The 72,089-nt window shown below is 37.0% G+C and overlaps 1 non-coding gene across 1 annotated transcript; it reads left to right on the top strand.

Moving 5' to 3' along the window:
- Positions 1–34,073: 34,073 nt before the first annotated feature.
- On the top strand, positions 34,074–34,180 carry LOC127133275 (small nucleolar RNA R71). Its single transcript, XR_007807262.1, has one exon. It is a non-coding gene; the product is annotated as a small nucleolar RNA R71 (small nucleolar RNA).
- The last annotated feature ends 37,909 nt before the right edge of the window (positions 34,181–72,089 follow it).

The following is a 72,089-nucleotide window of genomic DNA, read 5'->3' as shown; positions in this document are numbered from 1 at the left end:
AGCTCAAGCCTGGTGAAAAAGCCTGAAAACTGGAAAATCAGAGTTTTGGGCTGACACGGGCGGCCGTGTCAGCTCTCTGCCTTGTTATTTCCTTGTTGACACGCCCCAGGTGACCTGACACGACCATGTCAGGCTGACACGGGCGGCCGTGTCAGGCCACTGTTTTGGGCATTTCTTGTACTTTCTTGGCCTTCCTCCTGACACGGCTCGTGTCAGGTGACACAGGTGGTCGTGTCAGGCTTCCTGAACTGGGAAATCTTCTAGTTTTGAACGCTAAAACTTTCCATTTTCTTGCATTGAGTCCATTGGATCTTCTTTGTGGACCTGGAGGGCATAAATACGACAACCGAAGCGTAAAATCACGAAAACACAAAATAAAACTGATAATTAATAAAATTGCTTAAATAACTTATTGGAATGAAAATTAACTTTAAAGGTACCATGATGCATACACAGTATTTTAAAATCCTTGGTTTTTTGTCAGATAAGCAACAAAAATATAGTGAAAATGGTGACCGATCATTATCCTCTTTGTCATTGCTAGATGTGATACCTTTGGCTTTTGCATGTATCTACTCACCATACCTACACCGTATTATAAGTCAGGCCTTGTGTGACAAAGGTATCGAAGTGACCCAATAAGTCTTCTATATTGGGTTGGGTCGACATCATCTTTATCTGAATCTTTCGACAGTTATAATCTAGGCTCAGCTGGAGTCGAAGTTGGGTTACAATCTTGCATCTCAAATCTCTTGAGTATTTCTCCTGCATACCATCTTTAATGCATCATCAAACCTCTACCACTCTTGTAGAATTTGATGTTAAGGAAATATGAAATGTCACCCAGATATGACATTTCGAAATCCTTGTTGAGATCACCTTTGAAGTCTTCAATTTCTTCTTGCAGCTACCTGTTATCAACAAGTCATCGACATAGAGGCATACTATAAGCAATTCACTCTTGCTTATTCTTACAAATACTGCATGTTTTTAGTTGTGAACTTCACAAATTCCTTCTCCCTTAAAAAGCCATATATCTTCTTGTTTGAAGCTCTTGGAGCTTGTTTAAGTCCGTAGAGGGCTTTATGCAGCATGTACACCTATCTTTCTTCGCCTTGTTTCACAACCTAACTAGTTGCGCAACATAAACTTCTCCTTCCAAGGGGCCATTCAGGAATTCACATTTCACATCCATCTGAAACACCTGCCAGTTGTTCAAGTTTGCTAGACCAACAACCAACCTGATTGTTTCGATCCTAACAACAAGTGCAAAAACTTCGTCGAAGTTGATTCCTTCTTTCTGAAGAAATCCTTTCGCCACAAGTCTCGCATTGTGTCGAGTCACTTATCCTTTGGGATTCAACTTCACATTGTATACCCACTTCACATTGATTGCCTTCTTGTCTCGGGGCAATTCGACAAGTGGCCAAGTGATGTTGACTTCGATTGACTTCAGTTCTTCATTCATTGCTTTCACCCACTTCGAATCTTTTGATGCCTTAGCTGCATTGACTGGTTCGATATCTTCATAGAAAGCATAGTGTACCAGCTCACGTTCTTCATTGACCACATCATCTGATGTAATCACACATTCTTGCAACCTTGCAGGCATGTGTCTTGTTCTTTGTGGTCTATTTGGGCCTACTTCACCTCTAACTTCTTTTCGAACTTCTCTTTCGACTTCACTAGTTGATTCATCACATAAGATTCTCATTAAATCCTTCTTAACATTCTTAGTCCAATTCCATTCCTTAAGCCCATCTATGATCATGTCCCTGCTGATCACTGCTTACTTGTTCACTGGGTCGAACAACTTGTATCCTCCATTCGAAAGATATCCTATTGGGATCATCTGACTCGACTTTTCATCAAGTTTTCTTCTCAACTGATCTGACACATGTCTATGTGTTATAGATCCAAACACCTTCAAATAACTCAAGCTAGGCTTGACACCAGACCAACATTATTCTGGCGTGGTTCCTTATAGCTTCTTCGTCGAACATCTGTTCAGGATATATGTTGCAGTCGACACATCTTCTCCCCATAATTCTTTGGGTAGATGCTTGCCTTTCAACATGCTTCTCACCATATTCATGATGGTTCTATTCTTCATTTCTGCGACTCCATTATATTATGGAGTGTAAGGTGGAACCACCACATTCACAATCCCTTCTTTCACACATAATGCGTCGAAGTCTTTTGAAACATATTCTCCACCACCATCAGTCCTCAAAATCTTGAGCTTTCGACCGCTTTGTCTATCGACCATAGATTTAAACTTGGAAAATACCTCGATCACTTCACTTTTCTTCTTGATCGATTAAACCCACAATTTTCGACTGAAATCTTCTATGAATGTAACAAAGTATTTCTTACCTCAAATCGAATCCACCTGGATAGGACCACATACATCATAGTATATGACTCCAAGAATTTCCTCTGACCTGCTTCCTGCATCCTTACTAAAGTTGTTCTTATGTTACTTCACTTGCACACATTGTTCACACACTTCGTTTGGAATGTCAATTTCTGGTAATCCTGAAACGATATTTCTTCTCTTCAAATCTCTGATGTCTTTGAAATTGAGATGACCAAGTCTATAATGCCATATCTATTCATCTATGTTGTCTATTGTTGCAAAGAACTTATGCTCCATCACATTAAGCTCAATCTTGAAGGTTCTATTCTGAGACATTGGAGCCTTTAAGATCAACCTTCCATTTTAGTCGAGAACTCTCATCATCTTATCTTTGATTGGCACCTTGTAGTTCTTTTCGACTAACTGCCATATGTTGAGCAAATATCTCTTCATGCCTGGTATGTACAACACATTTGAAATTACTGATCTCTTGCCATCTTTCCTCATAATCATAACATCACTAACATCTTTAATTGCTAGAGTATTATCATTTGCAAATTTCACCATGTTCTTCATTGAGGGCTTTATGTTGACAAACCAATCTTTCCTTCCAGACATTTGTGATTAACATCCTGAGTCCAAGTGTCACTGGTCCTTGAATCTCTCTTCATCTCTTGGTGTAACCATCATCGACATCTCTTTTTCTTCATGTTTCTCCAACTTTGCATCAATTTCTTGATTCTTCTGTTTTTCTGGACAATTACTAGAATATCGACTATGCTTCTGACAATTGTAACACTAAATGTGACTCTTGTTTGGCTTTCGACCACCGCCTCTTCCTCTACCTACAACATCACCTCTTTGGTTGCCTTGGTTCCATGGTTTTCTCTGATTCGACCAGTTTCCTTCTTGTTGACTTCGATCATTTGAATTGTTGTAGCCTCCTCTGCCTTTATTATCATTCCATCTTCCTTTGCCTTTCCTTTCTTTTGTTGATTGCGCCTGCAAAGCCATATCACTCTTCGACTTTCCTGCAGCTCTTTCAGCCATTCTTTGTTCATGAGATTCAAGCGTCCCTTAAAGCTCTTCCTTTGTCAGTTTTGAAAAATCTTTCAACTCTTCTATGGCCACTACCACGTGGTCGAACTTTGGAGCTAACAACCTCAAGATATTTCCAACAACATATCTTGATGTCAACAGTTATCCATATACCTTGATTTGATTCACCAATTTCGTAACCTTAGTGAAGAAATCAGATATATTTTCATTGTCTTCCATCTGAAGCAATTCATACGTCCTTTTGTGAGTTTGTAACCTCAACTCTTTCACCTTTTTCGTGCCTCCAAATGACTTCTCCAGATTTTCCATGCTTCTTTCGCTGACTCTACATCTTTTCAAAGTTATCTGGATGAACACAATGATGTATTATAAAGAGAGTTTTATAATCTTTCTTTTTTAATTCTTTATGTGCAGCCCTTTCTTGATCCGTCGTGTTTTCTACATGTGTTGTTATTCCTTTCTTCACAAGATCCCAAAGATCTTGATAACAAAACAAAAGCTTCATCTGCTTGCACCAATTTTCATAATTATTTTTCTTGAGAATCGGAAGATTCGCTGGAAAATTCCCGTTTGGATTAATCATTGCCATCGTGATTTTCTTCCCACAAATCTCTCAAACTGGAGCTCTAGATACCAGTTGTTGGAAATCCACCACAACCTATGGAGAATTTCTATCAATCTTGATGAACAAGATTATTATCAACCACGCAATGACAATGAAAAGAAACAAACGATTAAGAAAGAAAGAAAAGAATGTTAGAGAAGAAGAAGAATATTTTATGTAGAGTTTTCTCTCTGCCCACAACCCGTGGAAAACTTCTTTATTCACTTTAGAACTGCAAAATTCTGTGAATACAATGTTATGAGTTCATAATAAGAATATGAGTTACTCCCTCTATTTATATATTTAGGTTAGCTTACTCCCTAAGCCAAAATCCAAAATAATTAACACTACTAAAAATAGGTCTAAGTCGAAATCCTGGGTGACGCAACATGCTTCGACACAAGGAATTATAATTATAAGTCGAAATCCTGGGTGACGCAACATGCTTCGGCACAAGGAATTATAATTCAACATAGAGAAGAATTATTTCAACTAAAAGCTTAAATATTAAACATGAACTAAGTAGTTCAACTAAGAGCTTAAATATTAAACATGAACTAAGTAGTTCAACTAAGAGCTTTGAAGGTAACATTAACAAAGAACAAGCTAGTAATAAACTAGTTCAAAATAAAGAATTCACCTTGATAATAATACTAAACCAACTACATCACATAGAAACACATTCTCTGTTGAGGTAGGCACAAAAAACACCATTCACTAGATATGCACCCGGAGCAAAGATGAAATCCACATACTAAAACTACTTTTTATTGGATTAGGTAAAATTCCACACAAGAGAGGGAACTAGAAAATGCAATAGAAGTTATCACAAGACTGTAATAAAAATAACCATGCACAAATATTTTTAGGAACTTATTGAAATTGCCATCGATTAATTTGTTGTTTCGATTCTTTACGTATTATGTTTTTTTCGTATTTTTTTGTGCTCCTCATTTAATCTCTCATCACACACATAAATAATAGATTTTTCATGCCTTGAATCAATTTATTCAAGGTAATGCATGATCCAATTCAAACTGGCAGTCTATTTGAATCAATCCAAACAACAATTTGAATTGATTTAAAAGGAAGTTTCTCAAATTCGTGATTTTATTTTATTTACTGGAGCCAAATTACACATCACTTGGAATCGATTCAATTAGATTTTTCCAAACACTTATTTTCCTTGTGTTTGTTGGAATCGATTCACATACTTAATGGAATCGGTCCAATTAACAATTTGATCATTCATATTTTGCCTGTATTTGTAAGAATCAATTCACATGTTTTAAGGATTTGATTCCAAACTTTTATTAGGAATCGGTTCCACTTCCTTTTGATCTTGATCATTTAAAGCAAACTTTTAACATTGGATTTGATTCATTACAAACTTTGATCCCATTTATTTAAGGCTTTTTAGCTCATTTTGTGCATCGTTTCATGCACATAGAAATAATATTTTCATTTCATAAATTCATTACTTAAAGAGAAAACTCTTATCAAGAGAGAAAGATCAAATATTCTCTGCGAGAAAATGCTTTGAAATTACAAATTCTTTTCTCTCTCAAATCTTCACATTCATCATTTTTATGGAGACTTATAATGTTGTTTATGTGTATGATAAGGGATTGTGAGAAGTCGTTGGCGTTCTAATTGTGCATTTTTTAATGTGTGTAGATTTCATAGCAGGTGTCTGATCTTGAAGAAATTGAAGATGTGAATTTATTTGAAGAAAAATAGAACAGATCTTTTCTCCATAGGTGTGGAGTTTTTATTTGTGCATCATTAAACCTGTTAAAGAAGAAATATCAAAGACTTGAAATTTGGGATTGAGTAAATATTAACAAGTTGTCAAGGTTGAAGAAAAGAACTCAAGGTTTGAAGCTTTAGATTTAACGAAGATCACAAGTGGCTAAGGAGCTCATAATAAATAAGATCAATCAAGAAGCAAGAAAAAGATACATTGGATTAATATAGTTTATCTTTATATCAGGTGAATTATTGTATATATATTTCTTGCGTGCTTGTGTTATATATATATATATACTCTCTCTCTCTCTCTCTCTCTCTCTCTCTCTCTCTCTCTCTCTCTCTCTCTCTCTCTCTCTCTCTCTCTCTCTCTCTCTCTCTCTCTCTCTCCTCTCTCTCTCTCTCTCTCTCTCTCTCTCTCTCTCTCTCTCTCTCTCTCTCTCTCTCTCTCTCTCTCTCTCTCTCTCTCTCTCTCTCTCTCTCTCTCTATATCTATATATATATATATATATATATTATATATATATATATATATATATATATATTCTTGCGTGCTTGTGTTAGCTATGATATAAAATTTCATGCTTTATAGTTTTATTGGATACATAGTCTTAATTTTTATAAGATCAAGTTTGATTAGAATTAAATTTATAAATAATCATGTTACCGTAAAGAATTGAACTTAAAATAGATTAAAATTTGATTAATTGTTAAATGCATCAAATAACTTGTTTGAAGCTTTAACCAGTATCTATTGCATTGTGTATTGTAACAATATTCTTTCAACAGCTTAATTACTTTAAAATCAAGTTTTTTCCATGTTTGTTTTTAGATTGTGTAATTTGATTTTAAAAAAAAAAAAAGAGAGAGAACATCATTGACTCTATTAAGAGCTTAAGACTATCAAGGCCAAGAAAACATCATTGACTCCGAGTGTGGTTTGAAAAACAAGTAGAAAGCAGATAGAATAATTGAAAGAGAAGCAAACTTAGTTGAAAACGGGTTTTAACAAACCACTAGATTAGACTACAAAAGAAGCATTCAATAGTGTTATAAGGCAATCATAATAAAAAATGTACTCTCAAATGCATTGCACCTCAATTGGGAAGTTAAAAAGCTTAGTTTAAATAATTTGTCGTCAATAGTTACCTCAAGGAAAATGTGTTTAGAAATCAACCATAATGCTTTGTAGATCCAACCAAACCTAACCATGTCTGTAAATTGTCCAAGGAAATCTATGTACTAAAGTAGACCCCAAGAGTCTGGTTTGACAGTCTCAAAAGTAATCGTTTAGCTGGGGGTTTTAAAGCACAAAAAATGATTCCTCACTTTTCATTCTATGAGCTATAAATCATAACCCTTTCCTTCCAATATATTTAGATGATATAATTATGACATGGATAACACCAAGTTCTTCGAATATTTTAACAATCAAATTAAAAGTTTGTTTACCTAATCTTGGTTACTTACACTTTTTCTTGGGCAAAGAGTTTAAAAGTGATGCAAGTGGTGTGTACTTAAAAGTAGTTATACACATAAAGTATTTTCTAAGAAATTTTGGGAAGAAACACTACTACGGAAAACACGTATCACACTGATTGGAAAATGAATACTATCACATTGGATCAACCATTATGAGATAAGGTATGATTGTATATATGATGCTTTCTATCACGATCGTGCGATCATGGTTATTATTCCAGTAGCACGCTACCTACCACAACGGTTACTTTAAACAACCGTTGTTGTATGTCTCAACATATCACAACTGTTAATTTAAACAATCGCTCTTGTATGTATTTTAATAAATAAAAAAATGCAGCAATAGAACAACAACAACAACAACTACTACTACTACATTAAGAATAACAAGAACAACAAAAACAAAAACAACAACAAGAACAACAAGAATAGGAACAACAACAACAACAAACAACAATAACAACAACAACAAACAACTAACATTGTTAACATGAATCCATGTTTTCCTTGTCTCATTCAAGTTGAAGAATAAGTGATGAAGTTCTAAAATTTGTTAATGAAATAAATGGTCTTTTCGACATTTTGTTTATGGAAAAAAAATGATGTTTTCGAGCTTGGCTTAGTGGAGAAATAAAGTGCCGTAAATGGAAGAAGATGTTTGTAGGCAGAAGATGAAGTTCGTCTAAGTTGGAAGTTCATCTAAGTTTTAGGTTTCACGCAGACAACTAATGGTAGTAGTGCCTTGTGCATTGATAGTCAATAAATGGATGACAAAGATTTGTTTAAGATCCGTGAATAAACTCAATAAACACGCTTATATTTTCAACCTATCATAAAAAGTGGCTTAAAAATAAAGAAAAACAAAAGTGCAACCTATCACAACGGTTACTTTAAACAACTGTTATTGAATGTCTTTTACTAAATAAATAAAAACAAAACTCTAGGTGCTAGGGTTCGAACTCATGACCATGCGACACTTTAAACCACGGTTGGAAGTTTCAACCGTTTTGAAAAGTGGCTTATAAATAAATAAATAAACAAAATTGCAAGTTCTTAGATTCGAACACATGATCAAACACCACTTTTCACCACGGTTGGTACATATGACCGTTGTGAAATGTCTAATAGTAAATATAACAAAAAAAAGCGCCCAAAAAACATTATTACCACGGTTAACATGAAGACCGTTGTAAAATGGATGTTACGAAAGGTCTATTTTGCAGTAGTGAAAAATACATCATTCTTCCCAACTCCTTTGATAACTATAAGCTAGTTCACATTTGAGGAGTAGAAGCTAAAAGATCAAATAGTGTTTAGATAGATAATATTGCCATTGTAATACGTAAAAAACATAAGACCTGACATTGCATTATATATCAGTAAAGTTATAACATTGTTAGGAAATAGAAATAATGTTAAGGAATCTTTAAGGCACCATTCTCCACTACCAACACATCAAACCCTCTAGTGACCTAGATTCAAAAGTATTTATAGATGAACAATGGGCTACTAGTATGTGTCGCTACCGGGATTTCACGATAACGAAACCGGGACTAAAGAGATGCCAAAGAGAGGCAAAGTCAGAAGAGTCGCCAATGAATTTTATTTAGTTTACCTCTCAGAGAGGAGAGGGGAAATATTCGATAAAACACTCGGAAAGGAGACGCGCACGGGAAGCGCTAAAAGAGAATAAAGAATCGGTCTCGCAACCGAGATTTGAGTTCGGAAGTCGGTTACGTAAATGGAAGGTATTAGCACCCCTTACGTCCATGGTACTCCATGGGAACCATTTGGGTTGTTTTACATACATGTGATTTATCTATCATTGTTTTATTTTCAAAAGAATGTGTGAAAGAGGGGGGGGGGTTGTTATTATAGTGCTCACCAAGGATTGAGGCCCTTGTGCCTACGTATCACTCATTCGGGGATGAGGAATCAGAGCTCCGTAGTTTGGAGTAGAAAATGTTTGTGTGTTGCTTGATTTTACCTTTGAAAAAAAGGGTTTTCGGGATGATGCCCTAAGGCACAAAAATGAGTTTGATGAGTTGTATTATTTTTACCTTGAATAAGGGCTTTATGAAATGAGTGTTTGTGATTATATTGTACTAAAGTCTATGGACGGAGGTGATTATTCTAGACAACAAGTCAAGCGTCTTGTGTCCAAAATAATCAGAGTAAGGGTAGGAATGCTCCATTCTTACTCATTCTCCACCACTTAAGGCTCGTGGCGCACAATAATAATCGTAATTATTAAGTATTTTTGAATTTGGTTATGAAAATGCCGTTTGATGTTGAATCAAGGGTTTGTTTTATTTGATTATGAAATTTGGCTTATGCAACATGAATGCAAAGTAACCAACAAGAAATTAAAGGGGTCTCATTGTAAGGTAGCCCAAGAGAAAGTCTTTTGTGTGTGAAAGTGACCTAAGCTAAACAAAGGATAATGGTCTTACAAACATGTACCCCTAAGGTGGTGCCATGATGTCATTCTTACAACATAAATGTATGTTACAAATAAAATCTCACATTTACAAAGTATCACAAAGATAAGGAAAAGACCTCCAAGCAAGGGTCCTAAAATGAAATCCTCTAAGTCCAAGTTGATTAAGAGTGAAATGTATATTTTTGTCTTATCCTTTTATCATGTTTTTGTTGTTTTTAATGTTTGATGATAATAAAATAAATAACAAGTAAATAAACATGCATGATGAATTTATACAATGATGATGATGATGAGTACTTTAATGTAAATTACAAGGTAATGACATAAAAGTAAATTACCAGATAAAGAAACAATATCACAATAATAATGGTTAGTGAAGATAAATGATATAAAACAAATATAAGTCAATAATAGCAAAATCATAATAACAAAGGTTAACGATAAACAAAATTAATGAAGTATAATTAGTGGTTAGTAACATGTACAAAAATGAATATTTTTTAAGACTATTTTTCTAGGCCAAAAAGACTTAAAATATGACACATTAAAGGATAACTTATCATTGATGTAAAATATTGAAGATGATTAAAAAATCAACTACCAATAGATTTGTAACAAAGAAAGTTGTGCAACCTTAAGTCCAACTATTAACATTTTAAAAAAAAGTGATTTGTTCTCTTTCTTTTGTTTTTATTCCTCTTTTATTTAACAAGATAATAAAATAGTAAATAAATTAGTATAATGTAAATGATATAGTTAGATAACAATAAAAATAAACATAAAATACTTGAAATAAAGTGAACAATAAAATAAATTGCAAAAAAATAAAGTGCAATAATATAAATGTTAGAAGTTAGTAGTTAGTCAACATAAACATAAAGTAAATGAAATAAAATGAACAATAAAATAAATTGCAAGGAATTAAAGTGCAATAATATAAATGTTAGGAGTTAGTAATTAGTAGTTAATAACAATAAGCAAATGGATTAGCAAATTAATATAAAAACATGGTTTCATCTATGCATCAAATGACCTAAATATGGTTAAAATAGAGGCAATCTATCAATGCCTCAAAGTATCATGAATGATCTATTGGTCAACCATAGATAGGTTTGAAACATTTAAGATTTAATCAACTATAAACAACCATGGTCATGATCTATTAGACCCCATCAACCAAACAAATACAATAACAAGTCCATAATAAAAGAAAATGATGACAAACACAAAGCAACCACAAAAAGGTGAACAAAAAGATAGTAAGAGTACAAAATCTTTATAAAAGAGTTAGTAAACCAAAGTCAATCCTTTTTTGCAAGCTTGAATCTAAATCATCTCAAAAGACCAGCCAAGAACAAGCAACCATTTTTAATCAAAAAAAAAAGAACCAAAAAGTTAAAAAGTTTAAGTTAAAATCATTACCCACAAAATGTGAAAAAAAAAGCTAGGTAGAAATGGTGTTGAGCTTGAATGTGAAGCAATGGGTTTGGGATGAAAATATTTGTGGTGAAAGCTTAGTAAAGGGGTTGGGTTATGGGTGTTAGAGAGTGAGAAATTTTGAGGAAAAAATATGAAAATGGATAAAAGTTGGTGGTGGTGACTTTTTGGAGAGAAAAGTTTTTTTTGGTTTTGATTTAGGTTTGGAGAAGAGGGGTTGGATGATATTTTTTCAGAATTTTTGGGGGTTAGAAAACATGGAAAATGAGGGGGAATAGTGCATCTATTTATAGGGAAAGCAAGTGGGAAAGTCGGGGAACCAAATACCCTTTGTGTAAAAAAAAGCTTATTTTTGGTGTCTGCGCAGGGGAAATCGATTTACCTAATTGGGTAAATCGATTTCCCTATTTTTTTATTATTATTATTTATTTTTTTATAAAAAGAAAAAAAAATCATGCCTTGAGCCCATGCAATATGCCTTTGGTTATGAATGTTAATATAATTATGGTGACGGAGCAATGAATAAATATATGTGTAATAGGATTATAGATCTGATGAATGTTGTTTCGGGGTAGGGTGAATTTTGGGGTATGGTAGTATGGATGATTGAAAATCTATGGCATGCCAATATGTCTTTCTTGTTGAGACAATTGTTTATTGGCCTTAACTGACTTAGTTACCAAAATAGTATGGACTTAGTCACTTCTTGATGAATTAAAACTTCTTCCTCCAAGGAAACCAACAATGTGGTGTGATAACTTAAGTGACAATGCATTAGCTTTAAATCTAGTTTTACATACTCGATCAAAGCATATTGAAATCAATGTGCCCTACATTAGAAATCAAGTACTTAAAATTAAGGTCATTGTAGTATATGTTCCATTAACTAATCAAATTGTTGAAAGCTTTCCCAAGGTCATAACTCATACACTGTTCAATCAATTTATGGACAAAGTTGGGGTGACTCCTTTACCCATGAGTTTGAAAGATGTAGTAAGAGAATGAAATCCCTTAAAATAAGGATCTTATGATTATGTGAATAATTGTAACCAATTGCATTTATCAACTTTAATTATTAATGGATTATTATCATGATGACCAGCATAATTATAAGGTCGTGCTTACTAGTCATTGTTGAGCATAAATGATATTTGATATTAGTGAAGTTGCTTGTATAACGAGATAAAATCACTATTGGTGTAACTGTTAATTCAAGTTAGTTTTAACTGATGTAATTAATTTCTACTAGGTAGTTATGATCTAATTGAAGGTTAGTTGTTAAGGATAACTAACTCTAGTTGTTATAAGTAGCATTATGATTAACTTTGTATGGTAGGTTTTTTGAAATTCATTCTCAACCATGCAATGCAAGTTTATTTATTCATTTCAATGGTGTTTATGCTTTAACTTTCAAATGGTATCATCGACCTGTGGCTATGTTCTCATTATTGTCGCTGCATAATCATATTTTTCTTCTCAAATCTCAAACTGTTCTTACTTTCTTCCATTTTTCGTTCTTAAATTTTTTCTTTTTCTTATACTTTGATTCAACTATGTCAGTTGAAAGTTCTTCAAGCACCCATAGTGTCTATGCTCATTCTCATTAAATCAATACCTCTTCCAATCTCAGTAAGGGTTAACAAAATGATACTCTCAATCCCTATTTCATGCATCCTAATGAAAATCCAGCTCTTGTGTTGGTTACTCAATTGTTGAATGCTGAAAGTTACCATTCTTGTTAAATATCCATGAATATGGCTTTAAAATCCAAGAACAATCTCCACTTCATAAATGGTGCTCTTCCAATACCACCAGGTGAAGATCGTGACTCTATTGCATGGGATTGATGCAACACAATCATCATGTCATGGCTAAACAACTTTGTTTATTCTGAAATATCTCAAAGCATCTTGTGGATGGAAACTGCTTCAAGCATATGGAAAGAGTTGAAAGATCGATTCTATCATGATAATGTATTCAGAACTTCAGATATCCAAGAAGAAATTTTCACTCCCAAACAAGGTGATTCTTGTATCTCATATTATTACACAAAACTGAAGATGTTATGGCAAGAATTAGACAACCTTCCTCCAATTCCTGCATGTGAATGTGATATATCATATATAGAAATTGACAAAATTCTAAGTTACAAGGATTTTGGTCAAGTTATCAGATTCTTGAAAGGATTAAATGACGAATACTCTGCAGTTTGATCTCAAATCATGTTGATGGATCTAGTTCCAAACATTTGCAAAGTTTACTCTTTACTTGTTCATTAAGAAATACATATTATTTCTCCCATAGATGAATCCAAGTTGTTAGCTTTTCCTACTAGTCAATTTCAGGGCAGAGGTACTCCTTATTTTCTCGGCAAAAATGATAGGGTAATAGATCATTCATCGGTCGAGGTAGAGCTATAAAAGTTGGCACACATTATGGTATGACCAACCATACCATAGATACATGCTTTAAGAATCATTTTTAACCTCCTCATTAGCAAGAAAAAAAACCATATAAATAATGTGTCATATGATCCCACTCATGAATTTGAAGTCCAACCTAGATATACTAAAGATCAACATAATGATCAACCTTCAAATTTCATAGGCTTTACCTTTAACAAACATAAAGCTTTGTTGGCATTACTTTAAAAATCATCATAATCAAGCTCTCACAGTGTAAATTATCTCATTGCTCAACCAAAATCCAACATAAGTATTATTTACACTTTATATCATCATGTCAAACTTGAGTCATTCATCATTGACCCTTGACCAACTCAAAAATACTTGCTTGAAAATAATTTCTCCCATAACACATAAACTTATAAATGGTTCCTTAGTCACCACTGAATTTGCAGAAACTATCCTTTTATATTCTCATTTTACTTTAACTAATGTTCTATACTTGCCTCAATTTTCTGTCAATCTCATAGATGTCCTTAAATTAACTCACAGTCTTGAATGTCAACATTTTTTTTATAATTCCAATTGCTTGATACATAACTCATACTCCACGAAGATGATTGGTGCAACTGAATTAAGAGGTGAATTTTACATTCTCAAACATTCGCATGTTGAAGTTCCACATACACACTCATGTTACACTGATACATGCATCTATCGATTCTTTCATTTTTAAGCATAATACTTGGGTCAATTCTGTTAATCAGTATAATCTCACACATGACAATAATTGTAACATTTGATACTTAAGACTTGCTCATCCTTCACATGACAAGTTAATTGAAATAAAGAAAACTTTTCCATTTGTCCAAATGATGTTGTCTGATATACCTTGTGATGTTTTCTTCTATGCCAGGAAAAAGAGATTGTCATTTCCTCATAGTACTGATAAGTTTGTTGATATTTTTGACTTAGTCCATATGGAAATATGGGACCCTTTATCCATTCTTTCCCTCAATGGACACAAATCTCACGGTTGTAGATGATTAAAGTATATTTACATTGATTTTTCTTTTGAAATGTAAACTAGAAACATCAAATCTTATTAAGAATTTTATTTCTATGGTTCACACTCAACTTAATAGAAAAGTTAAATGCATTAGATAAGATAATGGAAATGAATTTCTCCTTAGAGATTTCTATAGAGAATCTAGCATTTTACAGCATACATCATGTGTTGGAACCCATCAACAAAGTGATATAGTTGAGAGGAAACACCAACATATACTTGGCATCACTAGAGACCTTCTATTTCAAGCTCAATAACCAAAGATTTTATGGTCTTATGCATTTATTTGTGCCATTCATATTATAAACAGACTCCATACACATTTCTTGTAAAATAAGTCACACTTTCAAATTTTACATCAATGTTTGTCTGATCTCAATCTTCTCAAAGCTTTTGCTTCTCTTTGTTTTGCATCAAAATTACAAGCTAATTGGAAGAAATTAGACTCTAGATCCAATAAGTGTTTGTATCTAGGTTTACAAATAGGTGTTAAGGGACATATTTTATTTGACTTACACTCCAAAGAAATATTTTTTCTAGAGATGTTATTTTCTTTGAGTCAATTTTTATTTACAAACTTTTTAACCATATCTCATCTACCCCTCATCACTCATCTTATAATTCTTCTTATCCAACTAATATATTTGACTTTCCTCCACGTTCGTGATTCTCACCACATAATCACATTAGACCAACTTTATCATAATAGACCTAATACTTCATCCAATACATTCAATGTTAACACACAAGATACCTCATCCACTAATCAGACTTCCTCTCATTCAAATTCACAACATTCTCACTCGAATCACTCACCTGTCAGAGCTTCATCACCCGACTTACCTGACCCTAATTTTCAACCTAGAAGATCTACTCGAGTCACTCACCCTCCCACATTCTTGCAATATTACGACTGCAACTTGATTGAGAATACAATTCAATCTCCTAATTCATACGAGTCTCCAATTTCTTCTTCAAGTAAGTACCCTCTATCATCCTTTCTCTCCTATCATAACTTTTCTGCTACACACACTCAATGCATTCTTACCATGACAACTTTCATAGTGATCCTTATGTATGTAGAGATTTGGTCTTAGGAAGATTGATGTTGATGATATTACTAACATTAAGACCCTCTTAAATGAAAAAATTAGAATCAACAAACTAGGAGAACTTAAATACTTTCTAGGTTTTGAAGTGAGCATACCAAAAGAAGGTATTACATTGAGCAAAAGAAAATACACACTTAACCTCTTACAAGATACTGATCGCGACTTTATGAGTCGAATTTGGGGTACAAACTGCAAGTGCACAGTTTTATCGCGTAGTTTTAAAAGATATCGATCCCACAGGGACTTATGAATCGATATACTGTTTTCTAAGGTTACTTCGTAAAGCTAAGGCGGGTAATACTTTGATTGTTTGGGGAAAAGTTAAAACTAGAAAATAGGATCTAAATTAAATATCAACTAAACGGATATCGGTATGTAGTTCGTCGTAATTAGGGAATCAATTCTTCGTTGGTTTCTTGATTTTAAAATAAATCTTTTCAGTTGACACTATTGATTAAAAGTCTTATCTCAAACTCTCGCTCTGTTGAATAAACTATGATTTTATATTAACGTAGCTGTCACTTATTAGTTAAGTCAAAAACCACTTTTTGAAAACAATAGAATCCGTAGAAACTCTTTTTAAGAAAACACTAATCGTTTAAACACCCTTATCTCAAACTCTCGCTCTGTTGACTTAGGTTATATAATTAAATTCAAATGCTTAACTCTCGTCCTCACATTCAACCTTTAAAAATACTTTTTGAAAAAGATTAGAATTTAATTAACTCTAAAAATTGCTATCGCTCTGATCTAGAATTAATGTCAAATTAACACTGTCCAGTCAAAAACTCAAACTCTCGTTCTATTGATTTTAACTTCTTTATGTCTTTTACTTTCGTACAAAAACCTTGTTATTAAACCTGTAAATTGAGACCGTGAAAAGAGTGATTTTAATTTTAAACTTAATTAAACCAACTTAGTTTTGATTCCTTCTGAAATTCTGGTGTAGTCAGTATTCAGATGTTCTACTTCAAGTCATGACATCTGATCTAACATTGTAACTAATACAGCAAGATAGTTATTAGCCACTGTACTAATATGCACAGGTTCACAGATGTCACGACATCTCATTCTATGTCGCCCTAGAATGTAAGAACCCCTGGTTCTGTGCTTCAGGAAGAAAGACTCAACAGAAGTCAAACCTAGCACTCACTTCAGTTGTTTTCTTCCATAGTTATCAGCATGATGTCTTACTGTTGATTTGAACATCATCTGTTACAGCATTACAGGTTTACCTTATTTTATAACTGGCACAATTATAACATGCAAAAGGTAAATACACAAGTAATTGTTAACCCAGTTCAGTCCAACATGACCTACATCTGGGGGCTACCAAGCCAGGAAGAAGATCCACTATTAGTAGTATCAATTCAGAGTTAAACTCCCCCGTTTACAACTCATCACTTAATCCCTACCCAATGCAATCTATACCTAGGAACTCCTAGATAGAAACCTCCAGTTTCCATTCCTATCACTACAAATACAATGTAATGTGCAAACACCTTGAACTTGCTTCACAGCTTCATTCAAGAACATAATCACTCTTGCCTACAGGCTTTGAGTGACAAACACTCTCAGGTTTACCACTGAGAAACACATGGTAACCTTCCCACAGATTGGGAGGTTTACCTTACACACACCCCTAAAATTCATTCTAAGAGGCTTACAAAGACTAGATTACAATCAGCTATTTATAACCTAATCACCCAAGTGGATTTGGGCCTTCAGAAATCGCAGCAAACTTCTCCTTTGCTGTTACAACATCAGCAGCAACTTTCTGCTACAAACAAGGTCTTCAATCTTTTAGTTCCTAAAATATCTCCATATTTAGTTCCTAAAATATCTCCATATTTAGTTCCTAAAATATCTCCACATTTAGTTCCTAAAATATCTCAAGACCTCCACAAATAATGCCACATAGGATTCTAACTAATTTCCACATATTAGTGTGCTAACAAATATGCTATTTGTTAGGTTCCTTAATTGTAGCTTGGTTGTTGGTTTCCTGGATTTTCTCTAAGCTGTTGACTTCCTGAAGAATAGCCCAAGAAAAAGCTGAAACAGAAAACTGAACAACCTACAATTTAGCATATGCTGTCAGGCATGAATGTCACGACATTCAGCTTGACATCAAGGTCCATATGCTGAGTCTGTTTTTCCAGAAAACAGACTGTACAATTTGCTGACCTGTACATGATCAAAATGACCATACTACAGTAACAGCTTACATTAATAAATGTCAAAGTGTCCAACTTAACATTTATACATTTGGCCTTAATTTAGTTCTGTTATTCTCTTGAAGAACAAACTAAGTTTTATGCTGAAGTATAGCAGAACACCACTCTGCCTAATCTTCAGTAGCTGCTGTCAATGATGAATGTCACAACATCCAGTTTGACATTCAGTCAGTAGGCCTTATGCCAGGTCTGGTTCTTCCTTGATAACCAGACTGCAAATGCATACTAAGTTCTAACAGAACTTCTGTTCCTTAGTATCTGTTGACAGGTATGAATGTCACAGCATTCAATAATCCTGTGTTAGCTAGTCCTGCAGTAACTACAATGTAGTCACATATACATGTCATGACATCAGTCAAGACATTAGTGTTTTACCATATAATGCAGCCAATTAAACACCTACAAACTCCCCCTTTGGCAAATTTTTGGCTAAAACACTTTGATCCCCATAACAGAGTTCATGGCAGCGGAATACTACTAGCTAATACACTCAGAGTGGCAGCACACTCACACACATGGAAGTTAAATAAAAACTTCGCATAGCAGCACACACATGTTAGAAGTTGCACCTAAACTTCAACATCAGCTGCAGGGGGGAATCTTCAGATCTGTCATGAGAGTCTGTTGTAGAGACCCACTCTGTTTGTCAGGGGTATTGGTGGTTATTACTCCCCCTTTTTGTCAAAAATGTTGCCAAAGCCAGCAACATAGCCAGAGCACACTGACAGAGTTCCAGACTTGGTTTTACTTCACAGTTTCAACCAAGTTCACATCCACTTGATCTTGCTTCACAGCTTCGATCAAGTAATCACCCACTTTTGCTTTACAGTAGGTACAGCCATATCAGATTCCAAGACTTTGAGTCTGACATCTTGATCCACTCCTGCATGAACACTTTCTTGAACTCCAGCAGGCACATAAGATATCTTATGTTAAGACATCTTGTGAATACTCTGTCCTTTTTGTTAACAAGGCAAACTATCAGCAGTTTAAACCACATAATAGTAGTTTAGTCAGCAGCAGGAGCAAAAACAATTACTAGTTATGGCTACTAGTAATACACACATGCACAAGGGTACTTCTTCTCCCCCTAAATCTGTGCATTCATCAAATAACAGCTGCTGTAACTCCAGCACCTGTACCAGCCAGAATGTCCTACTGGCATATGCTTCCATATTGTCATGACATCCGGTCAGACATTCTTCTGCTCACTCAGCCTTGACACATACCAACTTTATCCCACTATCTAACAGGTTTCCAAACCTTGTTATCTGAGAACACATAGACCACAAGCTTGATGATTACTTGCAGTGCAAGGACAGAACTCCCCCTGTCATGAACAACCCATTCTCCTCTTGAAGCTTGGAGATCACACATGGGCATATCCAACATCCCAAAGTTGGACCTTCACATACTTCCTGATTCAAAGAGACTCCAGACCACTTGATGAATGGAAAACATAAGACGCATCTTCATGTCTTCAAGAGCACACCCTCTGTTCAACCCTCTTAGCTGAACACATTCACACTCTGTGTCAATCTCTCTTCTAACCAGAACAGAAGACCACTTCACAAGATGTTCTAACATCAGCTGGGACATCCTTCATAACAGGACAAGGCACACCATCTGATAGTCTTCAGATATCACTGAGTCACCGGGTTGATCAAGAAGAACCCAGACATACATTGGGACATATACATTTTCATCCCATTACAAGAGATAATCTTCCATAGATAGCTCAGAACTCCTACCACAAGCTCCAAGGGATGAATAGAAAACACCTCCTTTAGTCTTCAACTTACTACTTTTCTGCTCAAAAGTAATTTGTCTCAGACTTTCCTCAAGAATAATCAGCTGCCATATGGATTATCTTGATTCTTCGAACTCACTCCTGAGATAGACCAAATGCCACTGGTTGATTACCTCCTTCATGAATCCTCATATGATAAGGTCAAATGCTGCTTTTTGACCTCCCCAAGTTTATCAGACTTCTCCCAAAGATATTCTGACCTTCCAAGTTAGACTTGAACTTCAAGCTTTTTGAAGTATCCAATCTACAACCCTGTAGACCTTTCTATCTCAAGTTGATGTGCCACTTCACCAACTAAGAATCTGATGTTGAACCAAATGTCACAACATTGTGTTTTGACATCCAGCTGTTGAATTCAGCTCCTTCTTCTGCCACTTGAAAGAACTTCCTCCCTTCACAGAACAAGAGTTCAATGTTCTCATAGACTTGATTGTGGAACCAAGTTTGAGTAAACAACCTCCATCCTGCAGGTTTGCAGTTAAGTCATCTAAGCTCACACCTTGATGAATCCCTGCTTCTTCTCCAAAGACATCAGACACTCTGATGTATGAGTCTTCAGAAGGACCAGTTAGAAACTAACCCTTCAGCTCTACCAAGGATTCCACATCCTAAGGCAAGGCTGTTTCCATGATGTCAAGACTGCTGCCACTTGTTCTTGACTTCACAGTGTGCATAAGCTAATGCACTTCCTTACCTAGATCAGAAATAAACTGATCCAAGTAACCACCATCAAGACTATGATGTCTTCTTCTTCTTGTACATACCAAGGCTGAACATGTTTCTTGCCAGGAAACCTTTTCAGAGATCATATGCTTTTGCTGCCACCAAAGAGATAGATCATAAGCCAATGTACTGTCCTTCCTGTGATTCTGCACAGGGTCTTGAAGAAGTGATGTTCCAACATCTTTAAGAACATCAGTTATCTTGAGCTCCAAGGATAATCAATTAAACACTTGCACTTGGCACAAGTAGACATTGATCTTAAATCCTTTCCCAATCATCCCTTCAGATACTTCCACCATAAGAATACTTTGAAAATACTCTTCTTGTGTCAACATCTTCTGCTTGCAAGCACCTCAACAGTCTTGAGACTCTTTCCAGATTAGATTCACCCTTAGGAATGAGAGAGATGAATCCTTCCTTGCAAATGTGTCACACATCAACCAGAACCCATGTGACACAGGTCAACAGCCAACCAGACCCTAGGCTGACCAGACTTGAGGAGGTTAACCAAAACTCCCCCTCAACTTAACAATCATGGATACTCCACACCAATATCCATGCATTGTACACATATGTCTCAACATGACATACACTATCCCTACCAGTGGCAACTAACTCCTCCAATCAGACTCCAGCTGACCATAAGTACTAGTGAGACACACAATACCAGTCGATAGTAGTTATGCATTGCCAGGGCATACTACTTCAACCAACCTCTGAATCTTCATATTCTTACTCCTTGACAGAACTGCCACTTCTGCACGTGGTGTTTGAATAACATGAATCATGGTTCCAATCCTCGTAGATGATACAGCACTCAGGTTACCCCATTATTGACTGCTAACATCCAGGGGACTTGTCTTCCAACACAGCATAGTACTTCAGGGAACACCTATCCAACCCTGCTCAATCTACAGGAATATGCCAAACAGCAGGAGATTGCACACTGCCACATCTCAACCAGCTCAACTTTTAGAGATCAGACTTCTAAAGGTGACCTTCTTGAGCACACATACAGTTGACCCTTCCCTTGTCAACTTAGCACACACAGATGTCTCCTCTTCCAGGTCAGGAGTAGGTTCCAAACAGAAGTATCCCTTTGTTTGATACCTAAAAACATCTGCTCTTCAACCAGTAGCTGCATACTTGTTGAACATCATGTTCTAACATCGCATAGAACATCAGTTCCACCTCCTTGGAACAAACCTTCCTTGAAGGTCTTCAAGGTCTTCATACACCCTACTCAAGAGAGTAAAAGAATCAGTGATTAAGTGATTCTTACCATCCTGAAGTGAGAACGTCATGATGAGTGGACTTGAGGGGACTCAAGTATCTTTGACATCTTCAGTAGATTATGATGAGATCTTGAATACAGCAGCCTTTCATCCACATGAGGGGAAACTACATCAGAGTTTGAGTTTTGCCATGTATTATGCAGCGGAAATCATAATACAACTCAACCTATGAACACACACTTCACCAGATTGGCCTCCAAGACCATACCAGGTTTGAATGTGTTTTAGTACTGGCACAGCTGTCCCACATACAGGCCAATAGCCAACCTCCAGAGACAGGTACACACCATTCCTGTCATGAACAGTCCATCCACCTACTTCAAGGGACCATTCAGGGAATTACAGAACCTTACACAGGTTCCAGCTTCAGTACTAACATAACTCCTTGCCAGCTACCAGAAAGTATCACCCATGGATCTCATCCAGAGACAGAACAGGATGCCTGCTCTGATACCAATTGAAATTCTGGTGTAGTCAGTATTCAGATGTTCTACTTCAAGTCATGACATCTGATCTAACATTGTAACTAATACAGCAAGATAGTTATTAGCCACTGTACTAATATGCACAGGTTCACAGATGTCACGACATCTCATTCTATGTCGCCCTAGAATGTAAGAACCCCTGGTTCTGTGCTTCAGGAAGAAAGACTCAACAGAAGTCAAACCTAGCACTCACTTCAGTTGTTTTCTTCCATAGTTATCAGCATGATGTCTTACTGTTGATTTGAACATCATCTGTTACAGCATTACAGGTTTACCTTATTTTATAACTGGCACAATTATAACATGCAAAAGGTAAATACACAAGTAATTGTTAACCCAGTTCAGTCCAACATGACCTACATCTGGGGGCTACCAAGCCAGGAAGAAGATCCACTATTAGTAGTATCAATTCAGAGTTAAACTCCCCCGTTTACAACTCATCACTTAATCCCTACCCAATGCAATCTATACCTAGGAACTCCTAGATAGAAACCTCCAGTTTCCATTCCTATCACTACAAATACAATGTAATGTGCAAACACCTTGAACTTGCTTCACAGCTTCATTCAAGAACATAATCACTCTTGCCTACAGGCTTTGAGTGACAAACACTCTCAGGTTTACCACTGAGAAACACATGGTAACCTTCCCACAGATTGGGAGGTTTACCTTACACACACCCCTAAAATTCATTCTAAGAGGCTTACAAAGACTAGATTACAATCAGCTATTTATAACCTAATCACCCAAGTGGATTTGGGCCTTCAGAAATCGCAGCAAACTTCTCCTTTGCTGTTACAACATCAGCAACAACTTTCTGCTGCAAACAAGGTCTTCAATCTTTTAGTTCCTAAAATATCTCCATATTTAGTTCCTAAAATATCTCCATATTTAGTTCCTAAAATATCTCCACATTTAGTTCCTAAAATATCTCAAGACCTCCACAAATAATGCCACATAGGATTCTAACTAATTTCCACATATTAGTGTGCTAACAAATATGCTATTTGTTAGGTTCCTTAATTGTAGCTTGGTTGTTGGTTTCCTGGATTTTCTCTAAGCTGTTGACTTCCTGAAGAATAGCCCAAGAAAAAGCTGAAACAGAAAACTGAACAACCTACAATTTAGCATATGCTGTCAGGCATGAATGTCACGACATTCAGCTTGACATCAAGGTCCATATGCTGAGTCTGTTTTTCCAGAAAACAGACTGTACAATTTGCTGACCTGTACATGATCAAAATGACCATACTACAGTAACAGCTTACATTAATAAATGTCAAAGTGTCCAACTTAACATTTATACATTTGGCCTTAATTTAGTTCTGTTATTCTCTTGAAGAACAAACTAAGTTTTATGCTGAAGTATAGCAGAACACCACTCTGCCTAATCTTCAGTAGCTGCTGTCAATGATGAATGTCACAACATCCAGTTTGACATTCAGTCAGTAGGCCTTATGCCAGGTCTGGTTCTTCCTTGATAACCAGACTGCAAATGCATACTAAGTTCTAACAGAACTTCTGTTCCTTAGTATCTGTTGACAGGTATGAATGTCACAGCATTCAATAATCCTGTGTTAGCTAGTCCTGCAGTAACTACAATGTAGTCACATATACATGTCATGACATCAGTCAAGACATTAGTGTTTTACCATATAATGCAGCCAATTAAACACCTACACCTTCATTCCGCTTACTTTACATACCGATACCTAAATAAATTAGCCAAACATACTAAACAGATCTAAATAATCAGCATGCATAAATAATTCCATCTCAGGCAAATAATATAAATAAACAGTAAAACAAAGCATATATAAATTCGAACAATAATTAAAGAACCTGAGTAATTAAATAGCAGTCTTGAACATCCACCACAGACCGGTTGGATTTGTTCTTGAATTCTTCAATCAGACAGAAAAATAAAAGTGAAGGAATAAAAAATCTAGGGTCTAACGTAAGGTTAGATCTAGTAAAAGATACACAATAGTTTCCGGTGTAGAAACTATTGTGCGAAAAAGAATTAATTAAGTGCTGAAAGCTTAACTGGAAAAGAAAATAAAAATAAAAATAAAAACTGCAATTAAAAAACAAAAACAGTAAAGAAAAATAATGGTATGCTTGCACGGCTGGAAGAAGAAAATTGAACGAAGTCGGAGAGCTTCTGCAGGGTTTGCAAAGCCAATATTTATACTGGTCACTTTGTTGTAACGGTTTCCAAAATTCTTCCGTTCACGTTCCAATGGTCAAGCGTAACAATAGGCCTCAACGTCTTTGTTGCGCTTCTGAAGCCAAAAATATAGGAGAATGGTGTGACGTCCGTCACACCATGTATTACGCTCGTAACACAAGTGGGTAAAGCGTGACGCTCGTCACAGCCTGTGTGACGCTCCTCACAGGCACAGTGCCTGTGCTTTTGGGCTGGGCTTTGGCTTTTGATATTTGCTTCTTTTCATTCCTTTTTGCACCTCCTTTTCTTCCTTTTTCACTTGTGCTTCAAATAAACTACCTGAGATAAAATAGAAAGAAAATACCGCGTAATATCGAATAAAATGAAATAAATTGAAGTAAATAATAATATAATTTAATTAAATTAAGTCCTAGAATGTGATACTATTTCATGTTATCAAACTCCCCCATACTTAAATCTTTGCTTGTCCTCAAGCAAAATACAGTATAGAACTTGTTTTTAAAATTTAGCTAGATGAAATTTCAAAACACACATCAATTCGTACTAGGTTGCAAGTAGATTTTGTTTAGAAGTAATGTGAGTCTAATCTCGACATCAAGAACAACCGTTACCGCATCTGATAATCTTACCTCATGCAAACCAGTTCGAGTCATGCTATTATAGCTAGCCTGGTTCTTTTACTCTTATTTCACCCGTTTTCATTCTAGCGAAATCACATTAAGCCCTTTATCGTTTCGCGCACATAGTGGAGTGATCGGTTAGTGATTCTGATCCCCTTTTTAGCTTGAAGCTCTGGTACATGAGTCGGATAACTTCGTTATTTAGTCCATTGCGAATTGCGGGGGATCGGACCGTAGTCCTCCCTACCAAGTTCAGTACCAGATACCTGCTGAACCAACTCATAATGGGTCTTTCGTATTATGTTTTGGTATGATCTGCAACCTTTAGATTAAATGATCTGGTAAGGATCACCTAACTTAATTAGTGCATTTCCTGATATACATATATATATATATATATATATATATATATATATATATATATATATATATATATATATATATATATATATATATATATATTATTTTGGGAATCATTCACTTATATTCATCGGCCCTCCACGTAGTTTGCTATTAAGATGGTGCTGACTTCTTGTATAAACTACTCGGGGTTACTATAAAGTTAAAAGTCCATGGACTTGTATAACAGGTGTCTTTCTGATCTAACATGTTGAGGTTTGTTTAGAGTGTTTGGCGGTAATAGTTTTTGTCTTAATTTGTCTCAAGTTCGATAAAATGAGCAACCTTTATACTTACTGAGTGTGTTGAATTTTTGTTATGGCTCATGGAAATTTTGAGGGAATAGATAATAGGAATTTTTCACACTTGGGACTTAACTTAAAATAAATCTATATTATAAGAAATATATATATATATATATATATATATAATATATATATATATATATATATATATATATATATATATATATATATATATAATATATATATATATATATATATTTTATAAGGGAAATAACAATGAAAAGAAAGATACATACTTGAGAAAAAAAAAGAAAAAGGAGGATAGAAAGAACACAGTTTCCCCCCATACTTAAATGAAACATTGTCCCCAATGTTTCGAAGAAAACAAAAGATAAATAAAAAAGAGAGGAAAAAGAAACTAAAGTTAATGCTGCCTGCCGCCTCTTGTTCTTGGACCTGGTGATCGTTGATGTATTTCTAAGTCGTCAAACCTGCTAAGCAAATCAGTGAACCGCTGGTCGGTTATGGCATTCCTCGCTTCCTGTTGTTGTTGCATTTGGCGCATCATTTGCATCATTTCGAGATTCTGTGCTTGCATACCATCAATAACATCCATGATGTCGTCGTTGGTTGCAGGCCTTCTTCGTCGACGACGTCGTGAGGATGGGCCAGCTGCATTATCGGAAGGGTTGAGCGGGACTGATTGTTGTGCAGGAGCATGATCACCTTGCTCCATTTCTTCGAACTCGTCTGTAGACGGGTTTGCATGTGAAGGCTCGGTAGCTTCGGGAGCATTCAGATCATAGAGGTGGCGGTTGGGGTTGGTGACATCTGTTAGGGCAATGTTGGGTAGAACAACGCTTGGGACTGCCTGGTTATTCACCATAAGGTAATATTTTCCGCCTACTCTGTTCTTAATTAGGCGGCTGGACCGACAGTAGCTTATATCCATAAATAGGGGAGGTAAAGATTCTAAAGTTTGGAGTCGGTCCCCTAGGTTTAAGCTAAGTGCTATGGTGGTGATTAATCCACCAATTACAAAAGGTTGACGGCCTCTAGCACATAAGGTGCGGATATGATGAAATAGGAAGGAGGGGGCGTTTACCTTAGTATTCGGTTCGAAGACGCATTCGAGGAAGAATAATTCCTTTGCGTTGACCTTGTTGTTGTTCGGTCTTCCAAAAACTGTGTTTTGCAGGATGCGGATAAAGTACCGGATAGTTGGGTTATGTATATGGGAAACAAGGAGCTCTTCCCAGTTGTTGGCATCTACACTGGATATTTTCCTAAAGTGGTCGAAGACGGCAACTGTGTTCCAGTTTGAGTTTGGAGGGATTCTGGGGTAGACTTGACCTTCTATGGGGAACTGTAGCATGGTACTCAATTGGTTTTGGGATAGGGAGTATTCGGTGTTGAACATACGGAAGGTTGCGGTACCGGTTAAGAATTCGTCTTCACCGGTGGGAGTGTTGTACGAATAGGAACTTAAAAATTCTAAGGTTAGGGATGGGTAGGTAGGTTGATTATGCGTGCATAGAAAGGTTAAATCAGCAAGACGAAGCATCCATTCTATACCTTGAAGTAATCCTAATTCTTGTAAACAAGTTAAATCAGGATACCTGGTAGAGGTGACACCTCGTTGTTGGAAACGCTCGAACTGCTCCCTTTGATAATTATCATCTTCGGATCGGAAGATGATGTTTCCGAAAGCTTGGTTGCCCGCCATACTGATGAATGAGTTGGAAGAAGTAATTAGGAAAGAAAAGAAATATATTTGATTGTATAGAATAGTTGTGATGTAGGAAGAAAGGTATGGTGGGTATTTATAGGAAAAAATTTGAAGTTGGAAAGGAAGTGGTTGAAAAGTAAATAAATGTGGGTTAATGTGAATAAATGGGGAAGGTAAAAAGGTGAAGTGGTGTAACGGTCGTCTCCCAACGGCTTGTAACGTTAACATGGTCAGAGGGTGTCATGCTCGTGACAGGGGCATGACGGGCGTCACAAGCACTTGGCGTGACGTCCGTGATAGATTGTGTAACGCTCGTCACACAGTCATATTGGCACGGGTACTGTTTGCGTTCTTCATAATAATTATAGTAATTTATATTTTTTTATTATTTTGTTTTGCTTTGCTTCAGATTATTTTACTCTGCTATTTAAATTTCCCCTGCATGCTATTCTACTTTGTATAATAGTGCATAAATATATTTTTTCTTTAATAAGTTATGTAGGTAGCAACAGTAGAGAGCATTATTGATAGATATTGCATAATTCATAATAAAATAGAATAAATCAATAGCTTCATAAAATAATCATAATGTAACATTGGAAAAAAAAAACAAAAATGCGAAAGAGAAACAAATACGAACATAATTTGAAATAACATTAATGAATAATCTAACTAAAACTAAATAACTAAGAAAAACGACTTCTATCCATCTGCATGATCTCTGGCCGGAGGAGCAAAGGAGTTAACACGGTATAGCAATTTGTGAAACTGATTTGTCATACTGTTCATGTATCCCAGAAATTTGTGTCTCATGTTAGCGAACTCTTCTCTGAGGGCGTCTTGTTCTGACATCAAAGCTTCAATGGCAGTGTTATAATCAGTTCCGGGCATATGATGTCTAAGGTCGGGTATTGCCGATCCTTCGGTCTGAACAGGTTGAGGAGGAGGATCAATATCATAATAACCAGATGGTGTCTGAGGGTCGGATTCAGTATAAGGAATCTGGTCATCACAAATTTCATAGTCCTGGATGGATTCAGTGGATCTAGCAGGAGAGGGGGTTTCGTTCAGATTGTAGAGCCAGTTATTGCGGTTATGGACACTAGTCCTAGGATTAGGCAAGGTGAAAAGGCAAAGAACTTGGTTATTAATTATAAGTTCAAACTCGTTAGATCCTAGGTTTGCTATAAACATAGTGTTGAAGAGGAAGGGTATACTCATAATAGTAATGCCACAAAAAGGGCTTAAGTCAAGCATAGGCTGACGTAATCCGATAGCATTACCAATCATGGTTATCAAACCGCCTATTCGAATTGGTGCTCGTTCATCTTGGATAAGGTGGTCTAAATTTGCCAACATAAAAGTGGCACCGTTTACTGGACGGTTCTGGGAAGCTCAAAATATGATGAAGAGTTCATCACGTGAAACTGTGGTACTGTTTGGCTTCTTCCCAAATAAGGTGTGGGTCAGGATCTTATGGAAATAACGAAAGGTCGGGTTATGTATGTTTCCAGAGAGAAACTCATGTTCCTCGGGATCGTCATTCCCATTCAAGCTTCCCCAAAAGTGTTCAAGTTCTCTATATTCAAAAAGTTCTTCTTGGCTCACTGTGAATGTGTCAAAGGAGGTAGGGAAACCTAAAAGGTTGGTAAAGTCTTGAATATTAAATTGGTACTCCATGTTAAACATTCTGAACTGGATGAAACCTCTGCTTATTCCTTTCCCATGGCTGGGTAGATAGATCAGGGAGCTAAGGAATTCTAGTGTTAGTCTTCGGTAAGTGACGAAATGTCTACGGATAGGGGAGGTTTCCCACCCTATCTGACTCAGCAAATACAGGACACTTTCTCTTAGTCCAAGGGCAGTCATTGCCCAGTCATCGGCATACAGACTAGGTAGCATCTCTCTCGTGGCTAGTTCCTCAAACTTTTGTTTCTGAGCTTTCCCTCTGAATTTGATACCCATACGATCGATTTGTCCCATCAGGTTAATGTTAGCTAGAGAAAAGAAAAGAACATGAGTTTTAGTCAGGATTTGGCCAAATGCCGAAAGAAGAAGAGAAAAGTTTTTAATAGATAAAAATAAATTAAGAATGAATACTAAACAAAATTTAAAAGAATAGTTAAGGAAGAAATGAAAAAATATAAATATTTGTGGGTTGTCTCCCACTAAGCGCTTTGTTTAATGTCGCAAGCTCGACATAAAAACTATCAATTATAATCTATAAGTTCTGGAGGCATTTCGTCTAAGTGCAAGACTTGCGAATCTTCATTGTTTTCTGCATAGTGATAATGTTTTAGACGTTGCCCGTTTACGGTAAACGGTTCCATAGATTTGCCTTTAATTTCTACCGCTCCACTGGGAAAAACATTGGTGATTTGAAAAGGACCTGACCATCTAGATCGTAGTTTTCCCGGGAATAACTTTATCCTAGAGTTAAATAAAAGGACTGTATCGCCTTGTTTGAAGATTTTCCTTGATATGCGCTTGTCATGCCATTTTTTTGTTCTTTCCTTGTAGATTCTGGCATTTTCGTAAGCGTCTCTTTTGAGTTCCTCTAATTCGCTTATATCAAGGATTCTCTTTTCACCGGCGGCTTTATAGTTTAAATTTAAATTTTTAATAGCCCAATAGGCTTTATGTTCTAATTCTACCGGGAGGTGGCAGGATTTTCCATAAATGAGCTTAAATGGGGTTGTCCCTATGGGAGTTTTGTAAGCAGTTCGATAAGCCCATAAAGCTTCTGGTAATTTCAATGACCAGTCTTTCCTTGAGGTGGCGACTATTTTCTCTAGTATCTGTTTGATTTCTCTGTTAGACACTTCCACTTGCCCACTGGTTTGAGGGTGGTAAGGTGTCGCAACTCTATGCCTTACGCCATACTTAAGCAATAGTTTTTCGAGTACCTTGGATATGAAATGCGATCCACCATCACTGACTACTATTCTTGGGACACCAAACCTTGGAAATATTATATTCTTAAAGAGTCTAGTTACTACTCGTGTGTCGTTTGTTGGAGAAGCTATAGCTTCAATCCATTTTGATACGTAGTCAACTGCTACGAGTATGTATTTGTTACCGAAAGAGGATGGAAAAGGTCCCATGAAGTCTATTCCCCACACGTCGAAAATCTCTACTTCCAAAACGCCCTTTTGTGGCATCTCGTCACGTCTAGATATGTTTCCTGTGCGTTGACATCTGTCACATTTCTTAATAGCTGCATGTACATCCTTCCATATATGTGGCCAATAAAAACCGGCTTGTAGGATTTTAGAGCAGGTCTTGGATGTACTTGCATGTCCACCATAAGGAGCGGAGTGACAGTGTTGGATTATATTTTCTACCTCTTCTTCGGGTATACACCGACGGAAAATACCATCGGGGCCTCTTTTAAAAAGTAAGGGGTCATCCCAGTAATAGTGTTTTATATCATAGAAGAATCGTTTCTTCTGCTGGTAGGATAAAGTAGGTGGAACTATTCCGGCAGCTAAATAATTGACGAGGTCAGCGTACCACGGTGTAACAGATATAGCTAAGGTGGTTTCTACCTGTTTATCAGCGTTATTTTCTTCCAAAGTAGCTATAAGTTTATCGTACGAGAAATCATCGTTAATTGATGTTCTTTCCGGTTCAAGGTTCTCAAGTCTCGAGAGGTGATCTGCTACTACGTTTTCAGTTCCTTTCTTGTCTTTGATTTCCAAATCGAACTCTTGTAGCAACAGGATCCACCTTAGGAGTCTAGGTTTAACATCCTTTTTTGTTAAGAGGTATTTGATAGCAGCGTGGTCAGTGTAGATGATTATTTTGGCTCTGACCAAGTAAGAACGAAATTTATCTAGTGCAAACACTACTGCTAGAAGTTCTTTCTCGGTCGTGGCGTAATTCATTTGTGCTTCATCTAGAGTTCTACTTGCGTAATATATAACGTGAAGCTTTTTATCCTTTCGTTGCCCTAAAACAGCACCTACAGCGTAATCACTGGCATCACACATTATTTCGAATGGTTCGTTCCAATCTGGTGTCTGCATTATGGGCGCGGAGATCAGTGCTTGCTTTATCCGCATACGGAAAAGTCATCCATAAATACTTCCATGATGTTTTCTAGAAAATCGGCGAATATTACCATCATGCACCTTTGGAAGGTTGCAGGAGCATTACACAAGCCAAACGACATTCGTCTATAAGCGAAGGTACCAAAAGGACACGCGAACGTTGTCTTTTCTTGGTCATCAGGGTGAATTGGTATTTGAAAGAAGCCTGAGTAACCGTCTAGATAGCAGAAATGAGAATGTTTTGCTAATCGTTCTAACATCTGGTCAATGAATGGTAAAGGGAAATGATCTTTTCGGGTTGCTTTGTTTAGTTTCCTATAGTCAATGCATATTCTCCATCCCGATTCGATTCGTTTGGTTATAGTTTCTCCTTTTTCATTTTCAATGACTGTTACACCTCCTTTCTTTGGTACTACGTGTACAGGACTAACCCATTTGCTATTAGATATAGGATATATGATACCTGCCTCTAATAACTTGGTTATTTCCTTCTTCACTACCTCACTCAGGATCGGGTTTAGTCTCCTCTGGTGTTCCCTAGAAGTTTTACAGTCTTCTTCTAGCATGATGCGGTGCATACAAATAGAAGGACTTATTCCTTTAAGATCGGTGATGTTGTATCCTAGTGCGGTTGGATATTTTCTTAAGATATGCAGGAGTTTTTCTGTTTCGAGTCTTCCTAGGTCAGCATTAACTATCACTGGTCGTTCAAGTTCTAAGTCTAGGAATTCATATCTCAGATTTTTGGGAAGTGTTTTCAGGTCCAGGGTTGGTTTCTTAAGGCATTGCGTAGGGTCCGGTGTTATTGCTGAACATTGGTTAAGTTTGTCTTCTACAAGATAGTCAGATGATTTGTCTTTTTCTAACTCTGTTTCTTTTATGCATTCATCGATGATATCCATGAAGTAACATGTATCTTCTATTGCAGGTGCTTTCAAAAATTGGGAAAGAATGAACTCAATTTTCTCTTCTCCTACTTCGAAAGTGAGTCGTCCTCGTTTTACGTCTATGATCGCACCGGTCGTTGCTAAGAACGGTCTTCCCAGTATAATGGGTGTAACTTCATCTTCTCTAATATCCATAATTATAAAATCGGTTGGAATGTAGAATTGACCTATGCGCACTGGAACGTTTTCAAGAATTCCTATAGGATATCTAACGGAACGATCTGCTAGTTGCACAGACATTTTAGTTGGTCTTAATTCTCCCATTTCCAGTTTCTTGCATATGGATAAAGGCATAACACTAATACCGGCTCCTAAATCGCATAAGGCTTTGTCAATGACAAATTTTCCTATGTGACAGGGTATAGAGAAACTACCTGGGTCTTTAAGTTTAGGAGGCATATTTTGGATTATAGCGCTACATTCAGCGGTGAGTGTAACGGTTTCGCTATCTTCAAGTTTCCTTTTATTAGAAAGAATTTCTTTTAAGAACTTGGCATATGAGGGCATCTGCGTAATAGCTTATGTAAACGGAATTGTGACGTTTAATTGTTTTAGTTGGTCAACAAATTTTTTGAATTGGCCCGCATCTTTGGTTTTAATAAGCCTTTGAGGGTAAGGGATAGGTGGTTTATAAGGTGGTGGAGGTACATAAGGTTCCTTCTTTTCTACGGTTTCCTTATTACTCTCTTCCTTTTCCTTAGGTTCACTTTCCTCCTCAGTTGACTTTTTAGAGTTTTGGTTTTTTATCCTTGGGTCAGACGGTCCTTCCACTTCCGTTCCACTTCTCAGTATAATTGCATGAGCGTGGCTTCTCGGGTTAGGTTGGGGTTGTCCAGGAAATGTACCAGTTGGGGCAGCAGTAGGCGCTTGTTGTTGAGCTACTTGTGATATTTGCGTTTCCAGCATTTTGTTATGGGTAGCCAGGGCATCTACTTTACTTGCTAGTTATTTAATTTGTTCGCCAGTGTGTACATTCTGGTTTAAGAAATCTTTATTGGTTTGCTGTTGAGATGCTATAAAGTTTTCCATCATGATTTCCAAGTTGGATTTCCTAGGGGCGTTATTGTTGGGTGTAGATGGGATCGGCTTTTGATATCCCGGAGGTATAGCTGGGGCTTGATTTGGAGATTGTCCAGGTGCGTATAGAGCGTTATTACTCTTATATGAAAAATTGGGATGATTCTTCCAATTTGAGTTATAGGTATGCGAGTAGGGGCTTCCTTGAGCATAGTTTACTTGCTCCGCTTGGATTCCTGTTAGGAGTTGACAATCTGCAGGAGTGTGACCTTGGATTCCACAAACTTCGCAATTCTGAGTTATGGCAACCACGGTGGCTGGAGGTGATACATTTAAACTTTCAATTTTCTGGACCAGAGCATCCACTTTTGCATTAACATGATCAAGGTTACTTATCTCGTACATGCCTGTTTTCGTTTGAGGTTTTTCTACCATTGCTCGTTCGCTTCCCCACTGATAGTGGTTTTGAGCCATGCTTTCGATAAGTTGGTAAGCATTAGCATAAGGTTTGTTCATTAGTGCACCACCTGCGGCGGCGTCTATTGTTAACCTCGTGTTGTACAGGAGACCATTATAGAAGGTATGAATTACTAACCAGTCCTCTAAACCATGGTGTGGACAAAGTCTCATCATGTCTTTGTATCTTTCCCATGCTTCGAAGAGAGACTCGTTATCTTTCTGTTTAAATCCATTTATCTGGGCTCTTAACATAGCTGTTTTGCTTGGCGGAAAATATCGGGCAAGAAAAACTTTCTTCAACTCGTTCCATGTGGTGACTGAATTGGAAGGAAGAGACTGGAGCCATCTTCTAGCGCTATCTCTTAATGAGAAAGGAAAAAGACGAAGTCGAATTGCCTCTGAAGTGACACCGTTAGCTTTAACAGTATCAGCGTATTGGACAAATACGGATAAATGAAGGTTTGGATCCTCGGTAGGATTTCCAGAGAATTGGTTCTGTTGCACTGCCTGCAACAGTGAAGGTTTAAGTTCAAAGTTGTTTGCTTCGATTGCGGGTGGAGCAATACTCGAATGCGGCTCATCTTGCGATGGAGCGGCGTAATCTCGAAGAGCACGAGCTGGTTCTGCCATCTCGGGTATCGGCGAAGGAAGAAGATTTTTGAGATCAGGAAGTTCGACAGAAGGGAGATTGTTTGCAGCACGATATTCCCGAATTCGTCGTAAGACTCGGAGATATAGTTTGATATTGTTGATTCGTAAGTAGAACGGCTCGCCTTGTGAGCGAGTGTGTGGCATACAAATCAACGAAAGAAAGAAAAGAAAAAGAAAAGCCTTAGTCTCTACAGCGTAACAGAAGAGTAACGATATCGATTAAATAAAAGTCCCCGGCAACGGCGCCAAAAACTTGATCGCGACTTTATGAGTCGAATTTGGGGTACAAACTGCAAGTGCACAGTTCTATCGCGTAGTTTTAAAAGATATCGATCCCATAGGGACTTATGAATCGATATACCGTTTTCTAAGGTTACTTCGTAAAGCTAAGGCGGGTAATACTTTGATTGTTTGGGGAAAAGTTAAAACTAGAAAATAGGATCTAAATTAAATATCAACTAAACGGATATCGGTATGTAGTTCGTCGTAATTAGGGAATCAATTCTTCGTTGGTTTCTTGATTTTAAAATAAATCTTTTCAGTTGACACTATTGATTAAAAGTCTTATCTCAAACTCTCGCTCTGTTGAATAAACTATGATTTTATATTAACGTAGTTGTCACTTATTAGTTAAGTCAAAAACCACTTTTTGAAAACAATAGAATCCGTAGAAACTCTTTTTAAGAAAACACTAATCGTTTAAACACCCTTATCTCAAACTCTCGCTCTGTTGACTTAGGTTATATAATTAAATTCAAATGCTTAACTCTCGTCCTCACATTCAACCTTTAAAAATACTTTTTGAAAAAGATTAGAATTTAATTAACTCTAAAAATTGCTCTCGCCCTGATCTAGAATTAATGTCAAATTAAACTGTCCAGTCAAAAACTCAAACTCTCGTTCTATTGATTTTAACTTCTTTATGTCTTTTACTTTCGTACAAAAACCTTGTTATTAAACCTGTAAATTGAGACCGTGAAAAGAGTGATTTTAATTTTAAACTTAATTAAACCAACTTAGTTTTGATTCCTTCATTCCGCTTACTTTACATACCGATACCTAAATAAATTAGCCAGACATACTAAACAGATCTAAATAATCAGCATGCATAAATAATTCCATCTCAGGCAAATAATATAAATAAACAGTAAAACAAAGCATATATAAATTCGAACAATAATTAAAGAATCTGAGTAATTAAATAGCAGTCTTGAACATCCACCACAGACCGATTGGATTTGTTCTTGAATTCTTCAATCAGACAGAAAAATAAAAGTGAAGGAATAAAAAATCTAGGGTCTAACGTAAGGTTAGATCTAGTAAAAGATACACAATAGTTTCCGGTGTAGAAACTATTGTGCGAAAAAGAATTAATTAAGTGCTGAAAGCTTAACTGGAAAAGAAAATAAAAATAAAAATAAAAACTGCAATTAAAAAACAAAAACAGTAAAGAAAAATAATGGTATGCTTGCACGGCTGGAAGAAGAAAATTGAACGAAGTCGGAGAGCTTCTGCAGGGTTTGCAAAGCCAATATTTATACTGGTCACTTTGTTGTAACGGTTTCCAAAATTCTTCCGTTCACGTTCCAATGGTCAAGCGTAACAATAGGCCTCAACGTCTTTGTTGCGCTTCTGAAGCCAAAAATATAGGAGAATGGTGTGACGTCCGTCACACCATGTGTTACGCTCGTAACACAAGTGGGTAAAGCGTGACGCTCGTCACAGCCTGTGTGACGCTCGTCACAGGCACAGTGCCTGTGCTTTTGGGCTGGGCTTTGGCTTTTGATATTTGCTTCTTTTCATTCCTTTTTGCACCTCATTTTCTTCCTTTTTCACTTGTGCTTCAAATAAACTACCTGAGATAAAATAGAAAGAAAATACCGCGTAATATCGAATAAAATGAAATAAATTGAAGTAAATAATAATATAATTTAATTAAATCGAGTCCTAGAATGTGATACTATTTCATGTTATCAGATACATGATTGTGTGGAGTAAAACCTTGCAATACTCCTATGCAACCTCATTTACAATTGCCTAAGGAATCAGGTACATTACTTTCTCATCCAACTGCATATAGAATATTAACTGGAAAGCTTGTGTATCTAACTGATTCAAGACCATAGATTTCTTATGATGTAAGTAAGATCAATTAGTTTCTTAGTTCACCAACATATGAGTACATGCTAGCAGGACTTCATGTTCTGAAATATCTCAAAGGTAGTCCTGGTAATGGCCTCTCATTTAGCTCATCATCAGTATTTAAAATCAAGGGATTCTCTAATTCTGATTGGGGAGCATGTCCTGATACTAGGAGATCTACAACAGGTTTTTGTTTCTTCCTAGAAAACTCAATTACTACTAGTTGGAACAACAAGAAATAAACAATGGTGTCTAGATTCTCCTTTGAAGTTGAATATAGACATTCTAACAAAGTCTTTGCAAATAGGACCTTTTAGCAACCTTCAAAACAAGTTATGAATGATTGACATCACTTCTAGCTTGAGGGGGGATGTTGAGCATAAAAGATAGATGATATTAGTAAAGTTACTTGTATGAGAAGTTAACATGTAATTATCAATTCAAGTTAGTTGTAACTAATGTAACTAATTTCTACTAGGTAGTTATGATCTAGTTGAGAGTTAATTATTGAGAATAGCTAACTCTAGTTGTTATAAGTAACTATAGACTTAACATTGTACGGTAGATTTTGTGTAATTCATTCTCAACAATGCAATGCAAGCTTATTGATTCATTTTCAATGGCGTTTATGGTTTAAGTTTCACAATCATTGTTGTATAAATCCTCATGTAGTGATCCATGTAATAGTATCACGGTTTACATATCAATTGTAGTTTCTAACTTGAAATTAATTTGATTTAATTTTATCTTTAGTTATAAAACTAGCAATTCATAAGTTATTTAGCCAACCCAAATTAGTAGCATTATGCATGAAAGTATCTAACTTATGAAAGGTGCACATTATGAGTAATTGAATTTCTATTATGAGTAATTGAATTTCTTAGGTGTTTTTTTTAAAGAATTATTTTTTATAATATAAGATAAAAAGCTTAAAGCAAGTACAAGTGAGTAGACTATTGACATAAAATATATCAAAAATGACATCATAAAAACAAAATAAATATAAATAGGAGAAAAAAAACGACGAGATCAAAAAATAAACAAGCCATCACAAGTCAACTCTAAAACCTGCATCTTAAAGAAAGATCTATAGCTTTAATCTATTGGACTACTAACACCATCAAAAACCATTAAAAAAAAGTAAAAGGAAACAGACCCACACTCTCAATTTGGCTAAATTTGTGTTCCTCATCCTGGGTTTAGAAAAAGTCCTTTTAATTTAAAGTATATTTTAACTATACCCAATAAAAATCATATGAAATGTTTTTTTTTAAATAATTTTTATAGTGTAAGATAATTTTGTAAAAAAAAACTTACAAGAAAATTTTTCATAAAAGTTTCTAATGAAAATTTGATTTGAATAATTATTTTTAAAATATTATTTTAAATATTTTATCATTTTATTAAAAGAAAATTTATATATTAAAATTTTAAAAAACTTAATTAATTTTGAAGCTATTTCAAATAATTTTTCATAAAAATTATTTTTAAGATATAATTTTTTGAAAAAATTAAAATTTTAATTATGTTTTGATTTTCAATAATATATATTACAACATGTCAAAATTAGTATTTTAGTTTTAAAAAAATAAATATGAAAAAATTTATAATATTTAAAAAACAATTTTATAAAATCCATTTTTAAAAATATAAAAAAAATCATATTTTTTTAAACCTGAAAAAAGAACATGCCCATTATCTATCTATACTTTTCCGATTATAACTTATTTTGTGAAACTTTTTATTATTATACCTTTTTTTCATTTTAAAAATCCTAATGCTTTGGGGTCCTATGTTATTTTATTTTATTTTTAATTATATTTTATTTTTTGCATATATTTTTTTACATAAATTATTTCTTACCGAATTCTATGCGGATTTTAACAGAAATCGTTGAAAAATTTGTAGAAAGTTCCATAAGAAATATTTTCCTCAAGAAAATAACAAATAACTAAAAAAAAAAGTTAAATAACATAAGACTTCAAGTCATTGAGCTGGTCCTATTAAATTTTCAAAGGATCTTTTAGAGCAATGAACGTGTACCTTTGTTTGAAAATATGATTCTTGGGTAATAAATGAAAAAAGTATGATATTTTGGTAAATAATTTGAAAAAAAATGGTAATTTTGTAAAAAATAATAATAATAATTTTGTTATACTAGACATTTTATTCCATATATTTCTAAGAGAAGTGAAAAATGATATAGTACAATACAATGTACATCTAAAAAAAACAAAGTATGACATTGAACTAACTGGTGTACCTCACCTTCCCATCTGTCTACCCTAGCAAAGCGACCCTAACTAATAGCAAAATAAGATGTGGGTTAGTCCTTACTTCATTTAGAAGCACTACTTTATGTCCAAATCATACGTAACTCCTCTCATGCTCTCCCTTCTATAACTCTCCACGAGGATAGTGACTGAAATCTACTTGTGTTGTGACATAATAGAATTGTCTTCAAAGAATATATGCATTACACTTCCTCCGTTCCATAATAAATAATCTATTTAAAATAAAATATTGTTTCAAAATAAATGATTTATTTTAATTTTTAATGTAATTTTTTTAATTTTATCTTTTAATTAATATTATTTTCATCATTCTTAATATATAATAAGAATAGTTTAGTAAAAATAATATTTTCTATTTCATTTTTTTTTTAATATGTGTAAAATGATAACTAAATTATTTATTATGGAACAGAGAAAATTCTTAATAGTATTGTTTGATAAATTAGTCACATTCACTTGAGGTGAAAGTGTTTGATGAATAAACCAAAAAAGGAAATTGAAATGATTATTTTTTTAGAGGCAAAATAGATAATTTGGAATTTGAAATGATTGATTATTGTCTAGGGTCATTGTCTTAGACCTATTATAAAACATGTTTATCAAGTTGATCAACTTAGTTTGGAATAGACAATTCATGTGATGTGACTCATTTCTTACAAGGGACCCTTCATTTTCTTTGTGGTATTTACACTGCACATGTTTAATGTACATGTTCACTTCAAGAGGAGACAACAAATTCATGTAGCACAATTTTAATCATTAGGTTTAGATCAATAGCTTTCAATTTTGACATTATCTTTCAAGTTGATTGATTTATCTTAACGGGAGATGTTGGATCTTGATCAAATTAATTAGAATGGTAAACTTCATCATATAAAGTCATTCTTAAACTTGTAAACTTTTTGTTGTCCATATACATTTTTTTTTTACTATTATTTATTAAAAATTATACTAACATCAACTATGTTTAAATATAATGTGTATTTTATCTAAAATTTATATACTGTGTAAGAGACAATTGGCATCCTTCAATATGACAGATTTCTATTATATTACAAAAATGGGTACATAAGTATTTGTTCAAAAAATTAGGAATGTGTAGGTTATATATTAAGATATATGGAACAATCATGAGAGGTGCGTTTACTTATTTCTTTATCTTTCAAATGGTATAATCTATCATTAGATTTTTACTTGACATGAAATTGATTTTTGTAAATAATAGTATAATGTGTAAAGTAGTTGTATGTTAAGATTTTGAAACAATGTAACAATGTTTAAATTTAGATTTTAGATAAGGAGTGTGGAATAATAGTGACCGTATCAAAATTTAGAGACTAGTCTTGAAATCTATCTTAAAATCTTAAAGGATGAAAAGAAAAAAAGAATATTTTAAAAATACATAAATCAGAAATTAGCTGGGAAGTCGACGGAGGCTGACGATGGTTCTAGTCGGCAGAGAGCGGTGGTGGTCAATAGAGGTGTCGGTCAGATTGATTTCAGTGTGCCATTCAGATTTGTCGAGTATCGGACCCGACTCACATTTTTTTTTTGTATATTAGACTTAATTGTTTCTATTTGTGAATCAATTTGTTAATTCGTTTGTGTTTTGGTCCCATTAAATATCTGTTGGATTTCAACAATTATAAATATGAATTAAATAAATTTGAATCAAATGGAATTAAGTGGGTCTTTTGCAAAAAAACTTGACGAAAATGTAAAATTTTGAGAAATAAAGTAAGGCCCACTACGAAAGGTTAAAATCAAGAGGAAGACACGTGTTTCGACGAGAACTATATTCATATAGATATATTAGAATTCATAAGGATGATTTTAGCTTTCTCATACATTTTAACATTACTACGGAAAACACTTTTCATAACGGTTGGAAAATGGATACAACCACGTTTGACCAACCATTATGAGGTAAGGTGTGATTGTATGTATGATTCTTTCCACCACGGTCGTGCAACCGTGATTATAAGTCAAATAGCGCACAATCTATAAAAATAGTTACTTTAAACAACCGTTGTTGTATGTCACAATCTATCACAACGGTTACTTTAAACAATTGTTGTTGTATTTCTTTTAATAAAATAAAAACAAATACAATAGTAGAACAACAACAAGAACAACATGAACAAAAACAAGAACAACAAGAACAATAAGAATTACAACATGAACAACAAGAACAAGAACAAAAACAAAAACAATAAAAATAACAAAAAAAAACAAAAAAAAACAAGAGCAACAACAACAATAACAACAACAACAACAAAAATAACAACAACAACAACAAGGACAACAAGAATAATAAAAAGAAAACAACAACAACAATAATAGTATAATATTTAAAGTAGTTGTATGTTAAGATTTTAAAATAATGTTTAAATTTAGATTTTAGTCATTCATAAGGAGTGTGTAATAATAGTGACCGTATCAAAATTTATAGAGCAGTGTTGAAATCTATATTAAAATCTTAAAGGATGAAAAGAAAGAGAGAATATTTTAAGAGTACATAAATAAAAAATTAGCTTGGAAGACGACGGAGGCTGACGATGGTTCTAGTCGGCAGCAAGCGGCGGTGGTCGGGTTGATTTTGGGTGTGATTATATGGTAAGGTGTGATTGTATGTATGATTCAGAAACTAGAATTAAAAAGGGAAATAATGCAATTGGTCCCATATTTTTTGGATTTAAAATGAAAGAGTTATGAATTTTTGAAATAAAATGAAATAAAGAAAATAAAATGAAATAATCAGAAATTGAGAAAAAGTCTGGTGCGTTGGATCTGATTCATTAAATGAGGTGGCACATCAGAGGGAGGAGAGATGCACGCGCACGATGGATCAGAGTCAAATGAGAAACACACTGTATTTAAAATAGTCATAACATTGCATGGCTGGGATTTGATCTGGAAATATCAACCAACGGTCTAGATGCAATCTGGCGTGGTGGACGGTGGTGTACACCATTGTCTTCTCCGGCGAGCAAGCCAGCTCTGGCCAGAGTTGCAGGTTTGCAAAACCTCACCAAAACGTATGATACTCATATCATTGGAAAGCTGGGGTGATGTACATCACCCCTGTGCCATTGGTTTCTCCTCTAGACTCTCATAGAAGGAGAAATCTGAGATAGAAAATTATGGAGTTCAATCTGAGTTTGCTCAATTCATGAAATTAAATACACAAATCAATTGCCTCTTATGCGAGGACTTCAGAGGAACCAACAAACACAAGAAATGAGCAAGATCCAGGTGTAGCGGGGTATTCGTTACCTTTAGACAACACTGATATCTTTGAAGGCGTTTGTAGAAGCTGATCTACAACATTGTACTCACTCCTCTTGATGAGCCTCAGTATCTCATCACAGTCCTCTTTCATCATGCCATTTTGGCCAGTAGGGACAGGAGTTCTAACAGCGGCGACAGGTCTATTAACAGCAAGTGCCGGATTCGGAGAAGAAGAAGAATTCCCCAAAGGACGGGTGGCACTATCAGCAGCATCAACTCTTCTAGTGTCAGCCTGGGTTTTCGGCGGTGCCGAGAAAACACGACCACTACGGGTCAAACCACTGACATTAGCAATATTAACAACAGAAGTGGAGGATAGGGGCACCTCCTTCCCATCTTCTAATGCAACCGCATTATAACAATAGGGAACAGCCTTGTCGGAAGAGTATGGCACAGGGCCAACTGGCTTAATTATGAGAGTAGGAGAGGTCTTCTGCTTGCTACCAACATATCTGACAACAACAGGCTCAGGGATCCTGAATACAGGTGATATCACATTAACTTCATCATCCTCATCACGATTCTGAAGTATCTCAATCACACCCTGATCCATCATTTCTTGGATGTCTTTTCTGACTTGATGACATCCTCTCTTATTGACAGTGCAAACACGGCAACTGTCATGGTCATGCTCGTAGTGACTGTATCCACACAACAGTCTGTGCATCTCGACCAGGGATTGTTGGATATGGCTGACATATCGGACCTTATATTTACCAGGGCAACCCTGAACCATGTTGACAGTAGACTTCCCATGCTCGGGCAATGGGTTCTTCTTCACGTTAGGACCTACATCCTCGAAAAACAATATACCGTTCTCACAAGGTTTTGCACCTTGGTCTTCAACGGGTAGCAATTCTCCACATCATGTCCGGGAGCACCGGAATGATAAACACAATGAAGCTCAGGCTTATACCACCACTGAGGGTTGGTAGGTATAGCAGACGGGTCACATGGAGTGATCAGTTTCCTTTAAATTAAAGAAGGATATAGCTCTGCGTAGGTCATGGGAATAGGATCAAAACTGACCCTCTTCCTATCATAGCTTGTACTGGTCTGATTATTGTTTCGAGACTGGTAGGCCTGCTGTTGAGGATGGTATTGTTGTTGTTGATACTGTTGATGTTGTTGTTGCTGGTTCTGATTATGATGCCGATATTGCTGATTTTCTCTGAAAACAGGTACTATATGAGCCACCTAGTGTTGGTTACTGGCGGGACGCACAGTCTTCCTCTTCACAGAGGGTCTTCTAGATTTGACATGGGAGGACACATCATGTGCCTCACCATCTTTCTTCTTTGCAAATGCCCCATAACGTTTGGCAGAAGAGCCTTCTTCTCTAGTCAGGCGCCCTTCCCTGAATCCTTTTTCTAGACGCATCCCTATGTTCACCATCTCGGTGAAGTCAGAAGGAGCGCTAGCAATCATCCGCTCATAATAGAATGAACTCAAGGTCTTAAGAACGATCTTGGTCATTTCCTTCTCTTCCAGCGGAGGCACAATCTGTGCAGCCAATTCTCGCCACCTCTGGGCGTACTCCTTAAAAGTTTCCTTATCCTTCTAGGACATGGCCCTCAATTGGTCCGTATCGGGAGCCATATCAACGTTGTATTTGTATTGCTTAACAAAGGCTTCGCCAAGGTCGTCGAAGGAGCGGATGTTCGCGCTGTCCAAACCCATGTACCATCTCAATGCGGCACCGGACATGCTATCCTGGAAGTAATGGATCAGGAGTTGATCATTGTCGATTTGAGTTGACATCTTGCGTGCATACATCACAAGATGGCTGAGCGGGCAAGTGTTTCCTTTGTACTTTTCAAAGTCAGACACTTTGAACTTGACAGGAATCTTGACATTAGGTACAAGGCAAAGTTCAGCAGCAGATTTGCCAAAGAGGTCCTTCCCTCTGAGAGTTTTGAGTTCCTTGCACAGCTCAAGGAATTGATCGTTCATAGCATCCATTTTCTCATAGACATCTGGGCCCTCAGATGGCTCAGAGTGGTAAATGGTGTCATCTACTCTCGGCAAAGTATGCACGACTGGAGGTGCCACGGCAAGGACCGGGCTAGATGCCAACAGAGAAGCAAAAGTTGGGGCGAGACCCTCTGGAACAAAGTTGGGAGGCATCCCCCAGGGAGAACCGGCTGGCATAGCAGTAGGCGCAGAATGGGCACTGGCAGCAGGCACAGTTGAGGAAGCAATCTCAGAAATGACCGTCCTCTTGGGAGGAGTTGAAGGTGTTGGAGAAGGCTGGCTTTGAGCGGCCAAGAAAGACTCCATCAGGGCAGTGAATCTTTCCACTTCCTTCTTCAATTCATTGATCTTTTGTTTTATGTGATCCATCAGCTTTGATGAGTTGGCTCTGGTGTAGTACCGGTGCGTCAACCTGTCTTCAAAATAAATGAAGAACATAGAGTTAGACCACTGAACAAGAATCCCTGGAACAAAACCTGCTTATGCACATGATTCATGCAATGCTTGTGCATATGATTTTATTTTATTTTATTTTATTATATTTTTTTAATCAGAGGAACTTTAGAGTTCTATTTGCAAATATTTGGAAAATATCAATCATTTTAGACATATATGGAAATATCATATCAATAATATTTGGAAAAATATTTTTACACCAAAGAAGTACAGTTTTCGTAACCAAATACAATATAAGAGGGAAGGAAAATGAACATCCTATGGAACCCTAGAAACAATCGTCCAAAGCTCTCGAGATCGGAAGATAAGCTGCACGAAGCCTCTTCACCTCTCTCTCATAGGCTGCTTCCATATCTGCCTTCTCCTTGGCGAGTCGATCGTACTTCCTCTTCCAAAACCTAGAAGACTGAGGAAGAAGAAAAGTAACCACATCATCAGGCTCGTCGATAACCTGATACTCAAGAAACTCTATCAATGCATCCTTATCTCTAAGCTGTTGAAGTAGCTCCTCTCGCTCACGGACCCAAGCACGCGAACGATCTTCATCTCTCAACTCCTCTACTCCTTGGTTAGGGAGGGTTGAAGGCCCAGCCATAACCATAGGTGTAGGTCTCGGATAATCATAAGGCATAAGGTACTCAAAAGCTCTCCTCCTCACCCACGAGGTATAAGGTTCCAAAGCAATACAATTCTTCGGACCAAGCTCTTTCCTTCCCTTCCTATGAATCTTGCGCCAAGCGCGAACCATCCTGCCCTTCAAGTTTTGGGGATCTTTACCCTCTTGAAAGAACACACCTTCTAACAAAATGTTATTAGATTTATCCTTTAAGGGGAACCCAAGCTGACGACGTGCCAAAACAGGGTTGTAGTTAATCCCACCACATGTACCAAGAAGAGGCACATTGGAGAATTCACCACAAGAGTCAATAATCTGCACACCATCATACACACGGTTGTACCAAAAGATATCATCATTAGTGAGAGGCATAAGTCTCGTGGACCACCGTAGACATCCTTTGTTCTCCTTGAAGGCGACCGTCTGTGGCAAGTGCGAAATAAACCACTTGTGCAACAGAGGCAAGCAACACACAATGGTACCACCACCCTTTACATTCCTCATATGCAAAGAGAAATAAGTGTCACCCAACAGAGTAGGAACGAGATTAAGAGTAGAGAAAATCCTAATGGCGTTCACATCCACAAACTTGTCGAAGTTGGGAAATAACACTAGCCCATAGATGATAAGTACAAATATAGCCTCAAAGGCGTCCTCACTCATGGCCTTCCCATACATAGTAGCTTGAGCAATGAGGAAATCAGAGGGAGACCTTGAATTCCACCTTTGGTAGTCATATGAGCACCAACAATAGATTCATCTATATGTAACATATCAACAATCTCTTGAGAAGTAGGAACTCTCTCCAAGCCACTGAACGACAACTGATCTAGAATAGGTATACCCACAAGATAGGCATACTCCTCAAGCGTAGGCAAAAGCTGGAAATCCGGGAATGTGAAGCAACGATACAAGGGATCATAGAACTGCACCAATACACTCATCAGACCTTCATCTAGCTGAGTAGCAAGAATAGACAGAAGCTTCCCATGGCGAGCTTTGAACTCCAAGGGATCTAATACATAGGACGTCAAACTCCTTAACTCTTTCAAGTCGGGTTGTCTGAAACTGTACTTCTTTGTATTCCTTCTTTGCTTATCCATGTCTGAAAATTTGCAAATAAACCTCTTAAGTTCCTTGAAAATTTTCTCATTGTTGATGATATGGATGTGTATGAATGCATGAATGCATGGATGCAACAATCACACTCAAGGATAAAGCAAATCACACCACACAAAGGTCATAGGATGGATCAAGTCATCCTTAATATCAATGATCCATTTTGGTGGATTATGGTTTACACCTTATCAACACCCAAGTTCCATTGATATTAAGGGTATACAAGAACGGATCAACCATGAATCAAGGGTTTGTTGCAAGTCACGAGCATGGAGTCTCGGTTAAGAACCACCCAAAGGGAGTGTACTATGGTTAAACTTGACAATCATGTTCTACAAGGGGTTCCCATAGTTATCATCCCATCTTTCGGATATTATCGGATAAATGACTACTCGTATTCCAAAAATATTCTCAAGAGAGACTCTTATGAGTGTAGTATCGCGTAACAATCGTATCAAATCTTACACTTGAACGACCTTCGCACTACATCCTAAAAATAGGCCAAGATGGGCTTGGTAAACTAAGGTCCTTGGCTTCTAAGGCATATATTGGAAAGAGTAATGCCTAACCACGACTACTCGTGTGACATTATTGATCCCAACATAACCTCCACCAAGTGAATGGGCTTGCAAGTCAACTTGCTAAGGAATAACGCCACACAAGTCAACAAGACTATGCCATTCTCCTATCATAAGTGCACTCGAGTTCGGGTATAGAACTCATCTCACAAGAAACCACCAAACACACAAGCAATTAATATATCAAGCAATTCATACATTACAATCAATACAGTCATCCCAAATTTGCACAAAAATACGTCACAAAATAATATAAGCATACAATACAACAAAGGTAAAAAGTAGGCAAAACCCACTAGGTCTTTTCCCCAGCAAAGTTGCCACTTTTCTATAGCGGGGTATTCGTTACCTTTAGATTTATTGACTAAATCAAAAGTAAATCGTACAATTCGAGTCGCCACCACACTTCTATTTATCCAAAGGAAAGGTTAGAAAACGAACAAAAACTGAGAAGTTTTATCAAATCAAAAACTAATAAAAATGTCAGAGATCTGGGTAAAGGGGTTGGTTATGCAATGGGAAGGTTTTAAGCATCCAAAACATCCTTAGTACTCTAAGGGAGCCCTTTTCACCAATGTTGTAAGGTAGGTTGGTATTTGTGAAATTTATTTGTGCAAACATGATTGGGGAGATGAGAGATGAAGATACAATTTATTTACAATTTTGTGTTTGAATAGATAAACCCATTGCCTACGTACCATCTTAAAAAAGATTAGGATCAAAACCTCATAGTTCGGGGTAAAAATCTCAAAAGAAGTTGGTGAATTAAATGGTCCAAAATCCTTAAGGTCTTTTGTTATCAAAGGGAGAAAACTCAACCTAAAACCACAAATCCACCATGTGAGGAGAGCTTCAACATGCTAGTCAGGGGTTAACCCTATAATAAGCATGGAAGACTTATAGTCCATCACTAAGGATATAGGTGAGTATTATATCAACCTCTAGGATAACTCAAACCTAATAGCTAGTGTTTATGAAAAGCTTTGGCAAAAGTGGCCATTGAAACCACAAAACAATTGAATGAGTTGTATTTATAAATGAAAAGTATTCACAAAGTAAGGTCAAAGTCGACTTAAGGATTCAATTTAAAATAAGTGTTATGAAAAGAGTTTTGGAAAATCAAAAGCATAGTGCTTAGGTTTCTAATTTTGAAAACAATTTTAATGTTTGCACAAAAGTTTGGCTTGGGTTAGAGTGGAGGGAAGAAGAAGAATGACTAAGTCCTAAACATATAAAGATGAAGGAAGAGAAATAAAACCACATGGAGTTCCCTTCTTGAGATCATAGTAATGATCCAAGTTGCTCCCGTCCTTTGGAATTAGCAACCAAATAGCAAATAACTCAAGCAATCAATCAAATAACAATTAAGCTCCTAGGAATCTTCCAATGGCTTTTGTATCTCTCACTTTGGATGCTCATGACAATGGTTTTCTACTTGGCAAGTTTGGGATCCCTAGCACACAAGAACACACAAATCAAAAAGTTCCACAATACAATAGAAAGAATGGACAAGAGTGAGTTTAGAATTAGGTCTTTTTAATTCATCTTCAAGTTTTAAGCATTCTAAAGGCATGAGCCCTAGTTGCTCTTTGACATTTTATAGCATTCTAAAGACATGGGGTGTAGTTGCTCTTTGACTCCATTAGCATAGGTAAGGTCCTAAAATCTAAGTCCTTTGTCCATTTGCATTGGGTTCACACAATCAAAACAAAACAAGCACAATAGTATATACACAATAATGTGCTCAAGTGAGCAAAAGGCAAATTGCATTAACATAAACATGAACTCAAGTGAGCAAAGGGCAAAAGCAAATGAAATAATGTACAAGAATATTAAATTGCATTAAAGTAAATTACAAGAATTAAATGACTTGAATTAAAAGTTAGTCATTAGTAGTTAATGTTAGTGTGCCATAAAGCAATTTAGCGCTATGTTAAGCAATCGTAAGTGGACTACTGTAGTAGTCACACCTATCTGAGGCCGGTCAATAAAACTACAGGCAACAAACACAAGTTAGAGATCATGACTAGTAAGCCAAGCTCCTACAACTTGCCATGCCAAAAGAAAAGAAGAATGATCTTGTATGGATTTAGGTTTTTTGCTTGACCAAGAAGCAACCTATCTCTAATGCAAAGCCATTCACTTGATCTTTGATCAAGATGAATTAGATTTGAATCAAAGAAGATTAAGCCCCTCATATGTCAAGGCTAACCACCAATCATTAACTCATTGATCAAAAGGAAAAAAGAAGAAGAAGAAGAAGAAGAAGAAGAATGTACATGAATTGAAATTCAAATGAGATATCTAACACACATTGATCAAACATGAATAGAATCAAAGTCAATCAATTGTAAACAGAAGCAAGATGAAGTTTAGGAGTCAAGAAACAAATAAAATATTTTTGGTCTTTTTGAGAATTAAAATAATATTTGAATTAAAATAAACAAATAAAGGTCAAACTTCAAATCCATTTAAAATCAACTTGAAAAAGTCCAAATGGATCATCCTAAGTTCAACAAGGTCAAACAAAGTTTGACAAAAATTTTCAGCATTTTTGGAAACCAGAAACTATTTTTAAACAATTAAAAATGAATAAAAAATAACATAATTGAACTAAAATCTCAAATAAATCTCAAATCAATTAAGAAATTGATGAGAATATTTTTCATAGATTCATCATCATTCAAAGATGTTAAGAAAATATTTTTTCATTTTTTGAATTTGGAAACTATTTTAAATGAATTAAAAATAACCAGAAAAGAGAAAATTCACAAAAAATATTAAATGGCAAAATAAAAAATATTAAAAATCATTTTCAGAAACTAGAATTAAAAAGAGAAATAATGCAATTGGTCCCATATTTTTTTGATTTAAAATGAAATAGATATGCATTTTTGAAATAAAATGAAATAAAAGAAAATAGAATAGAAAATCAGAAAATAGAAAAAGCCTGGCGCGTTGGATCAAGTTTCATTAAATGATGTGGCACATCAGATGGCTCACAGGCGCGCACGTATAATTATCCCAAGTCAAATGAGAAACACACAACATTTAAAATAGTCATAACATTGGAAGGCCATGATTCAATCTGGAAATAGAAATCAAGGGTCCAGATGCAATCTGGCATGGGGACGGTGGTGTACACCACCGTCTTCTTCGGCGAGCATGTTAGCTCCGGTGGAAGTTGCAAGTTATGAAAACTTGATGAAAACATGCGATCCTCATATCATTGGAAAGCTGGGGTGATGTACATCACCCATGTGTCATTGGTTTCTTCTCTAGACTCTCATAGAAGGAGAAGCCAGAGAGAGAAAATTATGGTGTTCAATCTGAACTTGATGAATTCATGAAATTAAGTACACCAATCAATTGCCTCTTATGAGAGGACTTCAGAGGAACCAACAAACACAAGAAATGAGCAAGATCCAGTGAGTTTCGAATTGAAAAAGTTTGAATAACAACCTTTGAAGTGCAGCTCTATGAGGCATGATCCTTCCCAATTCTTTGTTGTAGCTTGTTCTTGAGGTGGAAATAGATCTAGGCTAAGGAATTAGAGTTCAATAATCAACCAAGGAAGTTGAAAATTGAAACTGAAAAAATGAAAGTGAAATGCAAAATTCCTTTAGTTGAAGGGTGAGGATTTAATTCTACAGTAGTTTAGGCGCCTTAAGGTTGGTTTGGAATGAAGCTGAGCACTTGTATATATAGTGAAAGCTGATGCAAGCAAGGTGAAATTCATGTGTGCATGAAATGAGGGCCTCCATGCATGGGCCTGTACAGGCGCATGGGAGGCCCAAATGCAATGGCAATTGAGTGTTCAGATGTAAGCAAGTTGAATTGGACGTGCAAATTTGAAGGAATTGGCTTGTGCACAAATATTTGACATGGTTTCCATAAATGCACATAAACTTTCACCTCTTCGAAAATGCACCTTGCAAAAATGAAACATGGCCTTGTGGGTAATGGTTGCAAAAGGTCTTGACATGAGGAAAATTGTTATGTTGAACAAAAATCCATTTGGAGTTGGGAAATTAATGAAAACTGATCATAAAGTTCAAGGTGCAAAACATGTGTATGAGAAATTTGCCAAAATGGACCAACTTCAAGCCCTTCCATTTCAATGATTCAAGCTCCAAATGACAAAATCTTCAACATAAAAGTTGTAGATATTTTCGAGACAATCAATTTGGACTTAAATTTTTCATCATTTGGATTTTTGATGAGAACGTTATGGGCATTTGAAGTTGGACTTTTTCACTTTTCAATGACTTTAGTCCAAAGTGACCTATAATGTTTTGCATTATCACATGTGTTTCTTTTAGGATTATGAATTTTTTTTAAACATAACAAATTAAATAGACATCTTAAACTTTCCAATTCATTTGATACCATCTCAAAATAATGAAAAATGAGTGAGTTAGGTCCTTGGGAAGTTGACCCACAATTAGGGTTTCAATCAAAATGACCTATAATGTTTTGAAATGGATGATGACTTTCCAAGCTTCAAATAAATTTTTGACGAACATGAACGTTGTTCACATGGTTCTTAAGAACATATTTTCTCTTGGGGTCATCATCATTTGACAAACATATCAAAAGTTAGGTCTCAGTGGATTTAAAAATGGTAACATGAATTGATTGATCAACTTCTCAAGTCCAAACTTTAAATATTGATGAATTGATGATTAAGGACACTCAAATAAGCTCAAGTATGTATGAAATGATGAAGGAAATAACTTACCTTGATTATATTTTATCATGGGTCGAGGTTGCTTCATGAGCAAGGCACAATCAATGCACAAATGAATTAGGGTTTCCTAGGGAAACAAGCCTCAAGCCCTTTGGTTTATCTTGATCGAATTGACAAATTGAGATAATTGGGAGGCATATATGATGATTGAGATCTTTGTGAACCATTTTCATGCTTTCTTTCCACTTCATCTGGCCAATTCAATAGGTATGGGGCCTCCTAGGTGCCTTGGATCTTATGATTGCTCAAGCTACAAAACAAACAATGTTAGTGACATATTTTTGTGATTTTGATTAGTAAACAAAATAAGAAAAGCAATAATATACAATTCAAGCATGCTTGGTGGTCTCAAACCAACTTACACAAGTCCCAACCCTAGGGTAAAGAGCCAAGATGCTATGATCCTTGAGGCAAATGCAATGTGCAATGATATGATGCCATGAGGGATCTTAGGGTCAAAATTAGGGTCTTACAGATGCGCCTATTTAAGGTCATTCTAGCCGGAGATATGAAGGTTAAAATCTTTGTCTCAACGAGGTAGAATGGGCTTAAATAATAACAAAGAGACGAATTTTGGTCCCTAAGAGACCTCATGATGCAGATGTATGTATGCAAAAGTTAGTACTTTATGGGGATATATGTCCACAAAGGATAAAAGAAACTGAAAATCCATATGAGTAATACACTCATAAATGGGACAGAGATTCTGGGGGACTTTACTGGGGAGTAAAGGGGATAAAATGCGTGAGCAGGTCACGACTTGAAACTTGCTGAGAGACACGAAGGGATTCCATGAAAATAAATCAATGGAAAGACTCGAGCTGACGCAAAGATGCATGTATTGGGGAATATGCCAATACAACAAACTATCCACAAAGGATACTTCGGATAAAATCCGGACTCAGGTGGGGAAAATCCACTAAGGGACTCCGCTGGGAAAATCCATGAAGGACTCAGCTGAGGAAAAGGCGAATGAGGTATTACCGGTTACTGGATAATAAGCTCAAAGAGACATGTGATCAAAACACCAGTATAAAGGGTGAGAGAACAACACGCTCGGGGAGAATGAATATCTAAGACCGGTATAAGGGTGAGAGATATCAATCATCCAAAACATCTGAGGAACACCTAAAAAGGTACATTCAACTCAGGAAAATCTGACTCCACAGTGGACAAAAGTCATAATAGGTAGTAAAAAGGAAGGAACACCAAGGATATTGATTACTGGGCATATAATAGGTGACCAACCAGGCGTGAATTGGGGAATATTTCCAAGACACTCATCATCCAAAAGGAGGGCTGAAAAAGCAAACTTGATTACAGGATGGACATTCGATTCCATAAGGAAATACGAATCTTACTCAACTGGGGAAGAAAAAGACTTCGACTAAAGAGCGCATGAGATATATTATCTATTACCGTCAGAACATAGATAACATACTCACATGGAAGATTATCTACAACCGGTTACTGGGTTAATAAAGGATAAATCGACCGAAAAGAAAGGACATCGGGATACCAACTATTGGGTATAAAATGATGACCAATCAAAGGGAGAAATAATCATTACCAAACACAAGGTAAATGAAAGATGACTCGCTGGGGATACATTGGAAAAGGCAATGATCCGGGAGATATATCACCGGTTACTGGGTGGTATACTCAAAAGGTGAAGGAATATCAATACCGAATATTGAATAAAGATAACCAACACAAAGGGGATTACATCTACCAGTTACTGGGTAGAAAACCATAGAAGAGAGTAACCGTCATCGGTTAGGATGAACAGAAACAAGGTTAACTTTGCAAGGGGATAAAATGGGGTTTACAACTACCGGTTACTGGGTAGAAAACCACAAAAATAGGACTTAAAACTACCGGTTGCTAGGTAGAAGGCCACAAGCTCCGCCGGGGAAAAGATGGACAATTATTGGTTACTGAGCAATCATTCATCTAAACTACGGGGAAGTGCAAGGGGAAATAACAATAGGAGTCAATCTAGGAACAAACTAGAGAGACCTAATGAAACAAGAGTCAACCCAATGAGGATATAACTCAGGGGAGTAATTCCATCCCAATACATGTTTTGGGAGGAAACAGAAATAATAATCATCCACGAGGACATAACTCGGTGGGGAATATGGAGAAAGGGTAGACACTTTCTGCCTATGGGGCTGACTCTATATGGAGAGATCAAGCACCAACATCTGCCTGGGGAAATATATCACCAAATAACAGGTGATAACAAACAAAGATATATGGAAAAGAATGCGATCATGAATATCTGAATGTTATAATTATGCATGTATATGCGTGGTTTATGTATGATTGATGCTGACAAACAAACATATCTAACACAACCAGGTCCAAGAATCAATGGACAGACATCCGGTACTACATCTCGACAGAGAAAGCCATGCCCATAGGAGAAACATCCAATATGATGGGGGCAACAGATACCAGGAAACAACAATCTTTGCAGGGGAACAAAGGCCAATGCTGAGAATCGAGCGAAGTCACTTCCGGGGACAAAGATCGCTGCTAGGGAAACAGGCAGGATCACCGGGGACCAAAGACCTATGTTGGGAATAAGCAAGGGATCACAATCTCCAAAGCTGGGGATCTTTCAACAGCGTGCAGAGACAAGGATAAGATCAGATCGAGAAGAAATCTACTGGGAGTCTTATTAGGGAGTGATGTGGAATTCTGTGGGGAACAACCACCAAACAGAAGCACATCAAACAACACTCACTTCTAATCACGGAAGGAAATATCTCTGCTAAAGAGAAGGAGAACCAGTCACTCCGTTGGGAAAGGAATCAACACATCTTCCTCAGAAGTTCCAACGTCAAACTAGGATCAAACAAATTCTTAGCTGGGGAAGCAAAACACGGATAAGATCCGCAGTAGAAGCAACTCTACTGGGGGAAATTGTCAAGGAAAGATATGAAACTCTGCGGGGAATAACCACCAAACAAAAGTTCCAAAACCATCACATATTCTCATACTGCTGGATAAACAAATCTCTGCCGAGGAGAAGAGAAACACCGCTCCGCTGGGGATAGAAAATAAACATTTTCATCACCCGCTCTGCTCAGGAGGAACACTATCCAAGAAGGAGGAAACAACAACAATCAGGCTCTGATTAGACAACTCCACTGGGGAACCACTACTGAGGATTTCACCGGGAAAAACCTGTAGGTGATCAGCTGGAGGTAACCTGCTGGTGACCGTACTGGGGAGTTAATGTGAGCAACCCTGCTGAGGATGAACAAGAGCCAAACCTACTGGAGATTAATGTAGGCGAATCCATAGGGAATAAGCTACAAACCAAATGCTCATGAAGAGAGTCCTGCTCGCTCTACTGGGGATTTCCAATTCGAACGAAAGAAAATCAACCTCCTCGAAGAAGATAGCATATCAATTTATCAATCTATAAGGCATTTTAGGTCAATCCAGACAAGGGATGACAACCACATAATTGATAACACAAATGCTAGATTCAGACTCACTGGGGAGCTAGAAGATTAGGACCAAACTCCAAACTCTCAGGGGGTCCGGGTGGAGTTAGAGATATACTTCTCTAAACAAATCAGGACCAAAGCTCCAGACTCTCTGGGGAATTTGGCGATGCACAATCTTCTTCTGCGCTCGCGGAGGAGATAACCTGAAAGATAATGGAGAGGATACAAGTATTCTAGGAATATGAACAAATGTCTTACCCTTTTGGAGATCATACTATCCTTGGGAGAGCACTGAAGAGGTCCCAATTATCCTTTTCAGTCTTTTGTGAATGTTCACTTTGTTTAAAAACAATTTATGAAAATTTTATTTAAAACAATGATATTTATCAATTAAAACATGCAAATATTTGTTGAATAGAAACAAATAAGAGTGCAAAGAATTGGATAAAGGCTCAAATTTATTTGATGGAATGGTAGTCTACAAATGGCAAGACTCCATGGATCTTTACAAATTTGAAATTGGTGATATATATTGGAAAAGGGCTACATTGAACATAATGACCATTTCTCCACCAACTTTGAATCCGATGTATTTGAAACGTCAGTTGACGATGACTGAGCGAGAATCTCTGACAGATGGCGGTTGGTAGAACAAAGTCTTGTCAGGATGCAGTTACTTGCCAAATCCCTAATTTTTGCCTAGATTGCCCCAGGGTGAGGTACTCAATCTAGCGGGATATATATTCATTTTTTATATGTCTCTAACTTTTTCCTGGAATGCCCTTTCGGGTTTTCAATCCATCGAGACGGTCATTTTTGCCTAAGTCGCCCTTTCGGGTTTTCAACTTAGTGAGCTATTCTGTTTTTATTTTAGGCGAAGTATTTCTTGACTGCATTTGAATTCACAGGACGAGTGAAATCCTCCCCATCCATAGTTGTAAGTATCAAGGCACCGTCTGAAAAGGCTCTCTTAACAACATACGGACCTTCATAGTTTGGGGTCCACTTGCCCCTGGAATCGGGCGTGAAAGACAAGACTTTCTTGAGCACGAGGTCACCTTCTCGGAATACACGAGGCTTAACCTTCTTATCAAAGGCTTTCTTCATCCTTTGCTGATATAACTGATCATGGCACATGGCAGTTAATCTCTTCTCTTCAATCAAATTCAGCTGGTCATAACGACTCTAAACCCATTCAGCCTCAGTCGACTTGGCTTCCATCAAGACTCTCATTGATGGGATCTCAACCTCCACGGGGAGCACAACCTCCATGCCATATACAAGGGAGAAAGGGGTTGCCCCTGTTGAAGTGCGGACAGATGTACGATAGCCATGCAAAGCAAATGACAACATCTCATGGCAATCTTTGTACGTAACAACCATCTTCTGGATAATATTCTTAATTATCTTATTAGCAGCTTCAACAACCCCATTCATCTTGGGTCTATAAGGAGAAGAATTATGATGTGCAATCTTGAACTCGCTACATAGCTCTTTCATCATTTTGTTGTTCCAGTTAGATCCATTATTAGTAATGATCTTGTCTGGCACACCATATCGACATATGAGTTGATTCTTGATAAACTTCATAACCACCTGCCTGGTCACGTTTGCATATGACGCTGCTTCAACCCACTTGGTGAAGTAATCAATTGCTACGAGAATAAACCTGTGACCGTTGGACGCTTTTGGCTCTATCATGCCAATCATGTCAATTCCCCACACAGAGAAAGGCCATGGTGATGAAATCACATTCAGAAGTGTCGGAGGAATATGAATCTTATCCGCATAAATCTGACACTTATGGCATTTCTTCACATATTTGCAGCAGTCAAACACCATTGTCAGCCAATAGTAGCCTACTCTCAAAATCTTCTTTTCCATGGCATGTCCATTGGAATGAGTACCAAATGAACCCTCATGGACTTCAGTTATCAACAGGTCTGCTTCGTGTCTATCCACGCATCTGAGCAAAACCATGTCAAAATTCCTCTTATAAAGCACATCGCCATTGAGGTAGAAACTTCCAAATAATCTCCTCAAAGTCTTTCTATCTTTAACAGATGCCCCAGGCGGGTAAATCTGACTCTGAAGAAAGCACTTGATATCATAATACCATGGCTTATCATCTTTTACTTCTTCCACTGCAAATACATGAGTTGGTCTATCCAAGCGCATCACAGTGATATTGGGGACTTCATTCCAGAATTTCACAACAATCATCGAAGCAAGCGTAGCAAGCGCATCTGCCATTCGATTCTCATCTCGAGGAATATGATGGAAGTCGACCTCAGTAAAGAAAGTTGAAATCCTCCTCGCATAATCTCTGTATGGGATGAGGCCAGGCTGATTCGTCTCCCATTCACCCTTAATTTGATTAACAACAAGGGCCGAATCGCCATAAACATCAAGATGTTTGATCCTAAGATCAATACACTCTTCCAATCCCATAATACAGGCCTCATACTCCGCCATATTATTCGTGCATTTGAAAGTTAGCCTTGCTGTAAAAGGAAAATGTGTGCCCTAAAGAGTAATAATCATTGCCCCAATACTATTTCCATATTGATTAACAGCACCATCGAACACCATACCCCATCAAGAACCAGGCTCTGGCCCTTCATCTAGCGTAGGCTCATCGCAATCTTTCATCTTCAAATACAAAATCTCCTCATTTGGGAAGTCGTATTGAACAGACTGATAATCCTCAATTGGTTGATGTGCCAAGTGGTCAGCCAAGATACTACCTTTAATAGCTTTCTGAGCTCGATACTCAATATCATACTCAGACAACAACATCTGCCAACGGGCAATTCTCCCAGTTAAAGTAGGCTTCTCAAAGATATACTTGATTGGATCCATTTTGGATATCAACCAAGTTGTATGATTCAACATATACTGGCGTAAGGGTTTAGCAGCCCAAGCCAAAGCACAACATGTCTTCTCAAGCATTGAGTACCGAGACTCACAATCAGTGAACTTCTTACTCAAATAGTAGATGGCATACTCTTTCTTCACTGATTCGTCTTGCTGACCAAGGACACAACCCATAGAGTCTTCAAGAACAGTCAGATACATAATCAAGGGTCTCCCTTCCACAGGCGAAGACAAAATCGGAGGTTCGGACAGATACTCTTTAATGTTGTCAAAGGCCTTCTGGAAATCCTCGATCCAATCATGACGTTGATTTTTCCGGAGGAGCTTGAATATTGGCGCACATGTGGCATTCATGTGAGATATAAATCTGGAAATATAATTTAAGCGGCCAAGAAAACCTCGGACTTGCTTCTCAGTTTTGGGCGCAGGCATCTCTTGTATTGCTTTGACCTTGGCAGGATCAACCTCAATACCTCTTTCGCTGACAATAAAGCCCAATAACTTGTCGGAACGGACTCCAAATGTATACTTGTTAGGACTCAGACGAAGCTTATACTTCCTCAAACGCTGAAAAAGCTTCAACAAGTGCTTTACATGTTCAACTTCCGTTCTTGACTTCACAATCATATCGTCAACATATACCTCGATCTCCTTGTGCATCATATCATGAAACAAGGTAGTCATAACGCGTTGATACGTGGCTCTGGCGTTCTTCAAACCGAAGTGCATCACTCAATAACAGAGTGTTCCCCAAGGTGTGATGAATGTTGTCTTCTCCATATCCTCGGGGGCCATTTTGATTTGATTATATCCGGAAAATCCGTCCATAAATGAGAAGACATTGAATTTAGCTGTATTATCTACCAACATATCAATATGTGGTAGAGGAAAATCATCTTTCAGACTAGCTTTATTCAAGTCTCTATAGTCCATACACATTCGGACTTTTCCATCTTTCTTAGGCACGGGAACAATATTAGCCACCCATTGAGGATATGTAGAAGTCACCAGAAACTCCGCATCAATTTACTTCTGAACTTCTTCTTTAATCTTCACTGCCATATCAGGATGAGTTCTTCTGAGCTTCTGCTTCACAGGCACACACTCAGGCTTCAAGGCAGGAAATGTTGCACGATATTTGTATCCAGACCGGGTATGTCTTCATATGACTAGGCAAAGACGTCGACGTATTCTCGTAGCAACTAAATCAACCCCTTCTTGACAGACTCTTCCAGGAGTGCCCCAATCTTCACCTCACGAACACAATCAACAGACCCCAAGTTGACCGTTTCCAGATTCTCAAGATGAGGCTGAATGATCTTCTCTTCATGCTCAAGTAGACGGGTGATCTCATCAGGAATCTCTGCAACATCATCTTCTTCGACCACAAATACAGGGAACTCAAAGTTGGGAGATGGTGTTGGATCATTATGTTCAATGGGTTTGATCGACCTGCATAATGATTTTGGATATAAAAGAGATTTTAGAATTCAAACAAAGCAAATCATTATGCAGATGAAAAGATTGATTTTTATTTTCTTTTTAGGGTTTTTATGGTGATCACCAATTTCATGCAAAAAAGTGAAAAGTGAAAATAATTTGGAAAAACAAACATTTAACATGAATTTATTGAATGAATATCATTGTATTTATGGGCCAACAATGTCATCACTTCTCCTTTTGGCATGGGAGAAGGGTTTTTTAACAAAAATAAACATTACGTTGACTTATGGACAACTGTTGGAACATCAACAGGGACCCAATTATTGCAGACTCCTCTAGGGATGACAAAGTTGCCAGAATCTTTCTCTGCATCATCTTCCACAACAGCAGCTGCTTCCTGGTCTTCAACCATGTGGATGAAACCACCACTCTGAAACAGACCGTGCTTGTTGAAAGTGCCTGAAGAATACCCTATGCCAGCCCGTGACTTATTGTCTTCCATCTTGATCATTTATCATAAACCAGTAGTTGCACCATGCTCAATGGCCAACTTCGCATCATTGTAGGATGCAAATGAAGAAGTTCCTTTCTTAGAAGGCTCAGCAATAGACAAGGCTTGGAACGGCGTCCCAACCTCGTCCTCAGTATCGATATAAGAAAAGGAAGACAGATGGCTAACCAAGAGAGCATTTTCTCCCCCTACCACCACCAACTTTTTGTTCTTAACGAACTTCAACTTCTGGTGTAGGGTGGATGCCACGGCGCCTGCCTAGTGAATCCATGGTCTGCCCAAGAAACAACTATATGATGGGTGGATATCTATGACGTAAAAAGTGATATGGAAATCACTAGGTACTATCTTGACTGGGAGCTCAACCTCCCCAATCACAGTCTTGCGCGATCCATCAAAAGCTTTGACGACCACTCCACTCCGCCTCATAGGAGGCCCCAGGTATGAAATTCTGGCAAGAGTTGATTTTTGCAACACATTCAGCGATGATCTAGTCTCTACCAGCACATTAGACAAAGCATCATCCTTGCAGTTCATGGATATGTGAAGTGCCAAATTATGGTCCCTTCCTTCCTCGGGGAGATCAGCATCACAGAAACTAAGGTTGTTACAAGCAGTAATGTTTACAACAATGCTATCAAATTTCTCTATTGTGACGTCATGATCTACATACGCCACGTCCAACACCTTCTGCAGAGCTTCACGGTGTGGCTCAAAGTTCATTAACAAAGACAACACTGTTATCTTTGAAGGCGTTTGTAGAAGCTGATCTACAACATTGTACTCACTCCTCTTGATGAGCCTCAACATCTCATCACAATCCTCTTTCATCATGCCATTCTGGCCAGCAGGGACAAGAGTTCTAACAGCGGTGACAGGTCTATTAATAGCAAGTGCCAGATTCGGAGAAGAAGAAGAATTCCCCAAAGGACGGGTGGCACTATCAGCAACATCAGCTCTTCTGGTGTTAGCCTGGGGTTTCGGCGGCGCCGAGAAAACACGACCACTGCGGGTCAAAACACTGACATCATCAATATTAACAACAGAAGTGGAGGGTAAGGGCACCTCCTTCCCATCTTCTAATGCAACCGCATTATAACGATAGGGAACAACCTTGTCGGAATAGTATGGCACAGGGCCAGCTGGCTTAATTATGAGAGTAGGAGAGGCCTTCTGCTTGCTGCCATCATATTTGACAACAACAGGCTCAGGGATCCTGAATACAGGTGATATCACATTAACTTCATCATCCTCATCACGATTCTGAAGTATCTCAATCACAACCAGATCTAGCATTTCTTGGATGTCTTTTCTGACTTAACGACATCCTCTCCCATTGACAGTGCAAACACGACAACTGTCGTGGTCATGCTCGTAGTGATTGTATCCACACAATAGTCTGTGCATCTCGACCAGTGATTGTCGGATATGGCTGACATATCGGACCTTATATTTATCAGGGCAACCCTGAACCATGTTGACAGTAGACTTCCCATGCTCGGGCAATGGGTTCTTCTTCACGTTAGGACCTACGTCCTTGAAAAACAATATACCGTTTCTCACAAGGTCTTACACCTTGGTCTTCAACGGGTAGCAATTCTCCACATCATGTCCAAGAGCACCGGAATGATAAACACAATGAAGCTCAGGCTTATACCACCATTGAGGGTTGGTAGGTTTAGCAGGTGGGTCACGTGGAGTGATCAGTTTCCTTTCAATTAAAGAAGGATATAGCTCTGCGTAGGTCATGGGAATAGGATCAAAACTGACCCTCTTCCTATCATAGCTTGTACTGGTCTGATTATTGTTTCGAGGCTGGTAGGCCTGCTGTTGAGGACGGTGTTGTTGTTGCTGATACTCTTGATGTTGTTGTTGCTAGTTCTGATTATGATGCTGATATTGTTGATTTTATCTGAAAGCAGGTGCTGTATGAGCCACCTGGTGCTGGTTACTGGAGGGACGAACAGTCTTCCTCTTCACAAAGGGTCTTTTAGATTTGACATGGGAGGACACAGCATGTGGCTCGCCATCTTTCTTCTTCGCAAATGCCCCATAATGTTTGGTAGAAGAGCCTTCTTCTCTAGTCAGGCGCCCTTCCCTGACTCCTTCTTCTAGACGCATCCCCATGTTCACCATCTCGGTGAAGTCAGAAGGAGCGCTAGCAATTATCCTCTCATAATAGAATGAACTCAAGGTCTTCAGAAAGATCTTGGTCATTTCCTTCTCTTCCAGCGGAGGCACAATCTGTGCAGCCAAATCCCGCCACCTCTGGGCGTACTCCTTAAAAGTTTCCTTATCCTTCTAGGACATGACCCTCATTTGATCCCTATCGGGAGCCATATCAACATTGTATTTGTATTGTTTGACGAAGGCTTCGTCAAGGTCGTTGAAGGAGCAGATGTTCGCGCTGTCCAAACCCATGTACCATCTCAATGCGGCACCGGACAGGCTATCCTTGAAGTAATGGATCAGGAGTTGATCATTGTCGGTTTGAGTCGACATCTTGCGTGCATACATCACAAGATGGCTGAGCGGGCAAGTGTTTCCTTTGTACTTTTCAAAGTCAGGCACTTTGAACTTGACAGGATTCTTGACATTAGGTATAAGGCAAAGTTCAGCAACAGATTTGCCAAAGAGGTCCTTCCCTCTGAGAGTTTTGAGTTTCTTGCGTAGCTCAAGGAATTGATCGTTCATAGCATCCATTTTCTCATAGACATCTGGGCCCTCAGATGGCTCAGAGTGGTAAATGGTGTCATCTACTCTCGGCAAAGTATGCACGACTGGAGGCGGCACGACAAGGACCGGGGTAGATGCCGGCAGAGAACCAAAAGTTGGGGCGAGACCCTCTGGAACAAAGTTGGGAGGCGTCCCCCAGGGAAACCCGCCTGGCATAGCAGTAGGCGCAAAATGGGCATAGGCAGCAGGCACGGTTGAGGACGCAATCTCAAAAATGACCTTCCTCAGGGGAGGAGTTGAAGGTGTTGGAGAAGGCTAACTTTGGGCGAACAAGAAAGACTCCATCAGGGCAGTCAATCTTGCCACTTCCTCCTTCAATTCTCTGCTCTCTTGTTCTAGGTGATCCATCACCTTTGATGAGTTGGCTCTGGTGTAGTACCGATGCGTCAGCTTGTCTTCAAAATAAATGAAGAACACAGAGTTAGACCACTGAACAAGAAGCCCTGGAACAAAACTTGCTTATGCACATGATTCATGCAATGCTTGTGCATATGATTTTATTTTATTTTATTATTATTATTATTATTATTTTTAATCAGAGGAACTTTAGAGTTCTATTTGCAAATATTTGGAAAATATCAATTAACTTAGACATATATGAAAATATCATATCAATAATATTTGGAAAAATATTTTTACACCAAAGAAGTACAACCTTGGTAACCAAATACAATACAAGAGGGAAGGAAAATGAACATCCTATGGAACCCTAGAAATAATCGTCCAAAGCTCTCGAGACCGGAAGATAAGCTGCATGAAGCCTCTTCACCTCTCTCTCATAGGTTGCTTCCATATCTGCCTTCTCCTTGGCGAGTCGATCATACTTCCTCTTCCAAAACCTGGAAGATTGAGGAAGAAGAGAAGTGACCATATCATCAGGCTCGTCGATAACCTGATGCTCAAGAAACTCTATCAATGCATCCTTATCTCTAAGCTGCTGAAGTAGCTCCTCTTGCTCACGGACCCAAGCACGCGAACGATCTTCATCTCTCAACTCCTCTACTCCTTGGTTAGGGAGGGTTGAAGGCCCAACCATAACCATAGGTGTAGGTCTCAGATAATCATAAGGCATAAGGTACTCAGAAGCTCTCCTCATCACCCACGAGGTATAGGGTTCCAAAGAAATACAATTCTTCGGACCAAGCTCTTTCCTTCCCTTCCTATGAATCTTGCGCCAAGCACGGACCATTCTGCCCTTCAAGTTTTGGGGATCTTTACCCTCTTGAAAGAACACACCTTTTAACAAAATGTTATTAGGTTTATCCTTTAAGGGGAACCCAAGCTGACGACGTGCCAAAACAGGGTTGTAGTTAATCCCACCACATGTACCAAGAAGAGGCACATTGGAGAATTCACCACAAGAGTCAATAATCTGCACACCATCATACACACGGTTGTACCAAAAGATATCATCATTAGTGAGAGACATAAGTCTCGTGGACCACCGTAGACATCCTTTGTTCTCCTTGAAGGCGACCGTCTGTGGCAAGTGCGAAATAAACCACTTGTACAACAGAGGCAAGCAACACACAATGGTACCACCACCCTTTGCATTCCTCATATGCAAAGAGAAATAAGTGTCACCCAACAGAGTAGGAACGAGATTAAGAGTAGAGAAAATCCTAATTGCGTTCACATCCACAAACTTGTCGATGTTGGGAAATAACACTAGCCCATAGATGAGAAGTACAAATATGGCTTCAAAGGCGTCCTCACTCATGGCCTTCCCATACATAGTAGCTTGAGCAATGAGGAAATCAGACGGGAGACCTTGAATTCCACCTTTGGTAGTCATATGAGCACCAACAATAGATTTATCTATATGCAACATATCAACAATCTCTTGAGAAGTAGGAACTCTCTCCAAGCCACTGAACGACAACTGATCTAGAATAGGTATACCCACAAGATAGGCATACTCCTCAAGCGTAGGCAAAAGCTGGAAATCCGGGACTGTGAAGCAACGGTACAAGGGATCATAGAACTGCACCAATACACTCATTATACCTTCATCTACCTGAGTAGCAAGAATAGACAAAAGCTTCCCATGGCGAGCTTTGAAATCCAAGGGATCTAATACATAGGATGTCAAACTCCTTAACTCTTTCAAGTCGGGTTGTCTGAAACTGTACTTCTTTGTATTCCTTCTTTGCTTATCCATGTCTGAAAATTTGCAAATAGACCTCTTAAGTTCCTTGAAAATTTTCTCATTGTTGATGATATGGATGTGTATGAATGCATGAATGCATGGTTGCAACAATCACACTCAAGGATCAAGCAAATCACACCACACAAAGGTCACGGGATGGATCAAGTCATCCTTAATATCAATGATCCATTTTGGTGGATTATGGTTTACACCTTATCAACACCCAAGTTCCATTGATATTAAGGATATACAAGAACATATCAACCATGAATCAAGGGTTTGTTGCAAGTCACGAGCATGGAGTCTCAGTTAAGAACCATCCAAAGGGAGTGTACTATGGTTAAACTTGACAATCATGTTCTACAAGGGGTTCCCATAGTCATCATCCCATCTTTCGGATATTATCGGATAAACGACTACTCGTATTCCAAAAATATTCTCAAGAGAGACTCTTATGAGTGTAGTATCGCGTAACAATCGTATCAAATCTTACACTTGAACGACCTTCGCACTACATCCTAAAAATAGCCCAAGATGGGCTTGGTAAACTAAGGTCCTTGGCTTCTAAGGCATATATTGGAAAGAGTAATGCCTAACCACGACTACTCGTGTGACATTATTGATCCCAACATAACCTCCACCAAGTGAATGGGCTTGCAAGTCAACTTGCTAAGGAATAACTCCACACAAGTCAACAAGACTATGCCATTCTCCTATCATAAGTGCACTCCAGTTCGGGTATAGAACTCATCTCACAAGAAACCACCAAGCACACAAGCAATTCATACATTACAATCAATATAGTCATCCCAAATTTGCACAAAAATACGTCACAAAATAATATAAGCATACAATACAACAAAGGTAAAAAGTAGGCAAAACCCACTAGGTCTTTTCCCCAACAAAGTCGCCACTTTTCTGTAGCGGGATATTCGTTACCATTAGATTTATTGACTAAATGAAAAGTAAATCATACAATTCGAGTCGCCACCGCACTTTTATTTATCCAAAGGATAGGTTAGAAAGCGAACAAAAACCGAGAAGTTTTATCAAATCAAAAACTAATAAAAATGTCAGAGATCTGGGTAAGGGGGTTGGTTATGCAATGGGAAGGTTTTAAGCACCCAAAACATCCTTAGTACTCTAAGGGAGCCCTTTTCACCAATGTTGTAAGGTAGGTTGGTATTTGTGAAATTTATTTGTGCAAACATGATTGGGGAGATGAGAGATGAATATACAACTTATGTACAATTTTGTGTTTGAACGGATAAACCCATTGCTTACGTACCATCTTAAAAAAGATTAGGATCAAAACCTTGTAGTTCGGGGTAAAAATCTCAAAAGAAGTTGGTGAATTAATTGGTCCAAAAGCCTTAAGGTCTTTTGTTATCAAAGGGAGAAAACTCAACCTAAAACCACAAATCCACCATGTGAGGAGAGCTTCAACATGCTAGTGAGGGGTTAACCCTATAATAAGCATGGAAGACTTATAGTCCATCACTAAGGATATAGGTGAGTATTATATCAACCTCTAGGATAACTCAAACCTAATAGCTAGTGTTTATGAAAAGCTTTGGCAAAAGTGGCCATTGAAACCATAAAACAATTGAATGAGTTGTATTTACAAATGAAAAGTATTCACAAAGTAAGGTCAAAGTTGACTTAAGGATTCAATTCAAAATAAGTGTTATGAAAAGAGTTTTGGAAAATCAAAAGCATAGTGCTTAGGTTTCTAATTTTAAAAACAATGTTAATGTTTGCACAAAAGTTTGGCTTGGGTTAGAGTGGAGGGAAGAAGAAGAATGGTTAAGTCCTAAACATACAAAGATGAAGGAAGAGATATAAAACCACATGGAGTTCCCTTCTTGAGATCATAGTAATGATCCAAGTTGCTCCGATCCTTTGGAATTAGCAAGAAAGTAGCAAATAACTCAAGCAATCAATCAAATAACAATTAAGCTCCTAGGAATCTTCCAATGGCTCTTGTATCTCTCACTTTGGATGCTCATGACAATGGTTCTTCTACTTGGCAAGTTTGGGATCCCTAGCATACAAAAACACACAAATAAAAAAGTTCCATAATGCAATAGAATGAATGGACAAGAGTGAGTTTAAAATTAGGTCCTTTCAATTCATCTTCAAGCTTTAAGCATTCTAAAGGCATGAGGCCTAATTGCTCTTTGACATTTTATAGCATTCTAAAGGCATGAGGCCTAGATGCTCTTTGACTCCATTAGCATAGGTAAGGTCCTAAAATCTAAGTCCTTTGTCCATTTGCATTGGGTTCACACAATCAAAATAAAATAAGCACAATAGTATATACACAATAATATGCTCAAGTGAGCAAAAGGCAAATTGCATTAACATAAACATGGGCTCAAGTGAGCGAAGGGCAAAAGCAAATGAAATAATGTACAAGAATATTAAATTGCATTAAAGTAAATTGCAAGAATTAAATGACTTGAATTAAAAGTTAGTCATTAGTAGTTAGTGTTAGTGTGCCATAAGGCAATTTAGCGCTATGCTAAGCAATCGTAAGTGGACTAATGTAGTAGTCACACCTATCTGAGACCGACCAATAAAACTATAGGTAACAAACATAAGTTAGAGATCATTACTAGTAAGCCAAGCTCCTACAACTTGTCATGCCAAAAGAAAAGAAGAATGATCTTGTATGGATTTAGGTTTTTTGCTTGACCAACAAGCAACCTATCTCTAATGCAAAGCCATTCACTTGATCTTTGATCAAGATGAATTAGATTTGAATCAAAGAAGGTTAAGCCCCTCATATGTCAAGGCTAACCACCAATCATTAACTCATTGATCAAAAGGAAAAAAGAAGAAAAAGAAGAAGAAGAATGTACATGAATTGAAATTCAAATGAGATATCCAACACACATTGATCAAACATGAATAGAATCAAAGTCAATCAATGGTAAACAAAAGCAAGATGAAGTTTAGAAGTCAAGAAAAAAATAAAATATTTTTGGTATTTTTGAGAATTAAAATAATATTTGAATTAAAATAAGCAAATAAAGGTCAAACTTCAAATCCATTTCAAATCAACTTGAAAAAGTCCAAATGGATCATCCTAAGTTCAACAAGGTCAAACAAAGTTTGACAAAAAATTTCAGCATTTTTGGAAACCAGAAACTATTTTTAAACAATTAAAAATGAATAAAAAATAACATAGTTGAACTAAAATCTCAAACAAATCTCAAATCAATTAAGAAATTAATGAGAATATTTTTCATAGATTCATCATCATTCAAAGATGTTAAGAAAATATTTTTGCATTTTTTGAATATTGGAAACTATTTAAAATGAATTAAAAATAACCAGAAAAGAGAAAATTCAGAAAAGATATTAAATGGCAAAATAAAAAATATTAAAAATCATTTTCAGAAACTAGAATTAAAAAGGAAAATAATGTAATTGGTCCCATATTTTTTGGATTTAAAGTGAAAGAGATATGAATTTTTGAAATAAAATGAAATAAAAGAAAATAGAATAGAAATTCAGAAAATAGAAAAAGCCTGGCGTGTTGGATCAAGTTTCATTAAATGATGTGGCATATCAGATGGCTCATAAACGCGCGCGTATGATGATCCCAAGTCAAATGAGAAACACACAGCATTAAAAATAGTCATAACATTGGAAGGCCATGATTCAATCTTGAAATAGAAATTAAGGGTCCAGATGCAATCTGTCATGGGGACGGTGGTGTACACCACTGTCTTCTCCGGCGAGCATGTTAGCTCCGGTGGAAGTTACAGGTTATCAAAACTTGATGAAAACATGCGATCCTCATATCATTGGAAAGCTGAGGTGATATACATCACCCCTGTGCCATTGGTTTCTTCTCTAGACTATCATAAAAGGAGAAATCAGAGAATGAAAATTATGGTGTTCAATCTGAACTTGATGGATTCATGAAATTAAGTACACCAATCAATTGCCTCTTATGAGAGGACTTCAGAGGAACCAACAAACACAAGAAATGAGCAAGATCCAGTGAGTTTCGAATTGAAAGAGTTTGAACAACAACCTTTGAAGTGAAGCTCTATGAGGCACGATCCTTCCCAATTCTTTGTTGCAGCTTGTTCTTGAGGTGGAAATAGAGCTAGGCTAAGGAATTAGAGTTAAATAATCAACCAAGGAAGTTGAAAATTGAAACTGAAAAAATGAAAGTGAAATGAAAAAGTCATTTAGGTGAAGGGTGAGGATTCAATTCTGCAACAGTTTAGGCGCCTTAAGGTTGGTTTGGAATGAAGCTGAGCACTTGTATTTATAGTGAAAGCTGATGCAAGCAAGGTGAAATTCATGTGTGCATGAAATGAGGGCCTCCATGCATGGGCCTGTGCAGGCGCATGGGAGGCCCAAATGCAATGGCAATTGAGTGTTCAGATGTAAGCAAGATGAATTGGACGTGCAAATTTGAAGGAATTGGCTTGTGCACAAATATTTGACATGGTTTCCATAAATGCACATAAACTTTCACCTCTTTGAAAATGCACCTTGCAAAAATGAAACATGGCCTTGTGGGTAATGGTTGGAAAGTTCTTGACATGATTAACAATTGTTATTTTGAACAAAAATCCATTTGGAGTTGGGAAATTAATGAAAACAGATCATAAAGTTTAAGGTGCAAAACATGTGTATGAGAAATTTGCCAAAATGGACCAACTTCAAGCCCTTCTGTTTCAATGATGAAAGCTCCAAATGACAAAACCTTCGACATCAAAGTTGTATATTTATTTCAAGACAATAAATTTAGCCTTAAATTTGGCATCATTTGGATTTTTTATGGGAAAGTTATGGGCACTTGAAGTTGGACTTTTTCACTTTTCAATGACTTTGGTCCAAAGTGACCTATAATGTTTTGCATTATCACATGTGTTTCTTTTAGGATTATGAAAATTTGTTCAACGTAAAAAATGCAATATACATCGTAAACTTTCCAATGCATTTGATCCCATCTCAAAATAATGCAAAATGAGTGAGTTAGCTCCTTGGGAAGTTGACCCACAATTAGGGTTTCAATCAAAATGACCTACAATGTTTTGAAATGGATGATGACCTTAGAATCTTCAAATCAATTTTTGATGAACCTGAAAGTTGTTCGTATGGTTCTTAAGAACATTCGTTCTCTTGGTGTCATCATCATTTGACTAACATATCAAAAGTTAGGTCTCAGTGGATTTTAAAATGGTCAGATGAATTGACTGATCAACTTCTCAAGTCCAAACTTCAAATCTTGATGAATTGATGATTAAGGACACTCAAATAAGCTTAAATATGTATTAAATGATGAAGGAAATAACTTACCTTGATTATATTTGATCATGGGTTGAGGTTGCTTCATGAGCAAGGCACAGTCAATGCACAGATGAATTAAGGTTTCCTTGGGAAAAAAGCCTTAAGCCCTTTGGTTTATCTTGATCAAATTGACAAATTGAGATACCTGGGAGGCATATATGATGATTGAGAGCTTTGTGAACCATTTTCATGCTTGCTTTCCACTTCATCTGGCCACTTCAATAGGTGTGGGGCCTCCTAGGAGCCTTGGATCTTATGATTCCTCAAGCTACAAAACAAACAATGTTAGTGACATATTTTTGTGCTTTTGGTTAGTAAAAAAAATAAGAAAAACAATAATATACAATTCAAGCATGCTTGGTGGTCTCAAACCAACTTACACAAGTCCTAACCCTAGGGTAAAGAGCCAAGATGCTATGATCCTTGAGGCAAATGCAATGTGCAATGATATGATGCCATGAGGGATCTTAGGTTCAAAATTAGGGTCTTACACCAGGGAGATTCGAATGGAAAAAGTTTGAAAAACAACCTTTAAAGTGCATCTCTACAAGGCACGATCTCTTCCAATTCTCTGTTGCAGTGTGATCTTGAGATGGCAAAGTAGCTAGGCTTAGGAATTGTAGCTCAATAATCAACCAAGGAAGTTGAAAATTAAACTGAAAAATTGAAAGTGAAAACTCAAAATTCTTTTAGGTGAAGGGTAGGATTTCAATTCTGCAGAGTATTAGGCGCCTTAAGGTTAGAAATGGATGAAGCTAAGCACCTGTATTTATAGTGAAAGTTGATGCAAGCAAGGCAAAATTCATGTGCATGTGGAATGAGGGCCTCCATGCATGGGCCTGTACAGACGCATGGGAGACCCAAATGTAATTTTTTTAGCATGCTGAAGTGTAATTGAGGTGTTTTGGACGTGCAAATGTGATTGAATTGGCTTGTGCATGGAGTTTGGATATGTTATGCATAAATGATCATAAATCTTCATCTCTTCGAAAATGCACTTTGCCAAATTGAAACATGGCCTTGTGGTTACTGGTTGGAAAGGTCTTGACATGAGTAACAATTGTTATGTTGAACAAAAATCCATTTAGAGTTGGTAAATTTATGAAAAATGATCATGAAGTTCAAGGTGCAAAACATGTAAATGGAAATTTTGCCAAAATGGACCAACTTCAAGTCCTTCTGTTTCAATGATGTAAGCCTCAAATGACAAAACCTTCAACATAAAAGTTGTAGATATTTTCAAGACAATCAATTTGGATCATTTGGATTTTTGATGAGAAAGGTATGGGCACTTGAAGTTGGACTTTTTCATATTTCAATGACTTTGGTCAAAAGTGACCTATAATGTTTTGTATTATCACATGTACTTATTTTAGGATTATGAAATTTTGTTAAACATAACAAATGAAGTATACATCTTAAACTTTCCAATGAATTTGATACCACCTCAAAATCATGAAAAATGAAGGAGTTAGGTCCTTGGGAAGTTGACCCAAAATTAGGGTTTCAGTCAAAATGACCTATAATGTTTTGAAATGAATGAAGACCTTCCAAGCTTCAAATCAATTTTTGATGAACATGAAAGTTGTTCACATGGTTCTTAAGAACATTTTATCTCTTAGGGTCATCTTCATTTGACAAACACATCAAGAGTTAGGTCTCAGTGGATTTCAAAATAGTCAGATGAATTGACTGATCAACTTCTCAAGTCCAAACTTCGAATCTTGATGAATTGATGATTGAGGATAATCATACAGGCACATATATGCATGAAATGATGAATGAAAGAAC

This window comes from Lathyrus oleraceus, chromosome 3 (genome assembly GCF_024323335.1).
Source record: "Lathyrus oleraceus cultivar Zhongwan6 chromosome 3, CAAS_Psat_ZW6_1.0, whole genome shotgun sequence".
In the NCBI taxonomy this organism is placed as follows: domain Eukaryota; kingdom Viridiplantae; phylum Streptophyta; class Magnoliopsida; order Fabales; family Fabaceae; genus Lathyrus; species Lathyrus oleraceus.
Note: the sequence above shows the minus strand (reverse complement) of the source record. Positions and strands in the feature narration are given on the sequence as shown.